Here is a 72,089-nt window from a genome sequence, read left to right on the forward strand (position 1 = left end):
ATATATATATATATATATATTGAAAGTGGAGATTTACAAGAGTTTTCAGTCCTCTAAGTCAACCCAATCAAAATCTGTCGTGTATATGGTTATAAACACAAATTTCAGAAAAAGAGTTAACCCCAGTAAAAGTTTATTCAAATCAAAATTCCTAGTGTCTAGTTTTAAATATACGAATGTGGTTGTGTTTTTAGTGCAAACCCTTAATTTTACAATTAATATTGCACATATTCTGTGCACAAATAAACATAAAAACAGTTCGGAAAGCATGCAAATTAACACAGTTTATTATTGAGTGACAAACATTTAAACATATTAGTTTTTAGTTAGTGGAATGTATCTCTTTATTTTAAGGCCACTATCCACTATAATCTAGGGATTCTTGCAAATAATCATGAATATAAGAGTGTTTACTATGCAAAGTCGTAAATTTAAAAACATAACACAACCGGTCCTGTTTCCAATAGGCAACGTGTTTTAGACGTAAGTCCTGCTACGTCTGACATTAAGGGCATGAGTTCTTCCCAAACTTTGATAAAAATTTATATTTTACTAAACAGAATGACAAGAAGTAGGCAGTAAATGAATATAACGTGTTAAACTACCATACATAGGATCCATTTTTCCATTTTCGTCTGATATCCCAGTCAATCCAACACAGCAAAAGTCTTTTGAAGTTGGGTTAGCTTCTTAAGAAGATGATATTGCTTGAATGCAGCTTAAGGTAAAATGTAGGTTTTTATCAAACTACTTATTGTTTAAAAGATTCTAACAAATTAATGTTATCACATGTGTTGATACGTTACTGCAAAATGTCATATAATCAACCTTACAACATTTTATGTTTACTAACTAGTTTATTCCGTGTTTTATTGTATAATAAAATTTTGGTTAGCCATGAGAACATTATGACCAGAGAGTTATTGAGGCTCCCAATGGACCAAATGTTGTCATTATAGATACAGACGTAAAGGTAGTGTAGGAAAATTTTCATTGAAAATCATAACTCTTTAGGTCAACGCATTCGGAAGGCAGACACAATTTGGATTTCGTGCATCAGCAACTGGTGGGAGAGGCTGATTCTGTAGTAATGTTCGTAACGCTCAGCCAATAAGCCATAAATCCTAACAACACAACAGTAAGACATCTAATTTTGAAGAACATATTTTAGAAGGAAAAATAACAGTTGGCTAGTAAAAGTACTAAAGAAAACATAGAAACTAATGATTTTGAGAAAATGGGAAAACATTTTAATACTGAAATATGCAAATATAAAGGAAAAATTATAAAAGACATTCAGCATATAATTACCAAAAAATTCAGTATTTAAATAAATTTAATTGTTAAGAAAGTAATTTTTAATACACATTACTAAAAAATTTTTTTAGTTCATTAGAAACATTATCAGTGTATGGTTTTATGAAATTTATTGGTTTATGGTTTATCATGTTTATATTTGAACTGTGACAATGGTATTTATTTAAAGCAAATTTCCCTAAAAGTCTCTTAGTTATTATTGATTTTAGATATATATTTTTCTAATGGTTTAAAAAACATAAACATACTTTTTGCTACGTTCATAGTTCGGTAATTTTTTATCACGTAAATGCCAGCAAATTTTAGGAAATAATCTTGTCACCCTTATAAATCCACCATAAAAAACTAACTTTAAATACGGAAGGTTAAATAGCTTGTACGTTTCCAATTAGGTTTTTACTTTTATATTATAGATCCTCTGTACAACTGAAGGACTTTGGAGTAATTAGAGAACGTACGATGTTTGGTGCAAAGGAATCCAGATTATGCAGATTATCCTTGATGAAATTCCTTTTGTGGCCCAACCCTCAGCACTGCTGTGGAATGCTTATTATTTCACTATATTTCAATAACACGTTATACCAATATTACAATACAGACTCTGTATTGCCTTTAGAAAATGTAATCTATCAAATATCACTTTTAAGAACATGTTCTTACAAGGAAAAAATTTTATTCTTATAATATAAATGTGTATTAGATCCTCTACTAATATTTACCATGCCAAAAAGTAAAATAGCCTTACCAAATAATTGATGATTGCTGTAATCAACCTTGTGTATCTAACAATGTATGGATTATTAATTTGGATAGTAAAACCTTTTACCAAATCACCACCAACGGTGTGAACAATATTTGTTTGTTCAATGTTTTGAAATGAACAGTCAGCCATATACTTTATATTTCATGTTTCAGAAACTTCCATATTTTAATATTTACGTTATTAAAGGTTAAAAATAAATGGATAGGCTGTCTCATTTCAATGCCTAAAGAAGAATCTTAAAATATTGCTATTAGAATTTAATATTACATTTTCAGTGTCTGACAGAGACATAATCTTGCACAACACTTAATGATATTGTTCATCGATATTCATATGTTATTTTTTTATTGACGTAAATATTTCCTGTTGTATATTTGAAAGATAGCCGGAAATAAAAAGACATCTTGTTAACAGTTAAGATGAAGATTATAATTAATATAGACGGTAGCGCTGAGGTTTTTTACATCAACAGTGACTTGTAGGTTACATGCTGCTAACTAGCTTTGTGGTTCACGAAATAACCAGACACTCGGAGCGATCGTTATCAATGTTACTTTATGTATCAATTTTGCCATCTCACATTGACTAGGTTGTAAGTCAAACAAACTTCTAAAGTATAAACCATAGATTTCAATTTCTAAATTGGTATATTATTTACTTGATATGTTGTTTATAATACACAGTTTTAGATCTATTTAAATGTCCCACAAGGGTGCCCTGTTATTTAAATTCTAAAATTGGATCAAAAGATCTCTTATTACTCAATCACAAATTCTTCAATTTCCACATAAATTTAAATTAGAACACGCCTAAGTTTTGACAATAGAAATCTTGAAGTTATGACATAAAATCAAACTTCCTAATATCTTACCACATGCAATAGGTAGAATGCGTTTTTTGTTTAAATATAAAAATAATTTTTTTTAAGTGGACAAACCTACTGTAGTGTTGAAGTCACTGGGATTTATAAGCATCACGCATTTACCAATTTCCTAGATTGTGATATAAAGTTTACATAAATCATTACCTACATAGAAAATCTACATAAATTTCTTAAAAATGGGTACATCCACAGGAATTGATTTGGAATTTGCAACCTAAGAAGAACTGTTTTTGTTTTTGTAACCACTGAATGGCCTAGAAAATCAAATAACATACACGTGTCCTCATTACCTACATAGAGAAGTATAATAAAATTCATGAAGAACTGTAACTACACAAAGGGTCTACATATTTACTTTCGGATAGTTAGGATATTAATCGTACCTAATGTTAATACAAAGCATTAACAGTGCCAAATATTGATATGCAGATAGTGTTTAAACTTCACTGTGTAAAAATGCTTTGAAAATCTATTAACATTAGGTACGATTACATAACAAACTAATCTGAAAGTAATATTGGACTGATACTTTATGGAGAAAGGTTGCCGCAAAATGTTTTAGTCTTTGCTGATACAACCCAAGTGTTTACAATGATATCCTCAGCAGGTGTATATATATGTCACCAATCTATTCATTGAATACTTAGTGACTTTTAAACTTAAACCTGTTTCCATGTCGTAAAAAACTATTCCATTACAATATACTATGACTGGATGTGAAATTAAAAACCTCAAGACCGTAAAATAGGATTGTTTGGTTTATGAAAATTCACATTTCGTAATTGAAATAATTTTTTTTTATAAATTATGGTAAATATCTGGTTAATAGTCAACAATACATCAAGTAAATAAATGGAAACTAGAACGCATGAAATATAACTTACATTTATTACAACAGTATGGGACGTACATAAAGCCTGTAGGCAAATCCCCCTCCCCATTATTGAAAACAAGAAGCTTAAAAAAATGAATGATTTTGATGTAAAAAACTAATTATGTGAAATAACAAGATGTCCATGTCATTGAAAACCAACAAAATGTCAATAAAAAAAACATTTGAAGTCAGCGGTTCAATCGCATCTGTGCAGATCCTGTCAGAGCCCTGTTTTAATTTAAATCTAATGGCAAAAGTTCTCAAATAATTGAAATGAGACAGCCTAGCCATATACGAGTATGTATGAATATGGAAGTTTCGGTTGAATTCTGACTGCAGTGATACCGCCTTATAAGGGTGGTCAAAGGTACTATAAAAGTGATTAGGTATACAGTTAGTACACAAGGTTGATTACAGCAATCACCAGATTAAGGCTATTTAACATTTTTGGCATGGTAAAATAAAACTTATACAGACAAGAATAAAATGTTTTCCTTGTAAGAACATATTCTTAAAAGTGATATTTGATAGATTACATTTTCTAAAGGCAATACAGAGTCTGTACTGTAATATTGGTATAACGTGTTATTGAAATATAGTGAAATAATAAGCATTCCACAGCAGTGCTGAGGGTTGGGCCACAAAAGGAATTTCATCAAGGATAATCTGCATAATCTGGATTCCTTTGCACCAAACATCGTACGTTCTCTAATTACTCCAAAGTCCTTAAGTTTTACAGAGGATCTATAATATAAAAGTAAAAACCTAATTGGAAACGTATAAGCTATTTAACCTTCCTTATTTAAAGTTAGTTATTTATGATAGATTTACAAGGGTGACAAGATTATTTCCTAAAGTTTGCTGGCATTACGTGGTACAGAATCACCGAACTATAAACGTACCAAAAGGTTTACTATACGATTATCATACACTGTAGCTATGGAGTATACAAGTAGCATAGAAGTCATTTAATGGAAAAAAACTTTATGTAGGCTGATATATGCCTAAGAACCCTAAAAATCACTTTTTTCACTAAGAACGCCCTCGATCTACCCCTAAAGGTTATAATTTTCAGTTATGGAGCTTCTCACTTATGACCCATAAGGTTTAGATTGAACATTAAAAAGCGATGTAATGAAAATTAATGATTACTTAAAGTTTACTTTAAAACAAAAGTAAAGTTGATAATGCAAGTTTGATCTCTGTCATATTATACGCTTGCATAATCCATATTCTACCTAGTTTATCTGTAGTAATTACATTTCAAGTTATTATAAACATTGAATATAAATTTTTACTAATAATAATAAGTTTACATTTATTTTATATTTTGTAAGAGGTTCATAGGTATGTCAAAGTTGGAAAATTAAATATCTTGCAATAGGATACGGATTTACTTGTAATAATTTGGCCCAGTGTCGAGGCATAAACTTAATGAGTGTTTTAAAAGACGGCTGAAATATCTTAATTGTAATTAGTGTCCAACTGCTTACCTGAGCTCGTTTTCCCTTTAAACATCCTCTATGTGCAATCGCCAAAAACAGTAATTAAAATTTTAAAGAATTTCTAAAAGTAGTTGATGGGATAGAATTTATTTGTTTGGAAATTATTAAACAGTAGTGAGAGTTCAGTAGTATAAAATACATATGACGCTAAGAAGTTCAAAAATAAATGTGTCTTTCAGTTACCAATACTCTACCACACTACACTTATATACATGTTTTCATAACAATCCAATATAAGTAATCTTTTTCATTCTATATTATGTAACTTTATTTAGGAATATTCTATTTTATATCAAGTTGAAACAACATTTTTTAATCCATTTCAATTAATAGAAAATATTATTGTGATTGTTTGAAGTATGGAGCAAATGAATGTGATTTAATTTGTTCAAGCATAAATTTTATATGGGTTACTGAGCAAATAGCAATATGATTTTGCACTTATTTGTTTGATTTTACTTAGGAAAAATCAAGCAGTAAAATTAAACAACAAGGTATTTTTAACTTTAAGTTAAACTTATTTTATTCTGATAATAAAATTTTCCTGTGGATTTTAAATAATAATTAATATTTAAAGCAAGGGACTGCTATGTCAGACCTTATGCTCAGACTACGGGTACCTGAAATATCTTAGACCAGGAAAAGTAAATTATCCTCCGAACGTACACGCGTTTTGACCGAAGTAAAACTTTGTACACAAAGATATACATATACTTTCTTTATTAGGTAAACAAGACAAACTCTTGGGATTACTTGGGATTTAGTATTACTCCACTCTGCCCCAAAAATTGCTCATTTGTTTCTAAATTTGTGGGAGCTATTAATTTAAAAGTTCAAGAATTCTTAAAACGAGTGTGTTTTATTGTTATTTATAAAGTTTGTTGCACTCTATACCAATTTTAGGGACTCGAAACATCGATTTTAGTCTGAAATTGACTTCAAATCATATATTTTTGAATCTTACTAGGCAAATGCAATGTCCCTAATAAATTTCATTTAGTTTTACGTGTTTAATTCGACACATACATATAAAAGACTAAAATGTACATGTTATGCAATAGGAAATTGCGTAAAAGACGCGGGTAACCGATAGTCATTATTTAAATCCTTTAGATATATTTTTTAAGGAAATAGATATCGGAATGAACAAAAGCTATGTTTATTACATATAATGGGGCTTTTAGGCATTGGTTCCATTTTTTTATTTTACGAAATCAGCTTTTGTAGAAAATAATTGTAATAAATTCCGAAAAATGTCCTTAGTACAGTTGAAAGAGGAATAATATACAGCCTATCTGGCTACATTATTTGCTTATATTGCTACAGCTTTTATGCATTGTAAGGGATATCATAAACGATTATATCGTTAGGCTATTTTGAATAAACTCGGTTACCTTGCAGAACATTTTATGAGCTCAAACTTTTTAGAAGCTCACAAAGTTTTTAAGAGATGCCCTGTATAAGGAGGTAAATAAAAGTATGGGGCGGACTTTGAAAGTGCAATGAATAATTCACGGGCAGAAGATCATTTAACAGTTTAGTTTTGTTGCAATATCTTTTTGTCCGATTTTTTTACCGGCTTTACTTTTGTTTTTTAATATACGATAAACTACAATGTGCTAGTGCGTTATGTAACATTATTTTCTCAAACGGAACACATGTGATACGTTATCGCTTGTTATTTACTGATAAATATGGGCATGACTCTATCATTATTTAGCTATAAACATGTCTTTATTTACGAGTATGTTGACATAAGGTTCTTTCAATGCCATCTCAGTACAAGGTATTTACAAATAAATTCTTATAATAATGTTAAAAAGCAGATAGAATCGCACATTTTAGTTTTTTTTATCAACTATAGAGGTTTGTTGTATCCTAAAATTAGGTAGCAACCCAATCTAAGTGTTTAGAGTAAATATTTTAATGAACGTATAGTAAGTGAATACCTAACAGTAAGTATTAGTGAAACGAATTTGTCACATCTATACAATTATTTGGAAATTTAATATACCATATCTTTGGTTTCTTATCTAATTCTTGATTAAAATCTGTATATAATTATTCTCGTTTTCTGATAAATGTGTTAAAATACTTCATACAAAGATACGTATAAATAGGTGCTTTTATAAATGATTTTTATTTAGAGAAAATTATATTCTGTCTGACAAAATGTTACATGTCGCCTTTTGAATAAAAGTGTCTGGTCAGCTTGCCGCTCGACGGAGAGTATGTTGGTTGGCATCAGGAACAATGGACATTGACAGGTGCAACGTGATCAAGACGGCCTGTCCTGTTCCGTATACAGTCCTGAATTCAACGTACTGTTTTTAACTTTTATCCAAGATATAGTTCCGTGCCTATAGAGCGGCATTTTTCGCAACAGAATCTTCCCTGAATGGGCCACCCTCTTAATAAAACTTCGTAATAACGCTAAATGATGGCACAGTATCTCTTATACACGACAGTGTGTTATTCATGTGACCTATCGAAATAGATACAACAAGGTCCTAATATACATATATTTTAATGTGGAAATCACCACTTCGTTTCAGCAACACAATAGGTATAGTTTACACCCAGTATAGATCTGACAATCTGTTTCCCCGAACAATATTTCTTTGGAAACTCTGAATATTTATCTTTCTCGCTTACACAGTCTTTTTGATAGACAATAATATTCACTTTCCTGTATTTGGTTTATGTCGGTCATTCGATAGCATAGTAATATATCCTATTTGGGCAATTAATGTTAAAATTTCGATAAAATGTAGCTTATGTAGTTCGAATTGTGACTATAACCATGTCCTCCCATAACACCAGTGTTTTTTCCTCTTTGCAAAAAAACTCCTTCGGATATACGGTGGGATTTTAAGGTATTATTTTGATCCTTAAGTATCAATGTTCCCTAATTTATCCTGCAGTGAAAATAACATTTGTTTATGTATGTATTATAAGTACACGCTATAAAATAGACGTGCAGCTTACAAATATTTTTCACTAAAAGAATTGTTTACCGGTAATAATGCACATTTTCTTACTATAGCTAGATGAACTCTTACAGTAAAAGATAATTGAATGTTATTCCTGACTGATGAAGTTATGACTCCAACTATATCTTATGCACAATGAATGTCATTGGAATGCTACTACTTATTGTGGCTCTTTGTCCTTTACAATGATGATTCATTTATATTACTGAATATAATCTCATTTCCGCTTTTTTGTACTCTGTTTAGAGAAATTCTCACATAACTATTTGTCGAATTGTGCATTTTCTCTCGGTATATTGCAGTAAACATGTTGGTTAGAAAGTAATGATTGGAAACTTCGCATTTCTTCAATTTTTTTTTGAAAATAAAGATAAATTGAATTCTGTATTACTCATAGTCTTGTTTATTTAGTCCTTATATTGGATGTAAAAGTGTGGTTTCTATGGTTTATAAGAATCAGAATCAAAGTATCATGATAAATCACCCTATTGTAGAAGTAAATAAATTTTTACTGTAAGTAAATGTTTTCCGAGACCTACATAATTAATAAATTTGCTTCTAGAAATTGAAATATTATTGTACAATGAAAATATTGTTTAATAAAATATCTAAAATATGTATATGTGTATGTGTGTGTGTGTGTGTGTGTGTGCGTGTGTGTGTGTGTGTGTGTGTGTGTGTTTTACGAGCTGCAAATTACTTGTGAATCTGCGAGTAACTGCTAGTTTGATAAAATAATGTAATTTTTTTTATTAAAAAAAAATTTCATTGGAAAATAATATTTTAATTTCTAGAAGCAAAATTTGTAATTCAATCTCTCATATTTTTTAATACATTACATAAATACAATAAATATAGAAATAATTAACGATATTTCATTCTTCAATTAAATAATTAGGCATATTACGTAATTTCTAGTTAATGTTTAATTTTTCATTTATATAGTTCTAATAATATCACATACAAAAGTCGTAGTTTGTCAATTAATAAGATAGAGCTATAATCTTATAAGGCTTATTCCCTAAATTTACGTAAAACATAAATTATAACTTGTTAAAAGTCGGTGGGTCTTATTAGTAGACATTTAGTACGATCGTTAATTCTATTGTATTAGAATATTTGTTTTATAATGAGGCTGATACATTTTAATTTGAAATATTTTTAAAAATCTATTATTGTTTTATGGGGATAACAACTAGTAAAACCCAAATAAAAATGTATCTTTGTTCGCGGTTTTTAAAGTATAGGAGTCATAATTAACGTAGAGTTGTTTAGTTACTATAGAAGGAAATTCCAGGAACTTGCATTATGCTTCCATCTATTCTTAAAAAATTTACTTTTTAATAAGACTTAAACACGAAAGATAATTTGGACTTGATAAAAATAGTGTTTGTCCGTAGTTTTAGACCAAGAATCTTTTAATTCTTTAATTTTTATTGTTATTTCACCTTAGGAAAACTGTTTATATAAATAAACTACCTGCTTCTAAATTGAAATTATGAAAAGAAATAATAGTCAACAAACACTGAATTTTATTTGGTGCAATCTATTTAATACTACGTTATATGTATACCGTGTTAATGTATCAGCAAGTAACATAATTTCCACTTGATCTTTAATAATTTATGGTTATGAATAGTTTATTACAATTTTTTTTCCATTGTTATGGATAACACATGCAACATGTATAAATAGCTTTATTTGTCGTCAATGATTTGGAGCTTTTTATTCAATTAAATAGTTCTAATTCCACCAATAATTTATAATACTAACGTCATTTCATGTTCGTATTGCACACCATTGATTAATACTTTTTGTAAAATAACTTAAAGTTAACATAATATATTACGTATGCACATAAACTATTATGATGTGCTTCTCTTCCACTAAGTCACATTAAAATTTTTAGGTTCTGCAAATAAAAACGTTACGTAGGCTATATGTAGAATATTCATAAATATAATAAACCTGTATAAATCATTACAGCGTGGAATAACTGGCCAATGCCCAGTACGAGATAATTTCTGAAAATGCAGCAGTAAAATTTGTCTAGACACGAACATGTACTCTGGCGCCGACACTCATTAAAGTAGGGAACAGTGAGACGTGTGAGCGCAATTTACACGTTATATTCTAAACGTAAAGAAATATTGGGTAAAATGAATCCAATATTTTTTATACACTCCAAAAGAAAAACTACAAGCACAAAATTCTACACAACTTGTAATAATTATTTAATCATTTAATGTACTGTATTTCCGATTAGTTTTCAATTCCAGTCATCATTTTCGGCATGTAGGTTTTAAGTTGAAGCTCGTTATCCTAACACAGGCCTTTTACGTGTTACCTTTATACTTCAAAACATAATACGATTTTCGTTGATAGACCATAGAAATTCGTCTGATTTTGAGGACATCTTCAGACCATCAAGTTCTGGACTTCCCGGTGAAATCATCAGTCACTATCCTAGTATGATTATGACCGCATATTACATTGCATTTATCGCCTAGACTCCAATGATGTGGAATTCTCGCAAAGCCTTAATATCACTTTGGGGCCGATAAAATAGTCTTGTTACTGAATTTTAATGTTTGTGCTCCTGTAGGAGTGGCAAGGAATTGTTTCTAGCTCCTGTAAATCACTGTAAAAACAAAGTTCTCCTTTATACAAAACCTTTACCTAAAACGATGTTCAAGTGTTATTTTTTAATCTGAAAATAAGAGTTATGTACCAATGAAGTCAAATTCTAAATTCTAAAAGTCACTCTTTGCGAGACTGGTGAGCAGAAAGCAGTAGCTGTCCTGTAGTGATCGGGATTATTTTTACAGAAACAGCCACAAGAGGGGATTCACAGTACCGCTGACCTGCCTGGGGCCGGTATCACCTGGTCATTTGTCTCCTAACCCATGACCTATTTATAAAGTAGCATCACATTATGTGAAGGTTGAAGATTATAATTATCAATTTATAATCCAATTTTTTAACTGGCAAAACCAATTTAAATCGAAAGAGATAGTGGTATAGAGTTATCGGTGAGGCTACCATTTTCATACTCAAAGATGCTATTTTGGTAGAGCCACAGTGGAAGCCATTGTATAAAAAATGCCATGATGTGATTGGTGACATATGATTGTCAGTAATGGCAAAGTCAAATTTAAAATACTTTATGCAAAAAAATAAAAAGGTGCAAATTTTATACATTACTTCCAAACACCTAAAAGGACAGGCGTGGGTCAACATTATACATTTAAATTTCTTTACTGTTTCGCATTTGTGGCAGTCCAATTATTCTTCCCATTCGTTGTTCAGCAGATAAGTCCATTAGTTGGACACTATTACACATAAATAACTAATACCCTCAATTCCGACAAATAACTCAACAATACCGAATTCTATAATAAAGTACTAAACCTAAAAGAAGTATAGTAGTTTGTTTAGCTTTACAGTTATTATATAAATAAATAACTAATACATTATAGGTTATATACACACATAACAGTCACACACGTATATGCAAGCCTATGCATTCTCGTACACAGAACCTACAATAAATAATTAAACGTCTGTTATTAAACAATTATAGCAAATAAACAGGATACTATTTCAAAATTTTAAGGCATAACCAACGATTTTAAATATAAAACCACAACGGGTAATGTAATAAATGTAAATATATTTCAACCACCTAAGTTCAAACAGCTAAATTTTAAGACAAAATAGTCGAAATGTCTTTGCATTTTTTCTAAACTGCCATCAAGTTGTTATCAATCAGAACATATTTTTTAAAAGATAAAAATATGACGTTTGTTTTCAATCTTTTCTTGGCTGAGAACTAGGAAAGGGATAATAAAAATATTTTGACCTAATTTTTGCCAACCTAATCTGAGGTAGCCTAAAAAGTAAATATTTAAAAAAAGACTAAACAAAAACCAAAACAAAGTTCGTGTACTATTTGTTCGTGTACATTTTGTTTTACATACCAAGTTGGCAAAATACATGAAGGCCTTTCAGGAACTGGAAACCCAAATAAACGTTTACATAGAATTTGTATGGTATTATGTAACCACTTTGATCATCGAACTACCTTTCACACCACATCCTCAGCATAAAGTAAATAAGACATGCGTAATTAACAGACATTATGTCATTCATGTAACAACAACTATATATAATTATAGTAACTGTATTTGTACAAATCTGATATTAATATTTTATTTATATTTTCGTTTCTATCAAAAGGATATTGTACCAAATAATTATTCTGAATTTCTTCTTATTTAGGAACAAAATTTTTCTATACTATAACCTGTCTCTATATTAACATACCGGTTTATCAACATAAAATAATTTGATTTGACTATACAGCAGAAGTGCTTTTGATTATTCAAAACAAAATCACAGAATTATTCTTAAATAACTAGAATGATTAAAACACAGTAAACTTAGCCTGATGTTTTGTACAAACCTAATGTAGCAAAACATAACTTTACCCATATTCCTCCTCATATATTTTAAAATTCAAAAAATTAAATAGCCAAAATTATATTATTTCAAAGAAAAACACTATGTCATGGTCCTCTTAGAATGATGCACTTGGTATTATTGTATAGGTATTAGTTGATTTTGTTTTTATTAATATAAAAAGTAACTCTATAATATAATATAAAATATATTATGTTCTATTAATTTATCGTGTGTGTTTTTAACAAAACGATGCATTTTTAATGACAGCCATTTCCATCTCTAATTAATACCCTAAGGAAAATGCAGCTTTCTAGCGATATACATATTTCCTGGGAAGATTTACCGAGCCATTAGTATGCGATGTGAAGTGTACGGTACAGAGCTGACAGACGGGAAATGAACTCTCAGCAGTTAACTCCTACTACAGCAATAAGAGGATATTGTCACGACTTCTACGTTTTGGAGAGTCTGTTGCCTTGGCGCATCGTTTATCTTCAATCTACGCTAATTGCATATGAAAACAATTGTTACTTCAATATATTTTAAATATAAACGTTATAAAATTGTAATACAGTAATAAGTTTAATAAAATAATTCATACATCTAACTTTATTAATTTTACTTAACGTTAACTATAAAACTGTATGCCTATTGTAGTCTTCATAATATTACTACTTCACATATTATCTATTTTTTTAATTAATTAGTATCTTGAGCAAATATTTTCATATAAATGATGTCAAGTTCATTTAGTTCCTCTTAGTTCCTTAAGTTCCTCTTTTGTATTAAATATAATCAAGTATTGTTTTCTTTTAATATAAAGAAATGTATAAATCTAATAAAATTAATAGTGGTAATACATAAAGTTTTCTATAATAAATATATTTTATGTTGGGATATATTTTCATATACGATATTAGTAATTTATAATTTTTTTCGGAACAGATTTATTTTACTTATCACGCCTATTTTTAAGTTGATTGAAATTTCTGCTTGTTACTTTATTAGGTATTAAAAACATTTGAGCAAAGAGAACTGCACATATACTTTTTATGTTTGTCCATCTTAAACTTTAAATGATAATGGTGATTCTGTTTTTAGCTCATTTCAAGTCCTTTTTAATCAATACAAAATGTATGACTATGTAAATACAATATAAATAAATGGAGATATATATGTATATGTATACATATATATAAACATCGTAAATATATATATATATATATATATATATATATATATATATATATATATATATATGTATATATATATGAGAAAGTAATTTTTTTTTTATCTTAAGATGAAATAAAAGATTTACTAAAAACGAAATCATATTAAAGATACATCTTTCGAACTAACAAATAGAAACACCTAAAATAAATATTATTATTTTAGGAAAATCTTTGTAAACACGAAAAACTATATGGATGATTGAAGATGATTTTAACGGGCCTTAAAGAATATATGTATCTAAGATGCTATGTAGGATGTGAAATGTACGATTTATAAATTAACTTATCATGTCCTAATCATTGTTTTATTCCTAAATGTTTACCCACAAGATAGAAGATTGCCACCTCAAAATGTCACGTAACAGGCTTCCCCGAAGCACAATGCAAAATCCGATAGTCTTTCTTGCTTCATTATCGATATCTATTTGTTAAAAACTTGGTAAAGAGGCTTAGCGTCTTCTCGACACATTCTCTAATAGACAGACCCACATATAAAGTAAAATTTGTTTGCCCATTGAGTGATGAAAAAATGTAAGAGTTTAAACCTGTAAGTAATTATTTATCCTAGTGGTCCTCTATGGACAGTTCACCCTCTCTAAACTTTAGCCATAACCCATGTAGACACACGTATCGTCGTATAGAAATTTTTATCTTACGCTATCTTTATAGACATTTAATTTCATACAAAGTTTAAAATAGTCTATTGCTAAATCTGTTGTAGACATACCACGCAGATAAACTAACAAACTGGAGAGGTTTTCCTAGCACCATGGTTATAGGTTTTGCTATTGCTCAGCCAATATTAAAACTGTACATAGCTTAACTTTTTTTATATTATTTTAGAAATACCACGGTTGGAAAAATCGACAGTAAGCTTTTCAAAAGTATTAAAGAAAAAAAAGGAATCACAAAGATTTGTTTGTATTAGTACACAGACGTCTGCCTGTCTTGTTTACATTGACAGTTCAGTTGTACTGAATAGTTTTAAGAATAATAAGCCGATTTTAGCGTTATTTGTTTTGTGTTCATTTATTTACTTTTTACATCAATTCACGTTGGCCGAAATAACGCATGAAATAAATATTAAGATCTCAAAATTTAGGACTTGAATAATTTAATTTAGTAATTGAATAAATTATTAAATGAATTCAGTTTGAAGGAATAATTTTAGTTATGTCATAGTCGGTTTAGCAACTAAAGATACTCTGTTTTAATTGCCTTTTAAGTAAAATTTTGAATTAAATAGGATATTTAATTACGAACGATGAGTATGATTTATGAATTAATCTCAAAATTAATTTTTTTAAATATAATCTTAAATACTCAACAATTTTGCTAGCACCATAGATATAAACATAATCCTAAGGAATGATTAATCTTTCTAAGCTAATACATTCGAGATTTTATTTTCTCGTGCTATATCCTCATACCATATCTTTTACGTTCACCTTACATCTATTATACGTTTTCCATGGATTCATCTTAAAATTTTCACTGAGTCTTTGATGTGGCAAACTATTTTACTACTAAAATAATGGCGTTCCCACATTTAGAATTCGGATTCCGGGATAAATTTCGTTAACGTCTTACCATAACTTTGAAATATAATTATGATTTTTAATTCAAATTGAATGCTTCCTATTGTTTTTTTAAATGTAGTTATGTCAACGAATATATCTGTACTCAAAGAACTGACCAAACTAATTGGTCTTCATTGCTCTGCCCTTTGTGGTGTACCGCATACTAATTACAGGCGCCGCATGCCAAACATAGATACAAGCGATCTGGTGTGATAATAACAAATTGTAGTTTTGGATGAAAGTTATGCCTCTTGGATTAAAAATTGTGTGGTAGCATTTAGGTCAGATTATTCAAAACAATAAATAACTGGGACAAACACCAATCGTAATAATACATAACATTTTGGAAACTATAGAAATAAGATAATATTTCACGGCATACAAACTTGTAATCCCTAAAATTGGTATATTGGTGCCTAATGGTTATAAATTTATCGCTTTTTCATTTAATATTTACATTTAAAAAACTTGTATTCATCATCTAAATACAATAAACATTGCGTACATATTTTATTATTGTTTAAGTTTATACAATATCAAAAATAAAATATTTTCAGTTTCAAGGATATATTTTGATAAACATTTTACTATGTGACTCACTCCACTTGAATTTAATGAACAAGCTGAGAATTTAAGAGTTTGTAAACAAATTAGGATCTTATGGTACAAAGCACTAATATTATAAAAAAGTACCTTATATTAGTTATACGCCGATTGTATCCATAAAGGGCCACATGTTGTGTGTGGTAATTTTACTATCCTTCCCCAATGAGGTTGCTAAGTTTAATGAAATAAACGTGAAAAATTCTAATTAATTGATATAAATAAATTTCAAATGATATTGATAGTCTTTGTTCTAATAAATTCTATACAAAGTTTGGACATGATTTCTATTTTCAAACTATGTTAAAAGAACGCTTATAGATCTTAAAATCTTTTGAAGGTTTTTGATTTTTCAAGCGTAGATAATCGAATTTACGCTATTCCTAAGCAGTTAACAAAAACTAACTATGGAACATATAAATTTAAAGCACCACATGTCTTTAAAGCGTATAACATGTTGCACAAGCGGTGGGGCTGAATTGCAGATGTGATCATCAGCGTTGTAATGAGGGGATGTAACGAACCGTACTCTCCATTAGCGGTGAACTCTATCGAGCATTCACGCCGTAACACTTCCAGAGTTGGATAATAAAGTCAAGTTACGATTCGATTAGGATTAAATATTTTACATGCGTGGTATATTAACCTCTAATACCAATAATTGCCGATACCACCCTGTGAGACGCATAAATGAAATACATTTTGTGAGAACAGGAATGAAGGATGTATCTTGCATCAAAAAAGTACGTGCTTCGCCGGGAATAGAGTAGGTACCACATTAAGATGGTGCACTCACTTACTGGTACATGTGCTGCCATTACACCACAGAGCCCTAATTTTTACGATTAAATTATTTTGTATTTGGCAGTATCTGCCACATATACGTTTAATTAAATAGTAATAATACATTTATTTAATGTATATTTAATATTCATTATTATAATTTATATATATATAAAAATTTCAATAAACATTGCATCACAAAAGTACTTGCTTCGCCGGGAATCGAACCCGGATCTCTCACTTACTGGGTATATGTGCTACCATTACACCACAGACCCTTTAATTATTTATTATTTAATAATAAATCAAATAAATAAGTAGTATAACATCGTGTACAATTTATGTCAGAGAACATATAGTGACAGATGTATTATTTATTTTATTTTATTTACTATTTACTATATTCCTTTTTTCTTAAAACAAGTTGTCGTACCTATATGGTATTGGTGTATCTCAAATAATAGTAAACATCTGACATGTATGTAACTTGACGTACTTGTACGATAATACTAAGATTTATAATAAACGTTTTCATATTTATGAACGGCTGTGTTGTATCTGATATTTTAAAACAAAATAAGATACAAACCTCTTTTATATTTTCGTTTGTTAGATATTTCACAGATCAATACACACTGGTTTAGCATTAATATTAATAGTATAATTCAAGAAAGTTTCACTATTACGAAGAATTACATGTGATTTTATAAAACAAAAACTTTAGTCACCGGATTATAGTATTGTTTTATAAATCACACTGAGATTTGAAGAGTATTGTTCCTTTAAGTTAACTTAAGCTACCTACCAAATTAAGTGCAACTACCTTTTCCACTAGTGAGAGCTTGGAAGCAAAGCAATCCCTGTCAGAAGTCGATATAGTTGTTCAACGCTCTAACTATCCAAGTTGACTTGAGAGGAACTTAAGTTTCAATTTCGATGCAGGTCTCTAATTCAGTGTCACAGCTCATGTACCGCGGTTACACAATGGCTTAGAGCGCTACTATCAGTGACGGAGAAGTTATCTCTGTAGCTGTACCCCGAGGACTTATCCTGTAACAATAACCGTATATCATAATTGTGTCTCATAAAATTACGATAATACTAGACGAAATATAATAAAAATTAACTTTTTTATAAAAATTTTAAAATAATAAAATATATTTTTACTGAGCGAATTGAGTGAATATAAGTAATATGCTAAAGTTGATTTCTAACGACTTAACTTTAAACTAGCCATAATAACGAAAGGTAATCTGTAACATTGTGTCACTAAACAGAAACAGTTTACCTCATTAACAAACCTTATCCTGTAACCATAAATCTTTGAGGAAAGATTTTTTTTTACGCTAGTATAAAATATGTTTACTTTACCTGCCTGAAGTTAAAATATATGAGCTTCATTATTAAACTGGTGATCCTTCAAACCTAAACAAACAGCTTTCCCCACGCGGCCCGGACTATTAACTTTCGGATCTGTTGAAGTTAAATGAGTTTTCTGTCACAAATGACAGAGGCTTGAATAATGAATTATGACTTCAGCTGCAAATTAACTATTAGTCTTTACTAGTTGCACTACACAAAGCAACAAATCATAATATCGTAGATCGTTATTATGTAATTTGTGATTTTAGCGTTATAAATAACTCATTTACATATCGTAAATTACGCAGGCCATTGCAAAACTTCCAAAGGTACAAGTTTAAGATATTTATTTTGAAACAATAATGTTGGCTTAAAACAATGAAATTAGGTGACATAAATAAAAAATTAATGAATAGTATCAATTTTGTAAATAGGACGAAAAAACCCGATAACTATTTGAAAGAATTTTCCTATTTATTATGCTTATGTTGATGGATAAGATTTGAAAAAAGACTGACAATTTTTCCAGAGACAGTTATTACAGTAGATTACTAAAAGAGTTATCAATTAAGAATAGTTATTTTTAACAAAAGTTATTAGGCTTAGAAGAAGCAATCACCAGTCAGAGTAATAGACGGCTTTATGTTTGTTTTTTATTTTATTTTATTATAGCTTAGATTTATTTACCACTGACAAATTCAATCAACCCATTCCGTATGAATTCCTATTTATTTTTCTAATTAGACTCAGTTAATAAATTTGCAATCGTTTTACAACAAGTATGACTCTCTGCAGAGCAAATACTGGCGAGATGAGTATTAGAAAAGTTTTTATTGTTTGCACATCATAATGTGTAAGCCTTTTTCTTACTTTTTTAATAGGGTTTTTTAATTTTAAAAGTTGAAACAGTAAATAATATAGAAGAAATGTATGTCAAGTATAAATGAGCTTTATGTTACTATGTGAATTTATACAATAAAGAACATATAAATTGCGTTAAAATTTAGATGCTACCATTTAGAGTTCGTTTATAGCTTGAACATTGTGTTTAGAGACAAATTTATTTTTAAAGACTTTTAGGATGTAATGCATGTGTTCCAGGATGAAGATTTTGGAATGCTGTAATATCTGACAATGAACTGGATAAAATTTGCATCTTAAAATGGATTGAGAAGTTTTAATCGTAACTAAAACAGACCGAATAATTAACAGGGAGGGTAGCGAGGAGGGATGACAGTCTCCTATCAAACACAAAGTAGCCTATCATAGCTCAACTGCACAATAGTTCTTGACTTTAACACTGGATAAAATCCAAGCGCTACTGACAAAACAAGTTCACCTGCTCCCATGGTAACACTTGCTTTTGCATGATCAATCATGACTCTTTCGTGTGAACTCTAAAGGAGAGTTCGGATCATATGAATGGCCTGACCTGGCCGCACTTCGAGCTAAATAGGATCGGTCAGTACTGGGAATCAGTTCCTACACAGCCCCAGTTCCTAATCAAAACATTGACTCCGCCATCCTCCGCTTATATGAGCAAACTGCCGTCTACACTCAACTTGTGGTATGATCTATAATTATGCTAAATCACATGACTGGAAAAAGAGCACTCTTTTCTATAAAGGAACCATAAATAGGTTGATACCATAGTTATATTATGTATGGTGGAATATAATTATATATTTTTTTCATTTAATGTACAGAAGAAAATATTTCATACATCACACACTAATTTTCTTTCAGTAAGAGGTCAGAATACGTACCTCCATTTTCTCTCTAAAAGTAACTTATCGGAAAAGACCCAAGGCAATCAATCGTTGACCGTAAGAGTTTCATCGGAAAACATGTTGCGACTTGCATAACAATGAACCAATATAAAAGCTCTCCTCATTTCTCTCTTCTTTCAAAAAGAATGATGTTCTTATTCTTATTTAACGATGAATTGTTCTTACATGCTTGAAATAAAAATGAATGTACTAAATCCTATACTTTTATACAGAGTATCCTACAAAAAATGTTATAAAATATGATTTTTTTAGCGCAAAATTCCATACAGTATATAGATATGTAAACACTACTTAGGTATTGGTATCAGAATGTAAATAAAATAAGAAAATAGTATTATTTTCAACATTGTCCAATAAAACCGACAATACTTTATACTTATATAATGGTCGTATAAGTACTAATTTCCAACATAGTTTTCAAAATTAAATCACAGTTCAAAGAGTATGTAAATTAATGCCGGTATCTAATGTTTTTAGTACAGTTACAATATTTGATCTATATATTTTATACAGGAGATAGATCATTTATCACAATGGCTGTTCTAGGTAAAATTTTTACCGTTCAAATATTTAATACCTGACACTCTCACTAACAGGTAATACGTACAGACTCACTAACTAAGTATCATAACAGATACGTTACTCGTATTTATTGTGTAACTAATACAGACAACATGTTACGTAAAAGGCGTCACCGGAATATCATTAAAAACTTAAATGTCAATAGTTTTTACTATCGTGATGTTAGCATAAATAAAATCAGACAGAAAAAAATATGTTTACAAACACCCAGAAAGATAAAAGAGAGATTTTGTCAGCTTCGGACCAATAGGTTTCACTGACGCTCATTCGAATCTCATGGATAAAGAAGTTGTATTATTTCAGATCATTATTATCTATAATGTAAAGAGATTGAATGCAACATTTATATATTGCTGTCCTGAAGACGCAATAACCTTTTATTTTTATATTGAATTTGTCTGTCTTAACTTTTATTATTTGTAAATTCCTTAAAATTCATACAACCCATTCAGAATTTAAAAATCTTTAAACATTCATAAGATCTCTATTAACTTAGTAGTTATATATACGCCTAAAGTATCTCATTAAGCAAAGATATGTCCCAATAATTGTTACCAGAGGCTCTGCACACATTTCTGTTATTTATAACGAGAGATTTAGGGCAGCCTATCTTCTAATAGTTTCCAAACATTCTTGTAATACGTAATATGACATGTACTTGACAGGAACCTCTCCCGCATAAATAATTATTTCAAGTTAAACGTCATCGACACGAAGTTGTGAGCAACGTTTGTCTGCCTACCAGTTTTTAGGCAACATGAAAAATATCATGGTATGGATCTATAATTTCCGACATTTTAACGAAAGTATATCCAGTATTTACAATGATTAATTAAAAACTGTCATTGAAACCGAATGGCAGTGGACTGATCTCTGAGTTTCAAGACCCTAGCCCCAGTGAGGTTCCCTTAAGGGAACATGAATATACGAATGTTACATATTAAGTAGTATTAGTTCCAGTATCTGTTAAGTTTTTAATAATATAACAATTTAAATTGCAAGAAGGTGAAGACCTGATCAAGGGACTGAAAGATCAAAACTTAGGTATCATTCACATTGGAAGCAAGCTTGGCCAAGTAAACTGGAAACCAACGCATACCCAAACGTTACTGATAGGGAAAATATGATATTTTTATGATATTTGATAGACCTGAACAATATTTTCGGTGTTATTGGCTAAGCGTTACGGAGAGTAAAAATTGTTTATTTCTGTCTTTCTATCTGTCTGTCAGCATGATATTTTGAGGATGAAATTACCTACAGACTAAATTCTGCAATGAAACTAAGTTTTCAAATGATCAATTTCGATCTTGATGATGGTGTTTTTCACTCTATAAAACAATCACCACAGTATCCTATAGAATTCGTAAGGTATATTTTTCATGGGAATTTTTACACTGGAACAATGGGTAACCATAATGGCAACGAGAAAATTTCAAGATAAATTTATTTGTAAGCAAAAGCAAATTGAGTAGGATCTTGTGACATTTTTACTTGTTTCATAGCAACACATGTAACTATAAACTGGTAATTTAGAGTTCAACCACAGAAAAGTCTGTTACACTAAACGAGGTGTGATGTGCACATATCTTTTAATAACAGCTTAACTCTAACATCTGTGATATGATAATATAGCGGTTAGAGTTCATTGCTGACCTATTTTTGGTATGGAATATTGTTTGTGATTAAAATTAAAATATTTTTTTTGTTTTAGAAATTTATTTCTGTGGGCATGACCTCAGCGACTATTCATATATAAGATTGTGGAATTGATCAGCGTACAAATTTAATAGAGGGACAGACCATCGGACCAATGGAATGGCAATTGATTTACAACAGATTTGTTTTAAATACTTTATAATTAATTTGTGTTTTTAATTATTTTGAAGAATGCAAACTTCTCCCATATTCAATAATTAATTATGTTTCAATATATGAATAGTCTAGAAGTAATAGTATTTTAATGAAACACCAGGACTATGGTGTTGAGTGTCTTATTGCCAAGAAGTATAACGCCCAAAAATAGGTAGTTTTGTATACGTAAGATTTAACCAAATCATTTAGCATGTGCTATTAAATATGACACTAAACATATAAAATTTTATATTATCCAAGAGAGTTTAAAAACGGCTACGGATTTGCTAATATAAAAATATACCTATCATAATATGTAATATAGACCCAGGAGGATCACTTCAGGCCTGTACCTTCCAGTTTATCTCACTATTAATGTGTAAATTTAATACGCGCAACCTTATAATGTGGAGCGGCAAACCACAAAACAAAAAAAATTCAGATTTTTAGGTACAAGGAAAAGGGTATTTCGATAAGTCTAGTCTACTAAATTGGCCATTTGATTAGGTGTGGTTCAATAAGAGTCAAAGGTTCTTAGTAACTAGGCATAAAGGCGTGCCACCACCTGTCTGCTTTGATTGGTGACACTGGTCTGAACCAGTGTCACCAATCAAGGGAAAGCCAGCTTTCCAATCAAAAAGGAAAGCCAGCTCTGAAGCTGGCTTTCCTTTTTCTAAGGAAATATGAATGAGACTAATGCTATAAAATGTTCCTCATGGATCTCGACATTAGGTGGCCTCTACCCCTAACCTTACCCATCAACATAATAAAAAAACAAAAAAATAAATATTATAGACAGCGCAATATTACATTGCTACAAATTTTGACGTCCTTTAAGTTATTGATATATACTTAATTAGTTATTAATGGTTGATTTGAAAGGATAACTGGATTTTGGATAGATGCTATAGTTAGTTCTTATAAAACGCAGTGTGCTATGTTTCTAACATTTACATCTGCTACTCTGAAGATATGCTACATATTACATAAACCAACAAAAAGTAACATTCTGTGACAACAATCCACATTGGATACATCATCCTGATGAATCACCTCTACTCTTAATGAAAGTGTTCTCCTGGAGATTTAGTTAAGGACAAATCAACTGAAGTGGTTTCTTAGAGCTCTTGTTGATTTGTTTACTAAAGTGTTCAGCCATCTAGTCTAGCTGCTAAACTGCAATGTTGATATGTAAGTTACACGTCCCTCAATAATCAGTATTATAGAGGCAGTTGTTACAATCTATGCACATTTTTAATCACTAAGGAAACACTTCATTTTATTAAATACGTTTTTTGAAGGCAGGTCTTAATACAAACTGTTTTTTGTCATATTACAAGGTAACGTTAAGTTAATAATTATAATAATAACCAAATTTTAGTTTCAAATGTTATAACCAGTAATATTATTTACATAGCAATATTTAATGAGTTATACGTTTTATTCATCCCGTTTGTATATTACGTACCGCAAGCATAATATTGTAGCTTTCAACTGTATATTTTTAATTGGATGTAAGCATTGACTACACACTGACTGATAAAGGATTAGTTTCTCACATATTTTTGCGAAATTTCTGTTTGAAAAATTTGTAGGCTTTAGTGTTGAAGTTAAACTGTATATTGTGTAATAAGGATCACTAAAAATGTTCAATGTTAAGATTTTTAATGATAAGATTTTTAATGAACTATGGAAACTATTTACTCGCCTCGTTAGTCGACCAAGTCCGATGTGCCATCGAAAGTCGTTACAGGAAAAAGTCCGGTGTACGACCTTTTTTTGGTATATTGTTTATGCGGGGAAGAAAAATGGACTATTATCTCCCCACTTGCCATTAAACCTACGGCTGCGATGGACTAGTTTCCTGGACAGAAGGTGTCATTGACAATATATCGGGTGAAAACACGAGGAAGATGAGGTGGAAACAATGAGTAATAAAGTTGTTAACTTATCAACAGAAAATTACACATTTAATCTAAAAATTTCTCAGTGATATCAGCTACACTATACTACTTTGTGTAACTATTTTTTAGAACGGTTTGTATTTAAATGTTGTTGCAAAGGCAAAGTGTAAGTTAGTTAGTTGTACGACAAGTAACGAAAATCTGTAAATAGTTTACTTCCTTACACGCTCTGCTAGACTTAAAAATTAGTGAAAAATGAAATCAGGTAGATATTTTGGATTAATATAATTGGCTTTAGTTGTTACACTTACACGTTGACACATACATTGAGTATTTTAGTTAAAATCTATATAGCAAGTCGAGTTGATTTAGAGCTAAGCTTCGTCTACTCCTGAAAAGGAGATAAAACCCACTTTCGCATTTATAATTATTAAACAGATTTTTAATGTTAGTAATTATTAAATTACAAATATAACGTCAAACATTTAATTTATAATAATTCTCATTTCATTCAAATTATTGAAATCAATGTATGATGTTTTTATAATGTGAAATATCATACCATACATACCACTCGTTTCATATAAAATAAGATACTCTTCTCAAACGAAGTTTGACACTTTCTGGAAAACTAAAAAGAAATTTATCAAAATAATAACCTGCTTCAACACTAATTTGGAACAGCAAAACTAGTGATATAAGTTTTAAAGCAAAAGTTTGGAAAAAGAATGCTTGATTAAATTTTAACACAGTTCCGAGACCACGTGCCATGGTTACGTGCATAGTGTGGCAAGGGAGTACACAATTAAGTTTACTGGTCAGATACAAACTTTTAAATTATTAGCTCTCCGAACCACAAATTATCTTATTTCAGTCTACTTATTTACTTTACTTTCCCCCAAAAAAATCAGATATAAATATATTCTTATTAGAAAAATTGGGTTTTCAATACTTCAAAGTGATTTGTGCAAATCGAATCAAATACAACTATTTAGCACTTTAGATGCTCGTGATAATAAACGAGTATTTTAAAGTGTGGTGGTTAATCAACAGAGGCCATTCCTGTCTCATTCCTTTTTCATAGCCAATTTATATGTATTTAACTAGTAGCCCTAATTCATTAATGCACTTGTTTCCAAACTTATTGCACAAACAGCAAATATTTATCAGTTACAGCATCCTTGACACTATACGCCTTTGAAGGTTAAAACTTTACAAGTGATTGTATAAACGTCCTTAGTATGAAAAAAAGTATCACATTGTATACGCAAGTTACAAGCATGTATATATCATTATAAATACACGAAATACCATATGGTATAATAATGTAATTATTTATTATAATGTAAATTTGTTAACAGATTTTCTTATAAAAATTATATAAATATATTTAAGTTTTTTTTTCTAAAGTTATTGGTCATAGTTTCCGTTTTGAAGGTGTTTCGTTGTAAACGTTACTTCTTTTGCAATTTACGTTATTTTTAAGTTTCATCATGATATAGAATAGTTTTGGATATTTATGCGTTCATAGTATATTGCTTCTAGTGTAAACGCGTAGGGAGAAAACGGAATAAGTAGTGTCCCATGAATAGATATATTAGAATTCTTATGTGTTTGGAGAATAATGACATTTATATGGAAGGCATATGATACACTTTCAACTATTTATGCAAAGTAGACTGTTAAGGGAAAAACTGATTCACACAATAAAATATAATATTGCGGTTAACTCACTACTTCTGCCTTTAAATTTGATACAAATCTTTATCAGCTCATTTGAGATATTCTCAGTTTATTGACATCAGTATACAGGGTGAGCCAGCTAAGGTGTCCTAAACGGTTGGGAAGAGAATAATTAAATCTACAAAATTACGATCTCCCTAAAGAAAACTCATGAAAACTATTTTAATTCGTTTTTTTCCAATTTAGGTAACTATATATATATGTCAAAACTAGAGGTTTCGGGGTCATATTTTACCAAAGTAAAGATATGATATATAGCTCATTGTTTTAAAGGTCTGTTTAAATGAAACATTTAGCTTCACTTTGCTTTCAAAAATATTTACAGTTTAGTTGACTAAACGCAAATAAATTGGGTAATACATAGAAATCGGCATTTCTTCTTATCCAAAAACAATCGTAGGTTGTAAAGAGTTATGCTTGAATCTTTGCATTTTTTATATTTACTTGAAGACAGATTTAGACGAAATGTATTGTATGTATGCTTGGGTACAAAAAAATCGGACATATTTATATTCATCACAATTTTTATTATAAAGTACCTATTCTAGAATTATGTATTTTCCTGCACAAAATACTATATGCTGTAGGGTGCTGAAAATAATTGTGATATTAGTGTTATCCCACATTTTGCAACAGTGATGATTTCAAAGCATTTAGTTCAATTTATATTAGTTTCATTTTACCTTATGAGATAAACAAAACTGTTGTAGGAGGCTAATTAAAGTGAACAAAATATTCGCTCTGTAACTAAAATTCAAGGAAACAAACGAGCGCAGTGGGCCTGAGACCATTGCAAACGGAATCACAAAGCGAAAAATGAGATATAAAGCGCAATGTTTTGTCAGAGAACCATAGAGGGGACAGTTAGTACGTTTTGCGTTGAAAAGACATACGATACTTATTTAGGTATACAAGATTTAAGAATCCTAGAATTAACTTAAAATATAAGATGGTATAGCGAATAGAGATTGGAAAGCTAGGAAACACTGTATACTTTATCAGGTTACTATAAACTGATATATTTGAAAAAACAATTCATAGAGGACCATTATTTGAACTTATTTAATAAAAAGTAATAGAATTTTGCAGAAATGTTTAATTTATTTTATTGGTACTTACAAACACTTTTTCACTCGCCGACTGATCAGAACTTTGTCCTTTTAACGTGAGTCCATTATTTTAAAATGTATGCTAGTATCACATTGACCATCAATTACTAAAGGAGTGTTAAGTAAATTATTTTAAGTGTAGGGCTTTCTTATTGTTAAATGCAAAAGGTAAATTCATATACGTCCTTGGAAAACCGGAGTAATCTTTATCTGGAACTTTAACAACTTGTAATTCTCAGGTATAAAATGGAAGAGAAATCAAATATGCAAGTGTAATTAATTGGATTGTAAGTCATTCTGCCATACCTAAAGAAAAAGTGCTGTTTTAAAGTGATATAAAAATGAACTTATCTCACTCGCTCGTAGATATACAGGGTATCAATTAAGTCTGGAACCTCTTTTTTTAATTTTTGAACCACAATAGAAAGAAATACCAAAGTTCACATGTGCTTACTGGTGATAGTAACGCATACATCTGCCCAATTACTGACCGGATAATCCCTTGGGGGGACGGTCCACAAGGAGTCAGACAAAATTCTTAAATAGCAGCATAGGTCAAGTTTGGTATCAAATTAAAGGTCTTACTTAGCAGAGTACAATGCCACAAACCGGACTTCAAAAAGTGGATTCATTCAGTAGTTATAGCTACTTGAATTTTAAAACAATTGAACAATGTAAATTATTAAGTATTACAAGTAAACACCAATGTTTAAGTACCTGTGATCAAAGTAAGTGTTCAAAATGTTCCCCGCCCATCATCTGACAATGTAGTAATCAAAGCCAGGAATCAATAATTATTACCAATAACACAACTACTGTTAGAATATGAAAGTGGCAGATAGAGTCATACACAGCATCCACAGAAACTTAACGTTTGGGCAGGTATTACAGGAAATCAAATTATGGGCCCATTATTTATCAATGGTAATTTAAACGGTGACTCGTACCTAGCAATGCTCCAAAATGAGATAATTCCTGCACTACAAGCTGCTCTTGGTCGACAATTTCAAAGAATTTATTTCCAACAAGATGGCGCGCCACCACACTTTGCTCTCCTTGTTAGAGAATACTTGGATACAATATTCCTTCACAGATGGATTGGAAGACGTGGTGCAGTAGATTGGCCTGCTCGTTCCCCTGATTTATCTCCGCTGGATTTATTTCTTTGGGGATACCTCAAAGATAAAGTTTATCATACTAAGCCTCGAGATTTGGCGCACCTAAGAAATCTCATAGTACAAGAAGCTCAAGATATTCCCCGTGACTACCTTCAAAATGCAGTGGATGGCTTTTACAACCACCTAGGACATTGCCAGGCGATGGTAGGGGAACATTTTGAACACTTACTTTGATCACAGGTACTTAAACATTGGTGTTTACTTGTAATACTTAATAATTTACAATGTTCAATTGTTTTAAAAATCAAATAGCTATAACTACTGAATGAATCCACCTTTTTAGGTCCGGTTTGCGGCATTGTACTCTGCTAAGTAAGACCTTTAATTTGATACCAAACTTGACCTATGCTGCTATTTAAGAATTTTGTCTGACTCCTTGTGGACCATCCCCCAAAGGGATTATCTGGTCGGTAATTGGGTAGATATGTGCGTTACTATCACCAGTAAGCACGTGTGAACTTTGGTATTTTTTTATATTGTGGTTTAAAAATTAAAAAAGAGGTTCCAGACTTAATTGACACCTTGTATATATGATACGTACACGTCATTATAGAAGAGTGATGAATGAGCACCACTATTAGATTGTAATATAAAGGCAAGCTTTCTTCGTTAGTGTAGCTTTAGGTATGAACACGACACATCTAAGTAGTAACATACTGGTACTTAATCACAATGTATAACGTTAAACAGAGATACATGAGCTCATGAGTTGAATAGGCTAACTGCCCGGCTCGCTGTTATGTGTGACGTATAACGAGTTATGGTGCTGGCGTCAGTCAGCCCCACTATTAGGTTGTAATATGAACACAAGCTTTCTTTGTTAGTTTAAATTTAGGTGTGAACAAAACATTTCTGAGTAATAAAATAGTGGTTTATACATTGTTTTCCGTTAAAATAAAGCTGTTTGATTATATAGAAGCTTACTATCCAAACTATTCGCCTAGCAGTTACGTGACATGCCGTAATGATACATTTCTGAGAATTGACACTGGCTCTTGTGTACAATATGTATATTTATAGAAACTCTAACATTATGACTTTTCGTCCCGTTCTTTGAGCTGTATAAAAACCGTTTCTTTTTGAGAATTATTATTTAAAAGCTGCCTTAATATATTTATGTTAACTTTGTAGAATACCTTTTATGTGTAAAGGCATACGAGCTGGATATATTAAAGTGAGAGTACACTACAACTGTCATAATTATTTAGCTTTCCTGTAAACCCATCGAGCTTCCACACAAATTTTAATATACGATGTTGAGGTAAATAGTAAACTATGCAGGTGTTCATTATTTATTCCAAGTACAATAATTAAACGCATTATTATAGCTATCACAAAATAGGGAAAATAGTTGGTTTTTCGTTTAATTAATATTTTCTTAATTCATATTTTATAATGAAATATTATACGCAAAAATATATTTCTTTTCAATAACCAATTATCATGCAAATAGTTTTGTAAATTGGTTATTTATAATAAAAGCGATTACCTTGCTTTTACGAGGAAGGGATCCATTTAATATCTGAACCCAGCAAACAGTGATTTATAGCAGTATAAGGATTTCTGCATAAGTTAACAGATCTAAGAGGTAAGCGTAAATAATTTTCTGATAACGTAAATAAGCTGTATATATTACTTAGTAGCAAAATTTTACTTATGACTTAATTTTATAATTGTTTACCGAATTTTAAAATCTGTGTGCTATAAACCATCCAATCTTTAAGCTTAATATAATTAATTGTGTTCAGTGCTTTCTTATACACCCAAGATATTCTGATTTGAAAGAGAAATAGTATTTCGTAGAACATTAGAGCTTTAAGGTAACTCTTAAAAACGTATGTAAATTTCATGTTTTAAGGAATACTTTATCAAATATAACTCTAAAAATGTATTGAGCTTGGTCCCCACCAATTGATATACGAGATCCATTTCAGTACTTACCGCATCCAGATGGATGCCCACTCTGCATTACCACCAGAGAGAGCTGTGGTGAGACAATCCTCTGGGACAGCGCCGATAATGGGTCTGTGGTTGTCCAGTAAACTGCAATATTTGCTCATTCAACAATTCTGCACTTCTTTTAAATTAAACTGCGCTACTCAATAGAAATGTAATCAAACTTCCACTAAACCTATTACGTATATAGGGAATGATATATTATTAAATAATTCCCTAATTAAGAAATTAAAGATATATAATTAGTCAAAATAATAGTATTGTATTTACAGAGAGAGGATGATAACTCTTTTAATAATGACCAAGACAAAACAGATGGTCTATATCTTTTACAATATTAAAAATAAATTATATTTTTAAATCAGCTGACCAGCTGACACTACATGAGCCCCCTAGGGAGACTGGAAGTCAGGGATCAAGCCGTAAACGCACATTGCGACCAAATCTGGTAAGCGTACTCTGGTGTTGCGTTGTCCGGGTCTGCAGCAGGTGTACCGATGCTGGGTACCGGTGTGTGGGCGCTTCTTGGTTGAGGCTGTGGGGAAGGGTCAGGTTACATCCTTACATCCTTGTAAGCAGGCTTCACTCTGTCAATGCTTACTTTAGAGCTTCTATCTGCGATCTGGATGGTCATAGTTTTGTCGTCACGGCTGAGCACTTTGTGAGGTCCGCTGTAGGGAGGTTGCAGGGCTCGACGCACAGAATCGTCACGTAAGAAAACATGAGTGCATGTTGATAATTCCTGGAAGACAAATGTCTGAGGTTTGCTGTGAGCTGAGCCAGAGACAGGTTGAAGGCGAGATGTTTGACGAGTTGCAGCCTGACAACAAGGTCAGAGATGTCTTCACTGCGTCCCAAACCGGAGGGCTGGCAAGGAGTGATCCAGGTAGACGTAAGGGTTCTCCGTATACTAGTTCAGCAGAGGACGTTGTTAAATCTTCTCTGTATACGTTTCGGATACCAAGCAGGACTAGAGGGAGGGCTTGGAGCCAGCTTTGATTCCGGGTGACAGATGATGGCCGCTTTTTAGATGACGGTGAAAACGTTTCGACCATACCATTGGGTTGTGTGGTGATAACTGGTGGTCCGTAGACGTTCAATCCCAAATGTAGAGGTGAGACGTTTGAAAATTCCAGATTCGAATTGACGACCTTGATCCGTTGTGATACGTTCTGGGCATCCAAAACGGGATATCCAACAGTTCACCAAAGCTTCGGCGCCTTCCCTCAGCAGTGATTTGCTGAAGTGGGTGAACTTCTGGCCATCTGGTAAACCTGTCAATAACGGTCAAACAGTATCGGTACGGGCCAGCTGGTGGGAGTGGTCCAATTATGTCTACATGAATGTGACGAAAACGAAGCAGATGGTGGATTGACTTGTTCCAAGTGGACTGTTGAACGTGGCGTGAAACTTTGGCACGTTGGCAGAGCTGACAAGCTCGGGCCCAAGTGCGGCAATCTCGCTGAATATTAGGCCAAACAAAAACCGTTGAGATATGAAGGCGAGCTGAAGCTTTGATGCCGGGATGACTTAAGTTGTGTAGAGAGTCAAAAACCAGTCGTCTGAGAGGAGCAGGTACAAAATGGTCGGAGTGAAGGATTAGAAGTGTCACAGAAGAGGTCAACGTTTTGAACCAGGGACTGTGATTCTCCTGAGCCTTCAATGCTGTGTCACGGTTCAAAAAGATCTTGAAGTTCAGTGTCCTCTCGTTGAGCCTGCGAAAGAGTACAGTAGTCGACAGTTGTGATTCCTGAAACGGCAATCGACACGTGAGAAAAGTATCGGCCAACGATGTTTGCAGATCAGATATGTGCTGAATGTTCAGTAGTGAATTGGGCAATAAATGAAAGTTGATTGACTTGAACAGGAGGAAGTTTATCTTTTCTCTGTTGGAAAGCAAATGTCAATGGTTTATGATCAGTGAATATAGTACAACGTTGAGCTTCTAAAATGTGTCTAAAATGATGTACTGATGAGTAGACGGCATAGAGTTCACGGTAGTAGGCGGGCCACTCAATTTGTCTTGCAGTAAGTTTTTGAGAAAAGAAAGCAAGTGGTTTGCCATTCATTCTTGACGAGTTGTTTGAAGGCATGCCCCAACAGATGAGGTGCTGGCGTCAGTGAAAAGTCCGAGTGGAGCGTTTGGGTCAGGGTGATTGAGCAGAGTTGCTTGAGAGAGATTCTCCTTGCAATTGATGAAGGCCTGTTCTAACTCGGTGGTCCAGGTTATCTTCTGATTTCCTTTTAGGCCTGCAAGAGCAGAGTGAAGTTGGTGCTTGGTGTTGAGATGCAGAAGGAATGAATCTTCTATAAAAATTAATTCATGCCCAGAAAACGACGTAGTCCCTTGGCTGTTTCCGGGCGAGCGAAGTTCTGAAGAGCGGTGATTACGATCGGGAAGAGGTCTAGTACCACTGGCAGATACTTCGTAGCCTAGAAAGGTAAACTATTGGAACTCCAAGGACACATTTGTTAGCGTTGACTAGATTCCATAGTCTGTGAGTCTTTGAAAAAGGATACGGAGGTGATCTTGATGTTGTTCGGGTGTTTGTGAGAAAATAAGTATGTCATCAATGTATGGGAAACAAAAATCAAGTCCTGAAACCACTTCATCGATAAATCTCTGAAATGTCTGTCCAGCATTTCTGAGTCCCAAACCCCATGAAGGGAAATTCAAACAAACCGAAAGGTTGTGGTTATGGCTGTCTTAGGGATGTCGTCAGGGTTTACTGGTATTTGGGGTGTAAGCTTTTACTAGATCAATGACCGAAAAATGTTGTGCACCCACGAATTTGATGATTGAAGTCATGAATGTGACGTACCGGATAGCTGTCAGGAATGGTTCTAGCGTTTAGAGCACGGTAGTCACCGCACGGTCGCCAACCATCAGTCTTCTTAGGAACTAAGTGCAGAGGAGACGACCAAGGTCCATCAGAGCGTCGGGCAGTCCCTTCTTGGACCATACTATCGAATTCGGCTTTGGCGATTTTAAGGCGATCAGGTGCAAGACGGCGAGGTCGGCAAGAGATTGGAGGGCCAGGCGTCGTCTTGATGAAGTGTAATGTATTGTGCTTCACCTCACGAGGTGTTCCAGCCGGACGAGTGAGGGTAGGGAACTCAGCAAGCACAGCGTGGAATAGAGAAGACTCGGTGAGGGTCTTCACACTAGGAATAGAGGCATCAGAAGTTTGACATATTACTGTTAAATTAGTTGTTGAGTCAATCAAGCGTTGATTGCGACAGTCAGGAAGAAGTCCGTAGTGAGCAAGAAAAATCAGATCCAATAATGGGCATGGTGACATCAGCGATGATGAATTTCCATGCAAAGATGCGTCGCAAACCTAGATTTAGACCAAAATTTCTAAAACCGTAGGTGTGAATTTGTGATGAGTTCGCTGCAACCAAGTCGTAGTCCACGCGTTGTGGTCTGTTTTGTAGTAGGTGACGTGGGTTAGCAGCAGAGATCAGAAACCAGTGTCTATGAGAAATTTAGTTACCAGTAACCCGGTCACTGATGAGAAGGCGTCGTCCTCCAGTTTGAGCAGCCAGTAGACGCCATTATTGACTGCTGTTTAGAAAAATTTAGAGGGCTTGATACATTTATTAGCTTTTTTACCATATTTAAAATGATACCAACATATATCGGAGGAGCTAGATAATGATTTAGAACCATCCTGGCCGTGTAAGTCTGAGCGAGACCCAGGATGATGAGCTGAGAGTGCTGTCTCGATCTGAGAAATCCTATCCGTCAATTCCTTTATGACCAAGGTGAGTTCTGAGTCAATATTTACAGTTTTACGGTTGAGAGAACACACTGTAGATGGCAAAGTAAATACACTTACATTCGGAGTTGCGGTGCTTTGAACTGTACTCAAAGGGATTGATGGGCTTACCTCAAATATCTTGTCAGCAACATGAGCTAGTTGCTCTAGTGACTGTTCTTGAGGTTGTGCCTGCAGTATTGCTTGGACTTGGCATGGTAGGCGAGTGATCCATAGTTGACGAATAAGATCCTCATGTACTGGAGTGTTACCGGAAAGCGATAGTAGATGACGAAGGAATTGAGATGGTTTACGAGATCCCATTTCTTCCTCCGTCAGAATTTGTTTTAGTCGTTGATTGGTACTGAGAGAGAGCCTTTGGATAAGTTCGGTTTTGAGACGCGTGTAAGGGTTGGCTACAGGAGGAGCTTTAATTATATCCTTACCTCATGAGCGTAGCGACCTTCTAGCTGACTTACCGCGTATGCGAATCTTGTATTCTCCTGTGTAATATGGGCGATGGTAAACTGAGCTTCGACTTGTGCAAACCATAGTTCCACATCTTCGGGCCAAAAGGGTGGAAGTTTTGACACTTACCCAATTGACGACACGTTGGGGAGACCTCTGCAGTTTGTATATCAGGTTCTGCATGTTCATTGTCCTGGTTATCAGGATGGTGAATCTCTTCAGCATTGTTTTCTTGCTGACCTTGAAGATGACGTTGCAGATCTTCAACTTGAGTCCGCAAAATGTCGTTTTGCCTTTGCAAATCTTCCATTGAATGTGAATAAAAGCGGGTCTTGAATAATATGTCCTTTCCTTTTCGGGGTCACCAATATAGGGAATGATATGTTATTAAATAATTCCCTAATTAAGAAATTAAAGATATATAATTTAGTCAAAATAATAGTATTGTATTTACAGAGAGAGGATGATAACTCTTTTAATAATGACCAAGACAAAACAGATGGTCTATATCTTTTACAATATTAAAAATAAATTATATTTTTAAATCAGCTGACCAGCTGACACTACACGTATATTTTAGTATTACCACATTATAAGTTCATTGTTAACACTCTCTCACATTGAAATTAAACACAGTTAAATCATTGTAATGATAAATCGATAAAATTTTAAAATTTTTGTGTGACTGTGTTTGATACCTTTTGGGGCAGTAAAGGTTGGTTTAATCATATTCACAGAATTCCTGTTAGTGTTTGTAAGTATTAAAAGCGTCTTAATTTTGTAAGTGGCAAACCATTTACTTGATGTATGCCCAATGTACAACTGAAAGAAGGCCACTGCGTAATTAGTTTTCTGATTTACCGTGCGCCTGTTATAAAAAATAAAACTTTAACAAAAATAATATTTAAAGAGCTTTTCAATAATAAAATGACGGTACATTAGGGAAATTGTCTTTCGATGAGATGGAAAAACACATTTCTGTTTATCTATCTGTACACACAATACTCTAGGTGGACTGGATCTATAGGCTGTTGTGGCTGTAGTTATCTTCGTGACTTCAACTTTGCACGAACCTTCAGTTCTTAAGGTAACATCGAGCTCGATGATGGTGGATCTACGAAGGAAAAGTCGCGTTGTTGCAAAAATTAAATGAGTTATGGATTTGAAATTTCGCTTACAACCTGTTGAGCTCGCCTCCCTACTATTTAGATACATAATTTTTCTATTAATTAAAGAGGTATTTAGGTTATTCTGTTTTAATTTAAATTTTATCGTATGATAAAAGTAAAATAAGCATATGTAAACAGTATTTCTTATTATTACTATGAACTATTAAAATTTTAAATAGTTTTTCTTGGAAAAATAAGGGTAATATTGTGAAATATGTAAAACATTGTAAAGTTATTAAAATATTGGAATAATCAGTAAATACCTCCAAGCTGTCAGTATCTCACGATTTGGTGAAATTTTCTTCTTAAATAAACGTTTTACATGGAAATTGTTAACAAAAGTCACATAGGTAAAGAGACAGGCTCTTTTGCATTATAATTTTGTGAACTCATTAAATTTACAATATATAAACATAAGTCACTTAAATATAACTTGGGGTTTGTATCTTAAAGCCTAATATAATAGATGGGTATGTTTAAAAACACAGTTATTGTTGAAGGAGTCCTAACCTAATCTCGCAACACAGAGCTAGATGTTGATTGATTCTTTCAGATAATAAAGCTTAGTTAAGATCTATGATTTTCAAAAACAGTATCACACATACACTTATTACTATTCGAATATTCGATTTAATATATACTTTATAGTAAATTGCTCAACTTTTGTTTGCAGTGTTAACAAATTACTATTTCTACCTCATCGTATAATTACATACGGAATGTCAAGCTTTCTATCAGAGAGTTTAATAAAAACACGCAGTTACAGATAAAATATACAGAAGTAGCCTATAACTGTAACGAGGAAAATATCAAAAAGGTTTTGAGTGATGTTTAATTAATTAAATTGACCGAACCAGTCAGAGATTGATTGATTTCAGTAATTGGTGGTTCTAATTTTGGATTTGATTGAGTTGGAACAAATTACTAATTCAATCAAACTAGAATTTATAGAATTCGCTGCCCTACCTATTTTTTAAAGGAAAATTCGCAAAACAAATGCGTTTATCAGTATGAAAGCGTATAATGGATAGTTTTTATGAGAATTTAGTACGTAATAACGTAGTTTTAAATAAATTATTTGATAACTGTATTTTGAGGAGTATAAATTTATTTTAGTTGTTAATAGTATAATCATTACAAGCAACATATTTTTTAACTATAAAATTTAATTCATCAGAAACCGGGCATTGCAAAAATTAGACGACACAAAACCAAAAGTTTGCTCTAGATCATGCTTATCTCTATACATTATGTGGATTAATTTCAAAACGTGGATGTATGGAATAAAAGAAATAAAATTATTTTATAAACATATACCCAACAGTGCTTCATTTATAAGCTATTCTGCATAGTTGTACTAAAATTTGTTAATTTTATTTTTTTTTATTAAATTAAACTAACAGAGTTAACGTTTTAATTTTTATCATCCCTTAAAAGTATCAATAACATGGTGGCATACTTAAAGCGTAAATGAATTATTTTGTCTCTCGTTTGATGGGATTATAGTTATACCATTATAGAATTAATAGTAAAACATGCATTATCCTTGCTGTAGGCGGTTTGTAGTGTACGGCAATGAAAAGAAGGATATCTGGGTATAATGGCTGCAGCCAGCAAAACAACAGTAGATTTTGTTTTATTTCACGGTTCTGTCTCTTAGCGCCAGACGTATCAAGCATTCCGTCAGCCTGTCTTACTTGCAAAATATTATTTCAGCACTGGAATTTACACTTTTATATCTTTTTTTTCTTTGTTTATATCTAAATTTGTGCAAATGTACCTTATATACCTTAAATTCTGTGTAACGGAATAGATCGCATACAATTATTTGCTAATCTTAACAGGACTTTCTAATGAATAAGATGAATGTTTTAACCAATGGTAAAAATGTTTTTAATAATTCTTTTCTTATTTTAGTATATTTTGGAGAAATAACTTTTAAAATTTTACTGTTTTACGTTTATTAAAAAATAACTAAAAAGTACGGTTTTGTATATTTTGAAGAGGAAATTTCTAAGCAGGAAGCAGAAAACCTAAAAAAGTAGGTATTCAGTTTTATTTTTCCTTAGATTCAACCACCAATTTAGATATTTAGCTCGATAACTTTATGTTTAAGGCGTGTTTTTATGTTTTTGAATTTGCTTTAAAAAAATTTCGATTTTGTATATATGAAAGTTTAGCTAAATATTCATAGTATTAGTGGCAAACCTTTCAACACCGTGACCCAAGTGATTCCTGAGAAAGTGTTTTAATTCTAAAATGACGCAACTCTCATAATTTTATGACTACAAATAAAATATAATTAATAACTGTACATCTCATTAGTTGGCTATTAATTTGGCATCCAGATTTGCGTTGTTGTATATAAAAAATTAAATTAAATAATAAAGGTGTATTTCAATTTCAATTTATTTGTATACAGCTATAACGAACACTAATATAGTTTTAATTAAATACAAAAACATACTATTGAAGCAATACAAGATGGTCATCATTTATTTCGAGCAACAACTAGGTGAAACGTAAGATAACGGTATTAGTTTTTACAAAGAAACATCATACTACTAATAAAAGTCCTATGCTCATTCTTAAAACTGAGTAACTAAATTATCTTTTGTAAAGGTCTTTGTCATAGTCTACACTTATTAGAGAACTAACAATTATTTGCGTAACTTTATTATTGTAAATGTTAAATGTTTCTCGGTTTAGTATATGAGGACCTATATTTTAGTATTTATTGGAAATTTATAAAAAAGTTCTTATATCGAATAAACAATTACGACTTAAGAGATCCATCAGGCTAAGAGTAAGTTGAGGAGAATCTAAACTCAATATTCACATTGAACCTAACCCCCGCAACCACAGCTACATTACCTGATGGTAGATTTTCCATGAAAAGTGTAGGTCTAAAAAATTAACCGTGTGTTTCATCTCGTTTAGGTAATGTAAAGCTGCTGTGATTATTTAGGAGGAGAATAAATATTAGGTGTAATAAATAGAGTTTATCTCACCGTATAACATGTACACTTCTCTTTATACTTCTTTAGTAACTGTGTTTATAAAATAAAGCATATTTTTTACGTTTATAACTGAAGTACGTTTTTTATATAGCAGCATACAACAAAAAACACATAAAATGGATTTAAAATTATATAAAACATAGTAAATAGCCTAGTTCAAATTAAAAGCGTAAATCTAGGAAAAAGAAGTATTGTTCATTTCTGTAGAATTTGCAAGTTTAATGAGCCAGAGTAACAACAAAAAGGCTAATACATCGAGAGACTAAAACTATTAGTTATTGGTAATTTTCGTTGCGGAGTTACGGAAAGTGACAAAGTACAATAAGTGTCCTGCTAAGTTGATCTGATAATTTCTTCTGCTCCGTGACCATAAGATCATTAATTTACGGTAAAAAGCGTAACAAACAAGAGCATATATTTGTAGGATTCTTACGATTATGAAAACATACATAATCCATCTTTAAATTGACTGGCAAAGTACATTTACAACCAACAGTACCGCAAGTATCCGTTAGTGAAGCTCAGTACAAAGTCATGATTCCGGATCAAATATCCGACGTTGGAATAAACCTGCAGCAATTTCCGCTGTGTTAGTTGTCTGATAAACATTATCGGTGAGTCGGAGTCGATCAAATAGCGGATCCTTGTGACTTCTGCCGTTTTCATTTACATAATCAAGATTAGAGCACATTCAATAAAGTAAACCTTCTGCAAGCACGAGATTTCCGCGAAAAATAAACCTCACGAGTATAAAGTGCATTAGGAAAGTAATGCGTATGATTTTATTATGACGAGCTTATTTATTGCAGGGCGCACGGACAGGTCAGATAAGTAGTGATGGTTCTCCCCGTCCAAACGTTCTCGGTCTCAGTTTACTCCAAGCAGTAGGAGTGGTAAGGGGCGTGTCTTTGCACTAAGTCTCTTTTTCATTTGTGTTACGGCGCGATGGAGTGCTCGCTGGACCTGCAGTGCGAAACCAAGACAAGTTGTGTGTGCGGTTCGGGTGGAATGCAACTGAAACTTATTAAATGCTTCAAGAAGCTTTTGAGAAGGAATACATTTCGAGATATCATTGCGAAAGTGACATACGCAATCTTCTCTCAAACCCACAAAAGCATGCAAGTTGTTGCATCAAAGCAAAGCTGCGTGTCTTCTTTGACGCCCGAGGAATTATCCATATTGAGTTCCTCCCGCAAAGGCAAACTGCCAACGCAGCCATTTACCTGGAGGTATTCAAGAGACTGAAACGCCGGGTAGTGCGTGTTAGGCCGGAAATTAAAGAAGTCCTTCAGTTCCACCACAACAATATCTCCAGTCACATGCTCTTCGTCAGTATCAACTACCAGACCCAGATCAAGACCTCCATTGTACCCCAAATTCTTAACAGCCCTGACTTGGCTCTGCGTGAATTTTATTTGTTCTTCCAATTGAAGAGCGAGCTGAAAGAAGAGCACTGTGTGTCGGTGGAGAACGCCAAAGCTCACGTTAGAAGGTTCCTGAGAGACATTCCAGTTCAGGTGTTCTTTCCGGGAGTGTCTGAATCATCTCAGCAGGTGTATTGATGCAAGAGGAGGCTAGTTTGAAGAATTTTAACCATTTGTAACAATCGGATAGATTAATCTATTCTTCTGAGAAGATGCGCATTACTTTAATAATGCACCCTGTATATTTTAATAGGTTACAATTCCGGTTTAAATATTTCAGCTATACAATCTCAATCATTTGGAGAGCCCACAGTAATATTTGTATCATAGTTTCGGTAATAATGATCTATTGTTAATTTGATCTTTGTTGTTGACTTTATAACAGTGTGTCTTTGAACTTAGTATTGTCTCTGGTATTTTTTTATGTTAAATCTAACGTAAAAGGGGAAAGTAATTATGTTTCTTTCAAACAGTCCTTCACTGCTTTATATCAACTAAAATTAGACCCATTTCACTCCTTGAAGATATATTATATCACATTCTCTTGGGCAAAGTAACTTTCTTAGAATAACGTTCTGCTTTCTGGTACTGAATAGCAATAATCCAGAGTGAATATTTATAAATAATACTTATTTATCTATTACTTTTTACTATCGCTTACTTAAAATACAATAAAAAGACTTACATTACTCATCGTTCCAACAAAACCAATTACATAACTTCTGTATGGATTATGACCATTATTGTTATGGACGAAAATTGAAATTCCATAGACACTGTAATTCTAAATTCTCATGTCCTATTATCACTGTGCTATGTTTCTACTTTGTGATGGAGGAACGATTGTGTAAATAACAATGCTAAACTCGACATTTCCACAATTTATAGAGAAATTTCAACAACATTCAGCTACTGCATTTGGTTTGCATTATTTTAAACTAATTTTCACCTGTTACTTCCAATTGCAATTTTAAAAATTCAAATGTTCATTTACTGCCAATCCATTATTATTTTAGAAACACTTAAGTCATATTAACTACAATATAATAATATTATAAAAAAATTCAGTAATTACTTATGTTAAAAATATGTTTTACTTAAAATTATTAATTAGCTGATATTATTTTTTTAAACAGCCAATGAGTATTGTAAATTTCTATGACAATCTAAGGGTTTTCATAACAAAACATACACACAAAATACTCAAAAAAATCAAACTGAAGAATAACTTATTTCCAGATTTTAATTCAAATATCTTATAAGCCATTCCATTCTACTTATGGAGTTGTGAAGTTGAACTGATAAGAGTTTACTAAACAAACAATTTTCATTCAAGAATTGAAAACACTATGCAGTTAGTGAGAACCCGGTCCACAAATCCATTCCAAACTAATTCAAGTCCTTAACAGAAACTTACCACAAGACAAATCGACATTAGGTTCCAGAAAGCACTGATCAGCCCGTTGATTTATAGCTTTACGTGAGAGCTTGTTCTGGTTTGTTACGCTTTTCAACCGTAAATTAATGATCTTAAGTTCACCGCGCAGAAGAAATTTTACAAATCAACTTATCAGGGCACTTGTTGTACTTTGCCAGTTTGCTTATGAAAAGTTTTCCACATTCGGTTTGTAATGTTTTTGAAATAAACAACCAACTATCATCGAGCCAATTCGACAATTGATGCACTTGTGTGTCTACTGACATTATAATGAAAGGAATTGAAAATTAAAGAGGTACGACCAGTATTTTTTTTATTATCAAAAGATTTTAACTGTTGATCATGGAACATTAAGTCACATACTGTAATATCACGTGATACGAGAAGTGCAACTTGAATGGCTCAAGTTATATGTTATTAGATTAAAACCAAATGTCCAAATTTCAGATGTGCAGTCGAGGGAGAGGCGGTTGTGACTTGAAATTTCTCAGGGGTCCATCTTCAGCCAACTACTCTTTTTATTGAACCTCAACAATGCTGGCTCATCGCTGCCTCACGGCAAGTTGTCTAGTATGCAGATGAAACAACTCTCTATTTCAACCCAAAATCCAACATAGAACTTTAAAAGTAGATATGAATATGGGGTTTCTAGACCACTTTCGGAGCCAACAGTAAATCTAGGGAAAAATACTGTTTAAAGGACAATAAACGAATCTGTAAAATCAAACAGTAACTCACGAATGAAAAATTACCGAATCTATAGCTGTTTGCTTCTACTTTCTCAAATCAATCTATCGGAAATGTCTGCTACGACGAAAAATCTTCTACTCTACAAAATTGATAGTAACACAGTCTTTATCTTTAATAGTCTTCTTTCCAGTAACAACCAAGTGTAATTTATCATGTTTATTCAATTCTTTAATCTTTTTTTCATCCAAAACAGTCAAAAATCTGTTCGGTAAGTGTACTTTATAATCTTCCAACTCGGCAATTATTGTAAACCCGAATTTATCTTTCATTTTCTCCAGATTCAAAATTTTGTATTTCTTATTTTCTTCTAATTCCATTAATTTCTTATATTCTTTGATCTTTAAATCACCAACCTCATTTAATTCTTTTAGTAGCTCCATTTAAATAAGAAAAATTTCTTAACTAAGGTTTGTAAGAGGCAATTTAAATTCTCTATACTACTTTTTTCAATAATTTTAAGTCTTAGTTTACACATTTTTTAAATAATAAATAGAAGAATCTATCACTGTTTCACCAGAAATTGTGCTGATTTCTGTCAAATTCAAGTAAAAATCATTAATTTTTTAAATTCTAAAATTATTGAAAAAATAGTATAGAGAATTTAAATTGCCTCCTACAAACCTTAGTTAAGAAATTTTTCTTATATAAATGGAGGGTGAAAAAGTAACATGTCCGTTTTGCAAAAAAGAAATTTTAAGAAAAAACTATGATCGACATTATGGCTCCAAAATCCATGCCAAAAACAAAGAAATTTACGAGAAAGAACTGAATTTTTTAAGACAATGGGCTAAAGAAAATCAAATTGTAGATCATGAAAAGATGTACAATATAGAAAAATTGCGTGAATTAAAGAAAAGCTTTAAGGAAGATAAAAAAGATCTCAATCTATTTAATAATGAAAAAATTCAATCAATCGCTGAAAAATTGTCCATTGAAACAAACGATAAAACTAAGTCTGAAATGATCGAAGAAATTGATAAAACTCTTAAAGTAAAATCCGAAAATATCATTGATGTAGAAGTTTTATCCTCAATACACGGTCTTTTCAAGCAATACATTTTAACGAATTTAAACGATAAGTTCATGTCAATTTACAAATATCTATCAATTATGAGGCCTGAAATTAAAAGTTTAATCGAAAAATTTCAAGAAAATGTTAAAAATATGAAGGGCTATCTCTCTTTAGAATGTGAATACGAACGAACTTTAGTTAACGGTGAACCACAAATATGTCCAATGTACTTTACTATAAAATCCGATGAAGTCTTTGACGTAAACGATTTTATCACTAAACAATTTAATAAATTAACGCATCGTGAACAATCTAATCATCCAAATCGAGGTTCTGGATGGACATTAAAACGCTGTAAACAACTGATTTTGAGCCTTAATAAACACGAAATAATGAACGCAGGATCATATATCGATTTACCACAAGAGATAAAGGTAAAAAAAGCTTGTATAAATATCAAAAATAAAGATGATTATTGCTTTATTTATTCTTTCCGATGTGCTATTGAAAAACCCGAGACACATGTTGACAGAGCAAAGCAATATGAAAAATTTGTAAATGACGAGATATTTTCAGGTTTCGAGTATCCAATGTCCTTAAAAGATATACAATCATTTGAAAAACGAAGTTACAATTCCAAGTACAAATATCCAAAAATGTCTATAAATATCTACAGTTATGATGAGAAACTCAATATTGTTCCGTTACAAATTTCTGAAAAATATGATGCCGAGTTAGAAATCGATTTATTGTATGTTAAACAAGAAGACAAATCTCATTATGTTTTGATAATCGATTTAAATAAACTCGTGAGTTCTCAGTTATCCAAGCATAAGGAAAGAAAATTTCTTTGTAGAAGATGTTTAAGCCATTTCTACAAATCTGGAGATTTAACAGATCATTTAGAAATTTGCAAGCAACATGAAGTTTGTAAGCCAATAATGCCATTTCCAGGACAAACAACTTACTTTACTAATTATCAAAAGAAGTTTAGCCATCCGTACGTTATTTATATGGATTTTGAGAGCATATTAGAAAAAATTCCGACATGCAAGAACAATCCACAAAGATCGACTACAACCAAGATTCAGAAGCACATTCCTTATGGTTTTACTCTATATTAGTGTCAAATGTGACAAATCGCATGTACAAACCTATATGTTATAGAGCCAAAAATGAAGAAGATTTGCCAAATGTTCCTGCAAAATTGTTTGAAGAACTCAATAAAATATCAAAATACATAGCTACAAAATATAATTCTAAGAACAAAAAACCTATGAAATTGACTGAAGAAGAAGAATTAGCGTACCAAAATGCAAACGTTTGTCATATTTGCGAATGGTCTGCTTATGATGTTGAGTCAATTCAGTATGGTTTTACTCCTGATAGTTGGAAAGATAAGAGTTATAATAAAGTAAGAGATCATTGTCATTTAACAGGTAAATTTCGAGGCGCAGCTCATTCATGTTGTAATCTGAATTTGAAATTTCCACAAAATATTCCAGTTTTCTGTCACAATATGAGTAACTACGATACTCATTTGTACATAAAAGAATTGGCTAAACAATATGGAAATGTTGATTTGATCGCAAACACAGATGAAAAATATATAAATTATTCAGTAAATTCAGGATATGGGTATGAGTTTGAAGATGATAAACCAAGAAAGTTCATCAAGTTTTCATTCGTAGATACGTTCAGATTTATGGCATCATCTATTGAAAAGTTAGCTAAAAACCTCAAAAAAGATGATTTCAAGCATACAAATCATTTTATACAGGATGGAAGAATATTGAATGAAATTATAGAACGACAGCCAAATGATGAAGACGAGATTTTTAAAATTCTATCTGGAAAAGGTATATTTCCTTACGAATTTATCGATAGTATTGAAAAACTTGATTACACAGAAGACCTGAAAATTCAAGATTTCTATTCACTTTTGACAGACGAGAGCATATCTGAGAAAGATTATCAACACTATTTGAGCGTTTGGAACAAATTAAAAGAGAAAAATCTTGGAAATTACTCTGATTTGTACAATATCCAAGATGTATTATTGCTTGCTGATATATTCGAAAACTTCAGAAACATTTGTCTAAATTGTTACAAACTTGATCCAGCACATTATCTAACAGCTCCAAGTCTCGCATGGGATGCTATGTTAAGATTAACGAAAATAGACTTACAATTGATTAGTGATTATAATATGTATTTGATGATCGAAAAAGGTATTCGCGGAGGCATTTCTCAATGTATTAAACGATATGTTAAAGCAAATAACAAATATTTGAAAGATTTTGATAAGACAAAGCCCGAAAACTATCTGTTGTACGTCAATGCAAACAACCTTTATGGGTATGGCCTCATGCAAAATTTACCATATGGCGATATCAAGTGGATGGATCCTAAAACGTATACAAAAGAAGAGTGGAAAGAAGCAATTTTGGAACTCACTGGCGACGAAGATTATGGCTATATTCTTGAAGTCGATCTAGAATATCCAACAAATTTACACGAACATCACAAGGATTTACCTCTTGCTCCAGAACATTTTAAAAACAAACTTTGCACAACTCTACTGGATAAAACTGAATACGTTGTTCATTCGAGAAATTTGAAGTTCTATTTGGAACAAGGTATGATTTTGAAACATGTGAATAGAGTTATCGCATTCGATCAGAAGCCTTTTATGAAAGATTACATTGATTTTAACACAAACATGAGAACCAAAGCTACAAGCGACTTCGAAAAGGACTTTTACAAGTTAATGAACAACTCAGTTTTTGGAAAATCTATGGAAAATGTGAGAAACAGATGTGATATTAGACTAGGAAATGAAGAATTTTCAATGAAACAAGCTAAGAAAACAAATTTCAAATGCTTTAACATCTTTGACGACAACTGTATAGCGAGCCACATGTACAAACAAAAGGTTAAATTTAACAAACCGATCTACATAGGATTTTCAGTTCTTGACCTATCAAAATTGTTAATGTATGAGTTTTATTACGATAAATTAAAGAAGTTTGACCCAGATTTGAATCTGTGTTACATGGATACAGACAGTTATTTCCTAGAATTGAAACGAGATCCTTTTAAAATTATTAAAGAAAATATAGATGACTTTGATACGAGCGATTATCCAAAAGATCACGAATGTTTCACTACTAAAAATAAGAAGGTAATAGGGAAATTCAAAGATGAGTTAAATAGCGAAGTTTTAGAAGAATTTTGTGGATTAAGATCGAAAATGTACTCGTACAAATATCTAGACAAAAATCCAGTAAGATGCAAAGGGATTAAGAGAAGCGTTGTAAATAAAACAATAAATATCGAAAACTTGAAGAAATGTTTGTTCGAAGATAAAGAAGAATTTAGAGAGATGACTGTAATAAAAAGCTACAAACATGAGTTGTACACAGTTACCATAAACAAGCTGGCACTGAACGCTAAAGATGATAAGAGAATTGTCCTAGAAAATAAGATCGATACAGTACCTTATGGCTATAAAAATGAAACGAAATCTGATATATTAGACGAATTAAATAAACTTGGAAACTTTGATATATAAATGGAAGATCATTTAATTCACTGTCACAAGTGTAAAAAGAAAACTAAAAATATAGATTCTAAGATTGTTCAAACTCAAAATGGATTATATAGAATTGCAGCAAAATGTTCAAAATGTAAGACAAATAAGAGTAAATTAATAAAGAATCCTTATGAAAAACAAGTAAAGAAAGAATCTAAGAATAAGGAAGAAATCGAGATTGAAGCTAGAGAAATTCATGCACCAGTACGAAAAAAGTTTAAAAAAAGAAAAATTATAACTTTAGGAATTGACGATTTATGGGCAGCAGATTTAGTTATAATGTCTAATTATTCAGATCAAAATGATGGATTTAAGTATATGTTAAATGTTATTGATACTTTCTCAAAATATGCTTGGTCAAGAGCTATCAAAAGAAAAAACGGCAAGGATGTTTCAAAAGCTTTCGAAGATATAGTAAAAGATGCTATAAGGATCAATCACAAACCTCCAAACCTACTTCATACAGATAAGGGTTTAGAGTTTAAAAATAAAGAATTTAATGATGTTTTGAGAAAATACGACATCAAGATTTATCATACTGAAAACGAAGAGAAATCAAGTATTGTAGAGAGATATAACAGAACTCAAAATGAGAGAATGAAAGTAATTTTTGAGATTAATAAAAACTTTAAATGGATCGATATTCTTCAAAAAATCGTAAACAATTATAACGATACAGTTCACAGCACAACCAAAATGAAGCCCAAAGTCGTAGATAAAGATGCAGAAAAGGAGTTATTAGAGACCGTTTTCAAGTATGTTCCACCAGAAATTCACACGAAAACTAAATTTAAAGTCAATGATCATGTAAGAATTGTAAGTAAAAAACAAACATTTTCAAACAAATATAAGAATAATTGGTCAAGAGAAATCTTTGTGATTTATCAAATTAATAACACAGATCCTGTAACTTATAGTATAAAAGATTTAAATAATGAAGAAATAACCGGAAAGTTTTATGAATATGAATTGAGAAAGTCAAAGCTTTAATTTTTTCTATATAAATGGAGGCTGAAAAGAAATGTACAAAGTGTCAAGAATTTAAAGATTTATCAAAGTTTTATCATGATAAGACTAGAAAAGACGGATTATACTGTTATTGTAAGGATTGTAATAAAAAATATGAAAGAGAATTATACGATAAAATGGAAAAATTAACTTTAGAAGAGAAATAATGTTGTATTTGTAAAGAAATTAAGGATATTTCCAAATTTTGTGATTGGCATTATAGTAAAGATAAAAAGAAGGCTTTTTGTAGAGATTGTGCTAGAAGAATTTTCCGAGAAAGTCAAAATAAACCGACTCATTGCGAATGTGGAAGAACTCTTCAATGGTTACCTAGTTATGCTAAACATTTACAAACAAAATATCATAATTCGAGAGTTTAATAAAATGTAGTAACATTTTCATCGTGTAATAATTTGTTCTATATAAATGGAGTCTCAAAAGAAATGTACAAAGTGTCAAGAATTTTATAAGGAAAAGAATAGAAAAGACTGTTATTGTAAGGATCATGATGAATTATATGATAAAGTGGACAAATTAACTTTAGAAGAGAAAAAGTGTTACTTTTGTAAAGAAATTAAAAATATTTCTGAATTTAATAACTGGCAGTATAGTAAAGATAGAAAAGATGCTTTTTGCAAAGATTGTGCTAAAAAAATTTTCAGCGAAAGTTATAAAAACGAAACGCCTTGTGAATATGAAAAAAAAATTCTATATTGGTTACCTAGTTATGCTAAACATTTACAAACAAAATATAATAAATCGAGAGTTTTTAGTAAAATTTAGAAACATTTTCATCGTGTAATTTAGATATTCTATAAATCAGTCGAGATTCAGTCATATTTGTAGTAAAATGATTTCCGTTGTATAAAATATTCAAAGATTCTTTCATTTGGTTATACAGATTGATAGAATTTGGTTCGTCATCAATGAACAAAATCTCTAATTCAGGATAATTTATTTTTAGATGTTTTAATCGGTTTGGTATTTCTCGTTTCTGAGCTCTGATAACGTAATAAGGCCATTCCCACATGTGATTCTTCTTAATTAACACAAAAACATGGTGTTTTTTCTTATCAAAATCTTTACATACCATATCTCTCTTCATTAATTCCATTCGCAATTCTTGATTCTCTATTTTCAATGATTTCATTTCATCTTTAATTTGTAACTGTTTTATTTCATCTTTTAACTGCTTATTTTCGTTTTCAAGTTTGTACTCGCCATATTTTCTAATACTCGGTAAAACTTCTTCTAAAACCCAATTTTGAAACGTTTCTGCAATCTTCATTTTAGATTTCAGTATTAAAGAATATATGCCTGGTTCATTGATGAAAATAGTGTCTGGATGTAATTTTTGTAAGAGTCGCGATTCGATACCCTTGTCAGAATCTATGTTTTCAAAGCTTTTTTTGTATTTTTCTTTAACATGATCTATGATAGCTTGTCTCGTATTTTTAAATTCCAATATTTCTGCAACATCTTTAGCCTTAAACCAAATTTCATTATTTTCGTCAACAATCGTGCAAATGTCTTTATTATTGAATGTAAGTTGATTATTGAGTAGATCAACAACAGACTCCATTTAGATAGAAAAAATTTAACAAGCTATTATTTGAGTGTAAAGGTTGAAAACAGTGTTTTCTTGAAAGTTTGAAGGTAAGCTATTCAATAGCTCCCCATGATTCATGTCCGTTGCTTCAACAATCTTAAGTAAATTGTAGTTTTACTCTCATTTTTCAATAAATTACCTTCAGAGTCTTGAACAGTTAAGACGATTTTTTGAATTCTTTTCATATTTTTTCTAATTGGAATATAGTCTATTTCATTCGGTTTTTTCACTAATTTTTGATCCATAAGCAACATTTGGAAAGAAAGTGTACAAAATTTCCGATTCTTTGTGAAGATGTTCGGTATGATTTTCAAAACTAGGTTCAACGAGATTACAATGTACTTCAATTACATCAAACGGTCTAAATTTTGGCGTTTTATTTCCTAAATATACCTGATTTGGCTCAATAGTTTCTTGAACAAACCCTAATAAATCTACTATAATTGCTGAAAACATTATTCTTACTGGTGATTTTATTTGAATTTTATTAGAGAGATAATTTTTTTGCATTTCAAACTTGTTTTCGTCAAAGTTTAAAGATTTATCTGATTGTTTGAATGTTTTCAGATAATTTTTAAGGGAATTTTTTATTTGATCGAAAGTATAATATCCTTTGTTTAAACCATAATATTTTGTTATGTTCTTCTCACTAAATCCTATACAATAAGGAGAACTTTCACTAATATTTATTACAAAATTGTCAGAATAAAAACCGCTTAAACCGATGAAATAATTTGATTCTTCCTCTAAATGAATAGGATGTTCCAAGTTTAAAAATAATTGAGAGCTTTCTGAAGTCAACTTGAACAGCTTCATTTTCGCTATTTAAATGGAGAAATTTTTTAAAGCAAAAAGATCAGATAAAACTTCAAACGTTTGAAGAAAGTAAGAAAGATCAACCAATCAGATTGTTAATTGTTGGTTCAAGTGGATGTGGAAAAACAACTTTATTATTGAATTTTATTTACAATAGGTTGATTCCTTATTCCAATTTGTATGTTTTTAGTAAATCTTTAGAACAAGACGCCTATAAAAAATTACAAGAAAGATTTGAAAATATTGAGAAAAACTTAAACAAAAAAATATCACATTTTTATAATGCTTCCGAGGACATAGTTTACTTAAGCGAATGTAAACCAAATTCTTTAATCGTTTTCGATGATTGTATTTTAGAAAATCAAGACGTTATTAAAGAATATTTCGTAATGTCTCGGCACAAAAACATATCTTGTATCTATCTTTCTCAATGCTTTTCAAAGGTTGATAAACAAGTTATAAGAAATAATTTGAATATGTTCGGTGTTTTTAAACAAGATGATCATTATTCCAGAAAGATTTATAACAATTATGTGGGATCTGATATGAGTTTTAACCACTTTATTGAGTTGTGTGATAAAATTTGGAAAGAAGACTACGGTTTTTTAACTATTAATCTAACTTTGAAGCCTAAAAATGGAAAATATTTGAATAAATTTTCTAACATAAATGCTGCTCAGTGGTCTGACAAATCTACTTGATAAAATATTTGTTACAATTATTTTTACATTATCTTTACTTTTTATTTACATTATGAAAATAACAGAAAAACGGTAAATCTGTTCACGTTCCACGTTCACGTTCATGTTTCACGTTTGTGTTTCACGTTCGTGTTTCACGTTCGTGTTTCACGTTCCACGTTCACGTTCCACGTTCACGTTTTACGTTCCACGTTCACGTTTCAAAATTTTTCTAATTAAATGGTGAACGTAACTTCTGAAGAAGCGAAAAAACTTGATCAAATCGAAAAGAAATTAATCAAAGAATTTAAAGAACAGATTCGAATTGATGAAAAAGAACAAGAATTTATTCAAAAAAATTAAACCTGTAACTTCTGCAATAAAAAACGTTGAGGGCAAAATTGAAAATGTTTTAAGTGATAATCAAAATTTGATGAATTTGGTTCCAGTTGTACGACAATTTGCCGATATTTCAATTCCAGAATCTGAAGAGTTTGAATTGCCAAAATTACCATCTTCAACACCATTTAGACCTCGAATCATTGAAGACTCTACCATAGTTGAACCAATAAGTCCTGGAACAACGGATATAATAATTGGTGAAATTGGTAAAAAATTTCTTCCTAGAGCAAAGGATGATAAATTTGGTTTGTATTGGGACAGAAAAAAGAGAAGTTTTATGATTGGAAATTTACCCGTTAATTTTGAACATAATGATATCATTATTAATGAAAAAACATATGAAGGAACTCAAGGTTTATGGAGATTATTAACAGACTATGACGCTCCAAAAGATAATTTATATTCTGAAGAAGATTTGAAAAAGTATACAGAAATTTTATGGGAATCTGACTCAATTTACAAAAATAATGATCCATCTACTAAGAAGCCTAAGTCAAGTAGAGGTAAAAAATATATTAAATTAATTAAACCAATTTGGGAAAAACGAATCGAAGGATCAGGTGTAAGAAAATACAATGATAATAAGATTGAGTACAGATATATCGACGATTTGACAAAACTCGATGGAATTATAAATTATATTTATGCTCAAGAGAAGGCTGGAAATAACAATTTTTTGAATGAAAAGAAAGCAATTAAAGATTTTATTTCGAACAAACTTGACGAAATGATTGAAAAACCTGATGGAATTAAATATTTAAAACGAATTTTGCCGGCAATAAGTTCATCTATGATTGAGGTTAGTGGACTTTTGAATGATTTTATCAACAATTTACCTTTTGAATTACACGTACCAACTTATCAGTATCTGGGGCCTGGCACAAAACTCGAAAAAAGACTAAAAAGAGGAGATCCTGGTATAAATAAATTAGATCAAGCTGCTATGGAACACGATATTTTTTATGCAAAACATAGAGACACAAATTCCAGACATATAGCAGATAAAGTTTTGCAAGATAAAGCAATGGATAGATTTTTATCAAAAGATGCTAGTTTAGGTGAAAGATTTGTTGCGCTTCCAACAGCTGGAGCAATGTTTTTGAAGAGAAAACTAGGAATGGGAATCGAAGAGAACTTGAAATTTTAACTATATAAATGGAGGTGAATGTAAATTTCAGCAAAAATCAGAAAGAAAAAATAAAATCCGCTTTTAAGAAGAAAATACCCGTTAGTATTCAATTTAAAATAGATCAACTAAAAAATGGCGAAGATAAGATATTTTTAACAAATAGACAATACAATAAACTCGAAAAACATAAGAAAAACAATAAAGGAACCAGAATAGAATTTTCTTATAATCAGTTGAAAGAACTTAAAAATGGTGGACTTTTGAAAGATTTATTAGATTTTGGAGAAAATATTCCAGTTGTTAAAAATGTTGTTCCTTATGTTCGTAAAGCTGCTCCAATCGTTAAAAAAGACGTGATTCCTATTGTTCGAAACATTTTAAATTGGTTAGATAAAGAGTTGGAAGATGTTACAGGATCTGGATTAGATGAAAAACTTTGAATTACGTGAAATCAAACATTGAAAAAAAAATTTAAACCTTTAACATTCGGGGAATTGGAAGAAATCTGCAAAAATATTAAACATTTTAGAGGAATCTTCATGAGAGATACATTACCTGAAAAAGTTAAGAAATTTGAATGTGGAATTGTGAATTTAGACTCGATTATGGGAAGTGGAACGCATTGGATTTGTTATTATAAAAATTATAAGAATGCATGTTATTTTGATTCGTATGGAAGAATTGAGGACAAACCACCTATAGAATTAATTAAATATTTGAAAGAATCAAGCGTCTACTACAATGATTCTCAGATTCAAGACTATAAAGATCCCCCAATTTGTGGTCATTTATGTGTTTTTGTTTTGAATGAACTGAGTACTGGTAAAGATTTTAAAGAAGTTGTTAACAAATTATTACTTAATAAATATGGATTCACAAAATATTTTTGACGTATTTGGAACACAAATTATTCAAAATGTAGATAATAGTTTGAATTTTGATAGTTTGAGAAATGAGTTTGATAACAAGTTAGAAAATTTATTACAAAACCTTCCAGATTCAGATATGTTTGCTGTCGAGATTGAAGATTTTAAAGCAGAATATGATAACAAACTTGCAAATTTCATGAGTTCAAATGAAGTTGCTGATAAAATAAAAACATTGAAAAAAGAATTTGAAGATGGTGCAAAAAAAATATTTACCAATTTAATGTCTCATATCGAAAAAGCTGATAAAATTACTGAAGCGATCAAAGTTGAAAAGAATTATGTTAGTTTGGCTAATAAAAAAAGAATTGTCGGTGTTCGACCTGGTATTGACAAACATGATGTTGTTGTTAAAGAACAAATTTTAAAACCTCTAAAATTATCAGAAAACATCGATATTGTTGATTTACATGATCCGAATGTTAAAAATGCCTTAGATTTTAAAGGAAAAAGAATTAGCAGTGTTAGTAAAGGAATTAATCCATTTGATGTTGTTGTAATGATTCAATTAGAAGATCCTATTAAAATGTTTAATGAACTAAAACAAAATTATGAGAATCATAAACAGCATGTTAAAGATTTTACAACAGAAGTCTATGAAAAACTTGATGAGAGAAGTAAAAGATCAGTAGACGATGTTGGTGAAATTAATGAAAAACTTACTAGATTTTAAAGAGTCTTTTGATAAGTTTAGTTTAGATGCTACGAAAACTTTTGAGAATATTGGTCATAAATTTGTTGAATACAATGATTCTTATGCTGTCAAATTTCAAAAATTAGAAGAAAAAATTAATAAGTTCGAGGAAGATCTTACTGAAATAGGTATTCTCGCAGGGTTTTATGCATGATAAAATTTCCTTATATAAATGGCGCTCATATACTGTGTGAGATGTAAAGAAAAAACTGCAACAAATGATATAAAATATTAAGCAAATATCAATGGAGTTAAAAGAATTTCTGGAAAATGTGCTGAATGTAACACTAAAAAGAGCCAATTTATAAAAACTTGAAATTTTTTCTTAATAAATAGAGATGGCGGGACATTACAGTGCTTTCGATCTTTTTATAATGCAACACGAAAGAGATTTGAAAAAAGAACATTGGGATGATATTTCTCAAAAATATGAATTATCCGAAGATATGATGAGATTATACGTAAACAAATTGAATTGGTATAACACTGCTAAATATCAAAATCTGTCCCCAGAGTTCATTCAAGAAAAAATACATTATCAATTAAAAGATCATATGTCTGTTCTTTGTCTCTATCAACACTTGAGTATAAAATTTTTGGATGAAAATAAAGATACAGTTGATTGGAACAATATTATAGATAGCGGTTACTATCCTATGCAAATTTTATTGAAATATGTGACTGAGATCGCAAAATTTAAGGAAGAGAATCCCGAATATGACGAAGTAGATAATTAAAAATGACTAAAATTTATATCTTTTCTTATAAAAACGTACATTAGTTCGATGAAAAAATGATATCTTTCTTATACATGATGTTTAAAATTTCTAAATTTTCTCTTATTAAATGGCGGACTACAGAAAATATGCTAGTGATATTGAAAGGGCGGAGTTTAAAAATTTCTATCCAATTAGTAAACAACATTTGAATGAACCGAATAAAAGAACTGAGTTTAATATTGATTTTGGAGATAACTTTTGCTCGTCTAACTTCCAGTTTTATATTTCTGGAACTTTAACCAAACAAGATGGTCAAGCATATCTTGGAACTGATAATGTTAGATTAATCGATAATTTTATACCGTTTTTATTTTCTAAGATTGAAGTAAGAAAACACAATAAATTGATAGAAGAAGTCGAAAACTGTGGCCAATTAAGCACAATTAAAGGAACTATTTCGTATTCAAAAAGTGATGTTATTTCTCAAACTTCTAATGGCTTTGAATCAGATTTTAAATTTGGTGTTTTTGAAGCAGCTGGAAATTTATCTCATTTTGGATTAGGATTTTTTGAAAATGTTACTATTCCGATCTATAAAGGAGGATTTTATCTAAGTTTTATAAGTGCAGAAGACAATGATGTGATTCTGAAGACTGCAACTGGAAATGTTATGCCTGTTGATGGAAAAATAACAATTACAGATTTTTTTATTAGAGTTCCAATGATTGATTATAAAACCACGAGTAAAATTAGGTTGATTGATGAAATTACAAAAAGTCAAAACATTATGTTTAATTTTCTAGATTGGCAATGTATTGAACAAAAAGGTATTTCCGGAACAACTTATTCGTTCGATATTACAAATATTTATAGAAATATCTTCAATCCCAAGTTCGTTATCATAGGTTTTCAAACAGATAGACAGAATAATCAAGAAAAAAATCCTTCAAAGTTTGATAGTTTGGATGTAAAAAATATCAGAGTAAAATTGAACGGTTCTTATTATCCAGATGAATTACAAAATTTAAACATTTCAGGAGGTCTTTTCAGAATCATGTATCAGATGTATCAAGATTTTAAGAAAGTTTACTGTAATAATAAGGAAATGTATTACAATCCTAAAGAATTTTTAGCGAATAGACCTATTTATGTCATTGATACAACAAAGAGTATGACAAATATTTCTGGTTCAAAGAACGATATAATTATCAATATGGATTTTCAAAAAGCTGTTACAAACGCGATTTGTTATGTGGTTGTGGTTTCTGAGAAATTTTTAGCCTATGATGTGATTAAGAACGATATTAGAGAAATTCAGTAAAATTTTTGAAAAAATCGTCTTATTGTCTATATTATTCATTGGATAATTCTACAACTTTACAGAATTATTAAAGACATTGATATAAGTATTCATTTTTAATTTCAAAAGAATATCTTAAAAAATGGGGATGATATTAACAAAAAACTATTCCAAGGTCATCTTAAGGGTTGGACCGGAAGTTATGATTTTAAAAAATACTTTAATATTTACTGATCCTATATACCAAATTTCAGCAAAAAAGCTCCAATAGTTCTCGAGATATAAGAGTTTTAAGATAAGGGATGATTGGGGTAGATTTTGAAAATTTTGTTATTTTCATGAAATTTTAAGTTGAACTCGCTTGTTTTTGAAGTTTCAGATTTTTCTGACAATTTTTTTATTTTTTTATGAATATTAAGAAATAGGGGATGATTTCACCCTTATGGATAAGTTAAGTCGAAAGAGTTAAGTATTTACTATATGTGTACCAAATTTCATTAAAATCGGTTGAGTGGTTTTTGAAATATAAAATTATTAATAAATTTGTAAACTAGCACTCCTAATTGAACAACTTATATAGCAGAGATATAGCTTATAACTTTCGAGACTCTCCGTAGCTCAGTTGGTAAGACGCTTGCCTTCAAAGCCTGAGGTTCTGGGTTCAAATCCCAGAGCTTCAGGCGCGCTTTTTATTGAGGAAGACATGGTTGTCGTTCAGTGGTTGGGGACAAGTCTTTACACGAGTGGCCATAGTGTAATGACTATAGAACAAGCCGAGTAATGACAACTGTGGTTGGCGCGCCATTTGCTTCCTCACCTTTCCACTTCATTCCTTAATTCCTTCTCTTCCTTAATTCGTTCATTACATTCTCACATCGTTCATTAATACAACATTACACTTACAAAACACCCAACACAAATTCCCTAATTGTATCTCTCCATCAACTTCTACACAGTAGTTACCAAAGAAAATTGAGACTTGGGAACAAAAAAATTCCAGAGTCTAAGACCCGAATTACAGCTCCTAGCCATTAACTTGGTTGGACAGTAGCAGTGCAGGGCCAAGTCTCTAAACAATAGACACCGTAGAAGTTGAATGTGATGTGATTCCCCATAGCGCAAACACGCACACTAACAACACTACACCAAAGACACAATCATTCATTTTGTCTTTTACAATAATTGATGATGTTCATATTATTCTCTTTCATTCCTTCTAAAACTTCAAAAATATACTCTTTCGTTGATGAAAAATCTCGATTTCTTCCGGAATAATCTTTGTAATCATAGACAAAATATCCTAAATAGTTGTACAATAGAATGAAATTATTTCTATTTATCTCTGTTGTAGAAAATGTAAACACAAACATTTGCGCTGAAAAATTTATATCTCGGCAGAGTTAGTTCCATAATCTCCATTTATAAAAAAATCTTTTTGTTTAAATGGAAGAGTATAATGCCAACTGTTACAAGTGTTATAATAGAGGAGAAATTATTGATAAAAAATATTTAGTTTGTAGAGATTGTAATTTAATTTTGTACGAAAGACCTAAACCTAGGAAATTTCGAAATAAACTAACACATTTGAATAATCTGCTTACAAAATTACAATACGGAGGTGAAAAACAAACAAAATTTGTTACAGAATTTAGAAAACAGAATAACAATTTTTACTTATCTCTCATAACCCTTGAAAAAATTATTTTCCTTTTCAAAGAATACATTAGGTTTGTAGGTATCGATACACACGTTTATTATGAGAAGATTTTACCTGTATTTTTTCATTATCTGGATGTTGAATTTGATTACGATTTTAAGCCTGAAATCTTTGATGATTTTATAGTACATTTGGAGAAATTAAATGAAGAACCTCGTCAAAAGAATGTGGTTTTACTCACATTCTCCCCGACTTCTCGAGTGATTTTAGCAAATTTCATCATTTCCGATTATAAGTTTTAATTTATAGTTTATTCGTAGCAGACATTTCAAATAGATTGATTTGAGAAAGTAGAAGCAAACAGCTATAGATTCGGTAATTTTTCATTCGTGAGTTACTGTTTGATTTTACAGATTCGTTTATTGTCCTTTAAACAGTATTTTCCCTTGATTTACCGTTGGCTCCGAAAGTGGTCTAGAAACCCCATATTCATATCTACTTTTAAATACTGACATTTAATGGCTAAATACAATTCAGCACTCCAATGAACTCAAAATCTTAAAACAAATCCTAAAATATCTACTGTTATTAAATTATGTCTGTCACAGACAGATTTATTTTTCAGAACAACAGTCACTCTAGATGAAACCGAAATTGAAGAAGTCTACTCAACAAAATCCCTCGAAATTCACCTTGAGCGAGGGTTCACATGGTATTGCCACGTAGACAGCGTTTGCGCAAAATGAGTCCTAAGGCATATAAGTACCGAGAAAATCATCCAAGTACTGCCCAATGCAGTTGCTGATAGCGGCGTATTATAAACTAATCTACTCACATGTCCCATATGGTGTAGCTTTAAGGGGAAGTTGCCCAAAAATACATTTTTTTTGAATGTGTATTATAAACAAAAACCGCCAGAATGATTACAAAACTGCAACTTAGAGAGTCGTGCAGACCAGCTATCAGAAATATACACTATTGGCATTGCACTGCCTCTATATTTTGGAGAAGTTTATTTTTTAAGGCAAAGTTCAATCCCATAAGGGGGTAGCGACATACACTCAAATGAAACTAGAGGCAGGGATAAATACAGAACTGCGAGGCACAGAACGGTAGTTTATGAACGTTTGTTTTCTCAGGGAAGAGTTCAATTTGTTAATCAGCTGCCAAATTCAACTGAAAATCTGCGATACCCAAGGCATTTAAAACTCGTCTAAAATCTGCGTTGATATCAAAAGCGTTCTACAGTATAGACGAGTTTACTAAGGATATGGTGTTTCGACTACCTCTCCCAGCCACCATTGATAATTTAAAACAAGAAACACAGATATACAAACTGTTACACCTGATATGTTACTGAGTGTGTCGAATGAGTTAGAGTATCGGGTTGATATTGCTCGTGTGTCTGGAGGGGGTCATATTGAATATCTCTGAACTTATTTTTGAGTGAAAAAACTTGTTTTAGTCTCTGTAATGATGTACAACAGAAGGTGTTATTATGTTTCTTCTATTAAATAAAAATGTTTAAACTTTTTGAATCACCCTGTATATTTTATGGCTTGATATAATTAAAATGCAAAGTAGTCAGATATGCAAATACATGTTAAGTCTGTCATCTAACTATATAGATATGCCACACTTACAGTGCAGTTTTCCGTCTCTTTGTGTAGTTTCTCTTAGGCCCTCCCGCCTAGTCAACTGTTTTATAACTTTGTGATTAAAGTTTTATATGGTTCATGGCTGTTAAGGCAGAATGCAACGTAGCGTTCAGTTTGATTACAATAAATGTATAATACATATAATTAGTTTATATAATGTGAATATTATATTAAATTATAATTATAATTAATTTATATCAATAAATATAATAATTAATTAATGATAAATAAATCAAACAGGCCACAATAATTGGGAAAAAATCTGCATATATTAAAAACATCAGCTTCTAAGACTGACAAATGCAAACTGGGCTAATAAAGCTGTATAACTACACGTAACGGCAATGTCATTATTCATAATTATGAAGGGGTCTAACATCACAGAGACGTGCTTTACATAGCTATGTTTTATTTTTCTTTTGACAGGACTCTGACGTTTTGTAATATCGTGGTGTTAACTAGTAATAATCATCGGCTTTATAACTACAAAAAACTCGGAATTTATCATAATTTAAAATAATGAAGAACAATATAAAATTTAGAAATTTTAATATCTAAAAAAACTGTAATGCTACTAATTATGTTGTTTACGTTTACTTCATATTGGTTTGTAGCATGAAAACTATTTAACTACAAAATATGTTTTATACTAATAACATATGAACTATGAAATTAGACAAAGTAATTTTTGGCATTATTTAGCTATCAAAGATACTAAATCTTATTCAGTGTGTATATTGAAACCTAAAAACTAGTTATATGTACTGATAAAGTAAATTAAATATTTATTTTTAAGATTGAATAAATATTTTTGGCCATAGAGTAATTTTATCTATATTTATGAAACTACGAACAGAAGGATATTTTTCCTCAAACCACAATCTAACGTATCTATAGTTATAGTTATAGCAAATAATGTCAGTACATCATAATAAATAGATAAATACAAAACAATATACAAGTGCATGTAGCTATGTAATAATATAGCTTTCCTATTTGTTCAACGTGATCAATTTCACTCATCACAGAGTGCTATTATATAACTAATGAATGGTTAGAAGAGAAAGACGCTCCTTCAGCTCAACTCAGTTTAATGTATGATCTTTGGCCTTAGGCCTATTTCATGCAGCGTTATAACACCACTCAGATTTTTCAAAGGGCTATTTCAATGCCAATGGCATTTTAAACTAAAAGAGAAAGGTCCAAATCAATTTTTATTTTTAAGTTTTTAATCTCAGGGATTCCAATATATGTCTCCTCAGTTACAAACCCGCAGCCTGAACTACTGAGAAGGCTTAAATATCTTGTGCGGCCCGGACACTAGTTCGCAATACATTTTAGTACAATTACATTTTTAACTTTAACTACGATTGGAATAATTAACGAATATAGTATTCAGTACACAATTTATAAAAAGCAAAACTTAAAGTCTTTTAAACTAAAATAAATGTTTTTATAATAATAAAAATCAAACCTTATAGTTTAAATCGCCCCAAGCACAAGTTAAATATGGAAATCCAACAAAAATTAATATTACGTTTGGATAAATTAGAAATGTGCAATAACCTTTAATCCCACCATTTGTGATTTATGTATTTAGTTTTGATTTAGAAATAACTTTCTTTGAAGCGCCTCCACAGGATACCTTTAAACAATGAAATAAACTATTTACGTTGGTTTGAATCTATAGTATCCATTCTAGGTAAGGCGAAATAATGTGTGAGCATTGACATTCATATACTAATTAATAATAGTCTCTTCAACTATACTTTTATCTCCATACTACAAATCCATACATTTAAATATAACAGCTTCTATAAATGTTTTGAAAACAAACCCAATTTTTGCTAATAACGACTATTTTTTTAAAGATATATAAAAAGTCTTAGTAAGAATTCATCAAGCGCAGTTTACTAAATATTGAATAAATGCCACGCAATTCTTTGAATAATCGGGATAAAATACAAAATGTTATTGTACTTTTCTGCAATATACTGTAACGATAAAGGACATTTTAAAGTACACTGCATACTATTAAATTACGTTAACTCCTCGCCTAGTTGGCAAGGTTGCCAGCTCTCAACATGTTGATAATGACATCAATTTTGGCTTACGATCCTGCTTTCCTTAAGAAGACAGTTTAACTGCCAAATTTTCAGGCAATAACGATGCAAGTTTATATGTTTCCTGTTCACTATGTGATAACAATAAACCATTATATTCATGACTACTGTATCATAATTACGTTATTCAAATACAAGATATGATCATAAAACAGCATTAGATCACATCTTCAATTGGCCTATTTATAATGTAAGAAGCATTTTTATGTTGCTTAGCACCCAAAACCGAACCAATGATTCTTGAATCTAGTAACAATTTGTAATAGTACAACGATTATGCCAGTTTGTAACAGCAATTTTAAATGATAAAAACAATTATTTCGAATAAATCCTGATTTAGGGAACTGAAGTTCTTATTCATTCATAAAACACAATTAATATTAAAAGTGTGCTTTAGTATATTTTTTGAAAGTATTATTTAATCAAATAAATTACAGCTGTTTATATCCGACATAATATACAGGCATAACAAAGAACTGCCTGACATGTACAGTTTAAAATATTGTTTCATAATAACCTATATTATCCTTCAGGTAACAATCTAAGCACATTCACCACAAATATGCCACGCTCATTATAAGGTAGTAGTAATTAAGGCAGCTTCAATTCCTTCTTAGATAAAATCTATCATCATAAACGTAATTCAGATTTTAAGGTTTAGCTAGTTTGAAACCAACCACTCAAAAACAATATGAACGTTGGTATCCAATAACTTTTACTACGTGTTGGTTTGGATATGCTTATCAAACACATTTTCAAAAATCGAAAAACTAAGTCAGATTGCAAATACAATGGATATTGGCAGGATAATGGAGATCATGTATTTATGCTACAAAATTGTTATACATTAGTACAAATTAAAAATTATAAATACAATGCCAATTTAAAGTTTTTTAACTGTGAATATTTATAAAATTCTTCTTTAAAATCAAACAATTTTGGCAGAAAATATGGTTCTGGAAAGTGAAGAAAATATTGTGCAGCACACAAAATCTGAATACAACTCTAGTGTTGCATATGCGCATATTTACTTACTTTCTGAAATATAAAATATTCATATCCACTTGACGCTTTACTGTACAACTCGTATAACTTTCTTCAATTGCTCAAGGATCGGTATAACTGACTTACAACACCAAGTTTCTTTATTACCATATACATATTTACATGTAATGTAATTTTGAAGAATATCAATGGGTTTTCTATGTTAGTAAGGATTTAACTGAGAACAATAAGGTTTTTGTTTATTATTTAAACTGGTCTTTGGTATTACATTTTTACTTTTTGAAGAGTAACAGATTTTGTGTAATTAAAGTGAAATGTAAATTTGAATTCTTTGCTTATGTTGTAAATGTTAAACTAATTTCAGACCTTCAACATCTATTTTGTTTATCTAATTATGAATTCACTCCTAATTTTGTGTGTATGCGTGTTATTTTGTGTTTTTAGTATTGAAATCATAGATTAAGCTTTATGGTAACTATGTCATATTTAATTCAACCTCTTTTACAACCAGCGTTAACCACGGTTAGGAAAACGTCCATATAATTAAATTATAGTTTTGAATAAAATATACTTTTAACTGTACAATATAACAAATAGTAATAAGTATGCGATGCTTGGTCAGTACCGTAATGCAGATATCAATGACAAAATTACTTTATAATTGTTAATATTAATTTAAAGGCTTATATAAAACTCATATTAATTGTGTTTTTGCAGAAGTAGGCTTCTCAGACCTTGTATGTATGCAACCATTCTTTATCGGGGAATCAAAGAAAAATCGTCTGTGGCACAAAAATGACTGTGACCAGATAAAACTTAAATATAAATAAATTTAATCTTTTTCTATATTTTGTTAATTGTGACAACAAGACACAGTCAAAATTGTCGTAAATATAATTCACTTGAAGCAGAAGAGCTTATAAATGTGCAAAGCATACAAAACTTCTTATGGAGTTTCGTGAGGGGAGCGGAGAATTATATTTGCAATCATACATTCTACCAGCTTTTTGTTATTGGAATCTAATATTTAATTTATAAACAAACACTTCCATCAATATTAAATTTTACTTTAGTGAGGCCTTTCGTGTTCAAGGAACACACAATCAAGTTACGTGTGTCTGATGATGTGTTCCTTGAATATGAAAGGGCTCACAAAAATAAAATTGAATAATTATTAGTGTTTGCTTATAAACTAAGTATCTTCAACCATTCTAAACAAGTATATTTTTCTCTCAAACTACAGTACTATATAGTCAAAATATATCTAAAAATTTTAGACTTTTTTATACCTTTCCGGGAATCATTGCATATTTATCAGTAGATATATCTAGGAGTATAATTGCCATACAAAGTTTTGATAGTTTATTAATGTTGTATTTCGTTTGGAAACAATTAACTCTGAAAGAAATTGTTATTCATTTTCAACATATTTTGTAATAAATCTTTTACTGTGTATTGTTAAATTTTTTTAATATTCATATAAAAAAATGTATTTTACAACCTATTAGAGGAAATATGTGAGTTTACCATTTAATTTAAATCATTTTCCGAGTCCGTGTAGTTATAAAAACTTATTTTACAAATACATACGAATAAATAAAAACTTTTAAAAGATAAATAAAGAAAATGTATGAATTCTAGTACAGGTTAAACAAATCTTGAAATTGTTTTTATTTTCGTACTATAAATAGTAACTGATAGTTTTATAATAATAACTGCACTGAAGAGACTTTAGAGTTCTTATTTGAACACCACAGCTAACCTTAATTTTTTGGTCACCTACGAAGCATGCCTGTAAATAAAAAAAGACTCCATTTCAATATTTATGGACCAAATACTTATTAATAACAAAGTAATATACACAGTTAACCTGCCAATGTCTGAGTATCATGAGTTTCGTAATGTTTTATAATTGTAAAGTTTGGACTTTAAAATGTAGCAGATGGATATACTACTAGGGTTTTTATAAATTATTGCTCTTAGCTACAAGCTGCAGGTAGCCCAGGAGCATAGCCTGTAATGACTGCGGTGTACTAAACACAGGGAGAGACTGATTGCACCCCGTGTTGACGCCCCCGACGGTTAATTATTCATCAGGCTTGTGCTCTTTAGATGTCTATTGTTGAGATAGTTGTTACTGCAATATCTATCTACTATCCTTTCAGTTATGTTTTTTGCTTAAAATTGATTTGTTTTTCTACATGACGTTTTGCAAAAGAGAACTGAGACCTGGGCTGAGGTTCTGTGTAAAAGTATCTCTTTAAGTGTATACGTTCATATTTTCTTTATTTTATGGAAACCACTTGTATGAACTAAAAGTTTTAATTCTTATTGAAGAAATGTAATATAAATACACAGAATAAATTTAAACCTAAAAGCATATATGTATCTGAAACAAGCATTGAGTGCTAAGCACATGTGCTCGATTACTTGGATGGACATTATTGTTAATCGTAAGTTATTAACTAAAAAAATCCTTGATACCTTTGTCAATAAATGTAGATCTTTAAATTTTTAGATATAATCTATTCTGCTGCTACATAACATTGCTTTTATATGTAACATACATTTTACATATGTGTTTCTAAATGTAAAACTATATAAAACCATAGAACAAAAAGTTAATTATTAAACTCTAAATGTACATGCCCTTTAAAAAGGCTTTTAACAACTTAATATTGCAATAAGCAAAATTGTTCTTGCTCTACTTAGACAGTTCATTTTAAAATAAAAACCACATCTTTATACTTTATTCCCATCTCACTATAAGACTTACAAAGATTATAGGTACATGAGTGCCATAACATTAAGTATTGAAGCAGTACTCGGGGGAAGGAAACAAAATAGTAATATTGCAACTTCAAACTTGGTTAACATTGCTACTTCTTTTTTATGTAATAATTAAATATATAATAGATGTAATTAATTTTGTTTCAATTTAAATTAAGTAATATTTCCGTAGCCTAATGTTTAATATAATGTAAATGTTAATAAAATATTTAGTAAAAATTTTTAAAGAGTATTTATTGCTCTGTATTTCAATTATTTTATTTTATACCAGCTAAGCTGACAATTCATTGCTTTGGGTACACTATTATAGTTTGTATTTATATAAAATCACCTTGGGAAGGCTGTTAATTAACGATTGGGTGTTTGTTAATAATGATAAATAATTATAATCGTATTAAAACAGCAGTATATTTGTTCATGGAATTATTTTTTAGAGACACTGTTTGAACGATTTGGTTGCATGACCCTTGTTGTACAAATAGTTCGATATTAGAAAAATGTATTAGCATTTGTATGGTAAACATGCGATGACATGGATGCTAATGAGCCATGATGTATATGACCACCATTTGCAACCCCATATTCCAAGCGCTGGGTCTGGGTTCACCAAAAAATTCAACGACAGATTATTCAGACAGTAAAAATGTGATGACCTGCATGACAATGAATCATCGAATATACGACCCCTCCATGCGTTACCAACCATTTACACAGTAATCCAAAACCTTAGTATGTTGTCAAACTTAATTAAACTATTTTAATTAAGTTTGTTAAATGCACGAAGGGCATATTGCACAGTTTAACTGAATTCATGACAGTAATAAAATTCAACCTGTTTATTGTTTACGTTTTTATGTACTTCCACCAACTTTTTTAGTCCCACTTAAGTTTTATTGATTGGATAAGCATCTCTCCAGAAATAACTTAGGAATGTGTACTATAATACCATATGGAGAAGCGCACAAAGCTATTTGAGGAAATGAGGTTTCATATCATTACTTGCGTAGAATTGCTAGGTAACATCAATTTTGTTCTTGGCTTCGGAATGAAGTCCCTATTGGTGAAAATATATAAAAACTGTTCTGGATAAACGGGACTGGATTAATTGATTGTGGAGTATGAATTGTTCATAAACACAATAAGTTACATCACAGTTACTGAGAAAAGTTTAAAAGTCTATATCAGATTTCCATAAAACGATCCTGTACGACTCCTTTAAATCACGACATGGGGCAACATTACGGAATAAGATGCCAAGATGCAGTTCTATTCCAGTTATCATAACTTACTTTACAGATACTAGCGAACCTATGGTAATGTTCCGAGAAGTCACTATTAGAGGTAATGTACAAAATCCATTCTATACTAATGGGACTGAACTGAGAGTGAACATTGGTAAGTTCCTAGATGAATGTCGAAGTGTCGTAGATAAGTATTCCAGATATTTATGGAGTCCTTTGAAATATGATATGTAAGAACAAAACAGAATTTTTACGAGCTGTAGTTTTTTTCCGATGACCAAATTTACCTCACAAATGCTACAGAACGTTATATTAACGGCCCAAGTCTCGTTTCTGTTATAGCCTAAAATGACAATCCTCTAGGAATCCTTTGAATCATGGCGCGGAGCAATGAGACTGAATGAGTCGCTGTGACGTATAATTCTTCTAGCAACCAAGTGACTCACAGATGCTAATGAATGTACCTTGGTTTATAAATACGATGATTTGAGTAATCGTTCTATTGGAAACGATGTACAAGCATTTTCCTCGAACAGTATGATAAGATAGGGTCCAGAAACTTCTAATTTTATAAATCATAACTTACTTAACAGACACTTGGGAAATATGTATACCTGTAACAGGATTCCTCCAAAAGGCCTTTGTAATATTATATAGAGCAAAGAGATGGAATATGTTACCGAGATATACTGTTTTTAGCTATTATTGTCAATTTCCTTTTTTTATGCTAAGAAGTATTTCGGTATAACATTGCGGAATAAGTAAAGGTTCTTACCATTTTATTAAATAATTTCATCATTAAAAATCGGCACATTGACGTGTAAAATACCAAATCTATAAAACGGAGCCGTCTAATGTAGCAATATAGTCCTTGAATATTGATAATTGCAGGAGGCAAGAAAGTTAGCAAACAATTATAAAATGTTACAAAATACACCGACTTTACTACTTTGTACTAAAATCTAGGAACTAAAATTTAAAAAATTGTTTTTGTTTGACAAAAAACTTTCAACAAACCCGAAAGGGAACTTTTAGAGTTCGTGCGAAGTTTTCTACATAAAAATTAAGTATGTGAAACTATAAGATGGGATTTGAATATAGAACGCAATTCGAAAAATATGAATCATGAGTACAGGTTTATGTTCCTTGTCAGCGAATATATGTATAATATTGGAAGAATATATATATATATATATATATATATATATAGCATTATAATATTTATTGTACATTTTTTAACATAACGGCCAATACAGAGTGCCTTTGGAATGTATCAAATGCTATGATGTAAATTTCGAAAACTTAAGGTTTCCTTTCGTTGCTTATAAAGGACTTTAATAATGTAAACTATAATGTACGGTAATAGAGTTATTTGTCTAAAAAGGTATTCCTGAAATGTTTTTGCCGATTTCAAATTTGAGTTATAATACCGAATTCCTAATTAATTACATTACACAGTAATTTTATTAACGTGTACTTTCAAAGGCGAAATTAAAGTCACTTGAAAATATAATACAATTTGCTTCAAAATGAAAAATAAACATTCGCAAAAACTGCTAAAAATATCCAAATACGTAAAAATACTCAATAATATCAAAAGTATCATAATTTATCTTAAATTCAAAACATTAAAAAGCCTAAAAGTCTAAAATACTCTGAAAGTCTCCCAAAACCTAACAGTTACGTTAGGCATTGACCAAAATTCGATAGGAAACATCATAATTTGACAACTAAATTAAGGTGAAAAGGCCCTATTGTACACTATCAGCACACATTATTTTTACACTCTTCATATTGATCTCAAGTTATACGAAAAGTGTAGGATATTATCGTAGATTTTATGGCACTTACCAATAAATATATAGTCAGGTGATCACATCTAAGAATTTTGGGTTTCATTATGGTAATAAATATCTTGATAGTACGATAATAAATATAAATATATACGGTGTTTATGATACTGTCAGTGAGCTGCAGTGATCGTGCTACAGAGGCGACTCTAAAGCTGAGTATTGCGTGTGTATGGGAACTGAGTTGGGATTATGACGTCACTTTGACAGCTTTAATCTGGTGAGTTTATTACAGAGGGAACTCACCTACAACATTCTAGATCGTGCAAGAAAGAAGACAATAAGTCGTTTATACAATTAATTGGCTAATGGTTGGCAAACCCTGCCACTCGATATACTAGAAAACTTTAATTTCTGTCTGTATATTTGTCTGCACGATACCTAAAAACGAACTGACATACAGGCAACATCATACTGTTACTAAGATAACCCTAATGGAAAATCTAGGAGCCACCAGCCTCTAAAAGATCTCAGTATTACGGACCTCATGAATTATGGTTTGTTTTGTTTTTTTTTTTTGCCTATGAGAGTTCCTGATGATCTGATACGATTATAATAAGTACATACCTTTAAATCACTGACTGAGCGTTAGTGAAGCCTATCACTGGAGGGCTACAAATATTTTATTTCTGCGTGACTACAGAATATCTCGAGAAAACATTGAATAATAATCTCCTAATGTTGTACGAAGCTGAATATTTATATATGCAACATCTTCGAACTCCATGATGGTGCATGTCAAACAATAGGATTTGGAGGTGAGTGATCAGATATTTTTACATTGGTCTTGATGTCGGATCTGATGTCAGCGCACTATAACGGTGTATTATCACCAGTAGCTCACCCGTACTTTTTAATTTTAAAACATCTAATACACATAACTTAATGAAAAAAAAAGTGTGAACGTATCTTGTGGCAAAACCTCTTAGCGTGATTTCATCTGTAGATTTTAAATTTCGTGAAAGTTTTGAAATAGCAACTAGAAAAGAATAATATCTATCGAACTAGTGCATGTCCAGCTATGGAATTAGCTGAGCATTCTTAAAGCGTAGCTGGTTTAATTTCTCTTCTTCTTGCCGGGGAACAAAACTATTTCTTTACGTATGTTAGTCCACCTGAATATCTCTAAAATTACATTATAGATTTAATTTTCTGAGCAATCTCAGCGAAGTATGTTCCTCTTCGTGCTGAGGCACACTCCTCTCCTGCTTTAATATGAATAATATATGTTTTCTACATCTCTAATATGTTGGCTGTTTTAAAATATATTATTGCATCCCGTTAACATATTAACTAATATTAGCCTATCTAGTAAAGTTATTAGTGCTCGCAACCATACATCATTAGTTATAATGAACGAATATTTCATAGCAAAATCTGTAGACGAATAAAAAATACAAAAATGTTATTCATTAGCAATTCAGATATATTGTTTACAATATATTGTTATTTTGAATAAATTAATTTTTTCGAAGTGAAATTATGAATGATATAATAGCACTATAAATTAAGCTGCTAGTACTTAATAAACTAATTACTTTTTAATTAACTACTTTTTCAACAAGCCACTCTTTTAAACGAGATTATACTTATATTATAACAGCTCTTTCCATTGGAGAGCTCTCCATTAAACAACTTAAACAACATTCAAAGCGGGGATTAAAACTGACAACGAGTGCTAAGCGTAAATAATTGATTTGTTAATAGCTTCCAGTTATTGATATTGATGTCTATTTGCATTTATATAAAGTACATTTTTGAAATATAGCATTGTCTCTTTATTATTTTCTGTCCGGAGATTAGCATACGTGTTGAGTTGTTATTCACAATGATAGAACATTTTATTAATACTGTAACTGTGTACAATTATAATATAAAACAGCTGGAATAATTAAAATGGTCCATACATGCATATATAACACTCTCCTACTACTGTTCATATTCACGCATTGTCCTGTAACGAACCAGGAGACCGTCACTGTCATTTTGACTGCTGGGGCTGAATTGACAACATATTTTTTAGGTCTAAAAAACCAGAAAAAAACCAAAACAGGACCAAAACCATAGTCTTTAAGTTACAGAACAGGTTTATAGTGCACCTTCAGAACACTTCCAGATTTTAGTTTAATGAGATAACAAGCAGATATAAATTTATTGGTGACTTCACAGAATTTTCTTTTGAATTTACTGTCTTGAAAGAAATTAATTTGAAATATTTCCCGACTGAAAATGGTATAGTTGACCTTAATGCGTTGTTTACTATTTTGGGTATTTCCAGAAATATACTATTCGTCTTTCCGTGTACAATTGGTGTAGCTTTGTAACGGAAGAGCAATTCCTGCACTTTTACTGGCATCAATTTGCTTTCACGCGTGGCAGATATTTCATGTTTGGTGTTTGGATATTACATCAGCCAACAGGTTGTGTGCTTGATTATTCAATAAAATTGGCTCTTAGTTTATGGACTAATATGAACACTAATGGAGTAAACGATACAGGATCGCCTTTTTGGGATTAAATTTACAAACGCAGTTTTAAAAATAAAAGGGTATTGAGCTATCATTCAATCCCACTTTAATACTATAACATGTTTATATTCAAATATATAATTTTATTTTACAAGAACAAATCATACTGAAGAATCTGTTGGAATTAAGTAAAACACTTCTACTTCAAGAACAATAATCGCATATGTCATTCAAGATTAAAGTAATACACCAAAATATATAGACCTAAAGAACCCCAAAAAAGATTTGGATTAGCGTGGCTTCTACATTTTACCAAATGGAAGGACAATATTCTGTCTATAAATTCTTCCTGAATTAAAACACAAGTTTATCGTAAAAGTTTTATCTCAAAGGACATTAGAAGATTCCACTGAGGAACGTTGAATGAGATCAAAGATTCCTGTATCAGTGAAAAACTTGGTTCTTTGAAACTCAAGCCTCTTCTATATTGTCTTGTACTTAAAGGAAGATAAATTCTTAGAAGTGTTAAAAAATGCATTTATTTAGTGATATTTTTATTACCTAACTATTCGATCTGATGCGTATTCGTAAATCCTAATATTATTATGAATATGAAAGTATGTTTGTTTTTTTTTCACGCTGTTGTTTTAACTACTCAACCGATTGTAATAAAATTTTAAATGGACATACTTACAGTTCCTGGGATGCGTATAGGCCTATTATTATTTTTAAAATACCTCGGGCTAGGCCCCACTGGTCTTTAAAGTAGCGAAAAATCCCATCTTGGTCTCTAAAGCGGTGTAATATTATTTTAATGAGCATGTCAAAGGTAATCAAGTGTTCTGTGTAAACACTGTTTATTATTTTCAACTTTTTATATTTACAGAGGATATATTTTGTAA

General features: G+C 31.0%; 2 protein-coding genes and 1 pseudogene across 2 annotated transcripts; 1 reads left to right on the forward strand and 2 right to left on the reverse strand.

Moving 5' to 3' along the window:
* Positions 1-17,986: 17,986 nt before the first annotated feature.
* On the reverse strand, positions 17,987-31,530 carry LOC124358139. Its single transcript, XM_046810433.1, has 5 exons — positions 31,387-31,530; positions 31,077-31,295; positions 30,934-31,010; positions 30,461-30,562; positions 17,987-18,047 (listed from the first exon to the last, which is right to left on the reverse strand). The coding sequence occupies exons 1-5, from the start codon at positions 31,528-31,530 to the stop codon at positions 17,987-17,989; spliced, it is 603 nt and encodes a 200-aa protein (XP_046666389.1).
* A 2,841-nt stretch (positions 31,531-34,371) lies between these two features.
* On the reverse strand, positions 34,372-39,559 carry LOC124358140 (annotated as a pseudogene).
* A 362-nt stretch (positions 39,560-39,921) lies between these two features.
* On the forward strand, positions 39,922-40,455 carry LOC124358141. Its single transcript, XM_046810434.1, has one exon. The coding sequence runs from the start codon at positions 39,922-39,924 to the stop codon at positions 40,453-40,455; it is 534 nt and encodes a 177-aa protein (XP_046666390.1).
* Positions 40,456-72,089: the final 31,634 nt, after the last annotated feature.

Source organism: Homalodisca vitripennis, chromosome 3, assembly GCF_021130785.1.
Source record: "Homalodisca vitripennis isolate AUS2020 chromosome 3, UT_GWSS_2.1, whole genome shotgun sequence".
Classification (NCBI taxonomy): domain Eukaryota; kingdom Metazoa; phylum Arthropoda; class Insecta; order Hemiptera; family Cicadellidae; genus Homalodisca; species Homalodisca vitripennis.

Excerpts from the sequence above, each read along its gene's own strand:
- LOC124358139 (XM_046810433.1), bottom strand. The coding sequence starts at position 31,530 with ATGGTCGAAACGTTTTCACCGTCATCTAAAAAGCGGCCATCATCTGTC. Across the intron at positions 31,296-31,386 it reads CAACGTCCTCTGCTGAACTA|GCTGCAACTCGTCAAACATC; the intron begins GTATACGGAGAA and ends CCTTGTTGTCAG. Across the intron at positions 31,011-31,076 it reads TCGCAGATAGAAGCTCTAAA|CCTCAACCAAGAAGCGCCCA; the intron begins GTAAGCATTGAC and ends CCTTCCCCACAG.
- LOC124358141 (XM_046810434.1), top strand. The coding sequence starts at position 39,922 with ATGCTTCAAGAAGCTTTTGAGAAGGAATACATTTCGAGATATCATTGC.